The sequence below is a fragment of the Callospermophilus lateralis genome, chromosome 15 (assembly GCF_048772815.1).
Source record: "Callospermophilus lateralis isolate mCalLat2 chromosome 15, mCalLat2.hap1, whole genome shotgun sequence".
Classification (NCBI taxonomy): Eukaryota; Metazoa; Chordata; class Mammalia; order Rodentia; family Sciuridae; genus Callospermophilus; species Callospermophilus lateralis.
This window is the reverse complement of record NC_135319.1, coordinates 30,904,482-30,976,570: the sequence shown is the minus strand read 5'-3', so window position 1 is coordinate 30,976,570 and position 72,089 is coordinate 30,904,482.

Here is a 72,089-nt window from a genome sequence, read left to right as displayed (position 1 = left end):
ATGAGCTAAATAGACATTTATCATATACTACAAATATTTTTGTCACTGTTTTTTACACAGAATTTATTTTTATTTAATGCATAAAGTCTGATGTATCACATAGAAAATGAAATGACATAAACTAGTTTATTTACATCAGAATGTATACACATACATACCTTAAAAATACCTATAATAGGCTGGGGATATAGCTCAGTTGGTAGAGTGATTGCCTTGCATGCACAAAGCCCTCGGTTTGATCCCAGCACCACATAAAATAAAATAAAATAAAATTCCTATAGCTAAATTTTGTAAGTAGTGTAAAGAGGAGCATCTTGATTATAAACTTTTCTTCAATTTTAAAGTAAGAACAAATTATATTCATATTCAGAGGTAGAATTTTTTTGAATGAAAACAATCAACATCTTAAAGACGTTAGTTGTCCTATATAATTATAATAAATATCAAATCAGAATTTCTATTAATCAATTTTATGAATAAATTTATTTCGATTAAAAAAGTGTACATGTGAATTGAGATAAACATTTTCCAGTATGCCTATTCTATAATTTTTATAATAGTAAAAAATTTGAAAATTTTCTAATATTTTACACTAATAAAATAGACTTTTACTGCAAATAATAATATTAATAGTGGCAGTCATTATAACAAATAATGTTGAACTCAAAAAGAAAATATTACATGAAAAATAAGTTGCATAAAGCATAGATTTTATTAACCTTCTACAGTAGCCCTTTTATCTAAGGGTTTTGCTTCTGTGTGCTCTCATTTACACATGGTCAGTTGTGTTCTGGAAACAGTAAGTGGAAAACCCCCAGCGAGTGGGGCTGTCGCTCATTGGTAGGGCACTTGCCTAGCATGTGTGAGGCACTGGATTCAACACTCAGCACCACATAAAAATAAATAAATAAAGATATTTGTCCATTTACAACCAAAAATAAATAAATTAAAAATACTCCCAAAATAGTTCAAAACTTCTTAATTCTACAACATTCTGAGTAACATGATGAATGCTCACAGTAACCCACTCTGTCCAATTCAGCATATGAAATCCTTTTTCCAATGTATTTGACCTGCTTATAGTATCCTGCTCTCAGTCCATTAGTAGCCCTTTTGTTATCAGATAGATTGTTAGGTAGCACAGAGCTCTTGGTCATTTAACCTTTATGTAATAATAGCAGCAAAGCCCAAGAGTAGTATGTAAAGAAGGCACCAGAGCATAAAAATCAGAAAGATTGACTCCAGAGCTCTGAAATAGTACTTCAGGGCATGTGGGAAAAACAAAGTCTGCATAGGGTTTGGCATTATCCATACCTCCTGGGCGTCTTGGAAAGTGTATCCCCCCACAGATAAGAAGGGACAACTGTTCGTTATCAAACTTATTTGTATATGTTTAAGTGAACAAGTAATCTGATACACTGATATATATTTAAATTTTTTCATACATGTGGATATGTGAACATGTGTAATATATAATTTAATTTCATAATTTAAATATATAAAATTAACCAGTGTGTTTATACACTCATGAAATTCAGGGACATTCAGTTTGTTCCCAGATAACCATTAAATATTTAGAAAGATTACAGCCAGTTAGCAAGTGCCAGAAACTGAATAATTTAGCGAAGGGGAATGGAATATTTTGGAAATCCTCAAGACATCCTTCACTGCTGCTTGATTCATTTCTCATTTGGTTGTCTGTATACAATAAGTATATGTCCATGTGATTTAAAAATGTGAAAGAATGGACTTGTAAAAGCAACATAATGGAAACTATTCATCTTATAGGAGCAAAACAAAAATAAACAATGCATAATGTAAGAATACTTGTTTTAAAAGATATATTAATAAAAAAAATTGTAAACCCTTCTCAGGAGCTTGCAGAACTTTGTGCATAAATGGAAATGCAATTTTCTTGGGCAACGGGCTATAATATAGAAGTATTATTCTAGTTAAATCAGCCTACATCTATAAGCTCAGTAGAATCAGTATCTATATTTCTCTGGAAATTGTAAATATGAAAGAATAGCTAATAAAATTTTAAGAATTAATGAGTCCAAGCAATTCTATTTAGAAGAGATTGTATAACATATTGGTGAATGATAAAAGCAAAATCACAAAATCAAGTTAATAAAACATACTATTATAAAACAATGACCAAGTTTTGTGAATGTATGTACAGGTGGAATTATGTAAATATATATGAAGATGTCTCTGCCTTTTTTTTTAAAGAGAGAGAGAGATGATAGAGAATTTTTTTTAATATTTATTTTTTAGTTTTCGGCGGACACAACATCTTTCTTTGTATGTGGTACTGAGGATTGAACCTGGGCCGCATGCATGCCAGGTGAGCACGCTACCGCTTGAGCCACATCCCCAGCCCTCTCTGTCTTTTTAAATATTGTATGTAAACATGGATGAGAGGATTAATATTATATTAGAAAGAGTATTTAATTGCCACCAAGAAATTTGGGAAGAAAATCTGCTAAAGAATAAAAGTACACTATAAAAAAAGTAACATTTTATATAATTGGCTAATATAAATTCATTTTAAAGATATATTTTTGAAGAAAAATAATGATTACCAAAAGGTAGATATTCTTGATTAAAATCTGCAGTTAATTTTTATTAAATATTTTTAATTCCAAACCAAGAATTTCACTTGAAGACATGCCCAAAATAATAATAATCATTCAGAAAAGTGAACAATGGAATGCATTAAGTAAAAAGAATTTCAAAGTTGTAGAACAACAAGGCATGCATATATTTATATAAAGATGTGTATATATTTATATAAAGAAAATGTGCTGCAAAATGCACACTCTTAGAATACATTGCGAAAATTTATGACCTCTAGTATGGAATAAGAAAGATACTACCTTAATTTTCTTGATACCCATGTAGATTTTTCTTAAATTGTTTCCAATAATATATTCATATATTACATTTGTAAAACTTAACAGAAAACAAACATTTTGTGTTGTGAAAAAGGATATGTAACCTTGATATTAAGATTGTAGACTGGGAAACAGTAGCCTTTTTTCATTGATATTGTTCAACTCCAGGACTGTAAATGCCCTAAGCTTGCTGTTTGCTGATTCCAAATAAAAAACTTGAAAGACTTAAGAGAGAGGTTTTAGACATTTTATTGCTCAGGAGCTTCTTGGTGACAGCAGGCCAGGTACAGTGGAGGGTGGCACTGTGCCTCCAATCAGGGGGAATATAAAGAATAGATTGTGCATCTACTGTGCAGGCGGATTTCTTTGGATGCTTTATGAGCATATTCTTTTGCTTTACAACCAAGGTTGTTCTGTTTTGATTCTTACCTACAAATTGAAGATAAGGCAGTGACCAGCTTCTCCTCTCCATTTCTTTCTTCATCATGTTCTTTAGAGTCCTTCTTAGCTCACAGCAAGCTTTCCTAGGTACTGATTAGTGTTTACCCTGACAGATGCTAACAAATCAGAGCTGTAAAAATGTGTATTCCCCTCTGTAAGTTTCAATTAAGCTTTTGCATTTTGAATGGATGGACAAATTTATTCATTTTTTTCCTAATTGTTTTTCTATATAACCCAGAAAGCAAATTTAGATAAAAAATACACATTTGATGAAGCCCTAGTCAGTAATGGCTTCAATAAATGGTGTGAAGTTCTTAGGCAGTACTTTCCAGTTAGGGACAGACCAAGTAACTTGAATGCTGCCACAATCACTTCACTGTAGTCAATTTTTACAAGTATTTCTTATCTTCTATAATGTGCAGTACCACGTTCACCCATTTAATTCTATTTTTTATTTCTCTAATTTTGGAAATATGCTCTCTATTTCTAGCTACTCAAATGCTAATCAGCTGTAGGGACCCAGATCAAGTGTCACTTCCATGATTAGTTGATTCTCTGAGCCTCTGTAATTGCACTCTTTTTTGTACATTTTCATACTGTAGCTTTTACTACAGATAATAATGCATATTTTAGTTTCTATTGCTAGAATAGATCCCCTTTAGGGCAGAGGTTATGTCTTAATTAATGTTAATGTTAAATCTCTATCTGCACCTAGGTCTTTTACATAACAGAATTTGGATTGATCTGAATATAACTGTGAAATGTTCTTATTCTACTCTGAACCACAGCACTCATCTTAAAAGAAGGATATGAGAACAGGTAATGATTTTCTGAAATTTTTTTTATGTCACATTGACACAAGATGAGAGCTATGATTATCTTGTATGTAATATTCAAAGGGTATATTGAAATAATCTGAGTGTGTAAGATATCCAATGTGTTATAAAGTAATTAGTTGGGAATATTCTTTATAAAAAGATCACATAAAGTACCACCAATAGGGTTCTTCAACGAGCTACTGAACTACCAATTCCATTTTACTTAATCATTTGTGTATTATTTATCATCTTTTTTATTTTCTGACACTGATTTTTGCATTTACATAACTTTTAAAGTGTACTATAGAGAACAATTCCTACATTAGTGTCATTTCTTTTTCTTTCTTTCTTTCTCTTTTTTTTTTTTGAGAAAAATGAAGTTTTATTGCTTTGCCAGCAAAAGAGAAATACAGAAGATCCCTGTCCCAGAACCTAAAATTCTGCCCTTCAGCAGAAACAGGAGTTATTTAAAGAAGTGATTCAAAGGCTACATTCCACATGTTCTCTGTTAGAGTTGTAATTCATTTGTTAATTTGGGAGATAGTAGTTTCTGAGATCTTCTGGTATTATCCCCAAAGTCCAGATTACTTCCTTCCTATGGTGGGTGTGTACTCAGGGACAGATAAATCTGCATCAGGTGGGGAAGAGAAGTAACCCTATTTTCTCTGAGATTAGGGAGGAGGAGAGAATAAAGAAGAGCAGGGAGAGAGAAAGAGAAGCAAACATGTCCATTTTAAAAATCAGTTGCATGGCAGGGCAGCAAGGGCTACATGCAGAGAATAAAATACACCACTGTCACATGTCCCCACTGTCAAACTCTACACTCGATTTCCATGGAAAACTGCTTCCTGCTGAAAGGGGGCAAAGTTGGGGGAAGTAACACAAAGTCCTTATTCTCTGTCAGGTGGGCTATGGACAGTTAGGGGTATTCGGCATTAGAGAGGTTCAGAGGTTCACAGTGACAGATGGCAGGTGACTGGACAAGGCATACATAGGGCAGGGATCAAGCTAAGACAACAATAAACAACTCAGAAAAGCACTACTTTTTTTGTAAATAATTAGCACCAAAGCAATTATTATTTCAGCCAGTCTCTGAAAACCATAAAGCCGGTAATTCATAATAATATCATGAAAAACAAATCAAGTTTATCAATGTAGGAGGGTAGGAAGATTTGTAGGTTTATGATCTCAGGCTCAAATTAACTCAGGACAAACTTGCAACTCTAGAGTCCTTTGTGATCATTATTATTAGGCACTCCCATACAAGAACAATTCCTTTATAGCCTCCAGCTTTACTTAATTTCGGTAGGGCTCATGTAAGTGTACATCCTAAGTTACATTTAAAAAAAAAAATGTTCATGTGGGACGGTGCTTAGGCTATACTCTCCTGCCAGGTGTTTAAGACCAAGTTGATCAAAACTGACCTTTTTCCCTACCTACTCTTAAGGGTCAGCTGAGATTCCTCAGAGATCACTCTTGGGAACATGTGTGAAGCCCTTTAGCTCCTTCAGCTTTTCTCTACCTGTGGTGCCTCTGGCAGGATGGGTCAGAGTCTTGCTGACCATATGTGGTTTCTTTTGGAAGCATCAGACACATTTCCCTCTCGAATGACTCTCATTTTTGAGAAATGAGCGCTGGTTACCTTCCTGTTCTCTAAGGTCCTATCAATCTCCCTGTTCACAGATTGGGTGACTCACTGGAATTGCAGGGCCCAGAGAGGGAGCCCATAATTCTCTGGGTCCTGGTTGACCTTAGGAAGCAAGGGCCAAAATATTGACTGCTTTTTCCTTGGACCTTTTACTTCCTTGACTTTGGTCTTTGATTTTTTGGTTTTAAACATCCAGCAGACCAGTTTCACCAGTTTTAAAGTTAGAATAACAGGATATAACTTCAATATCTATAATTTTACAGTTACCCATTTTATTTAATTGGGGTCAGTATTAGAACTGTAAATCAGCAATATATCCTATCTGTCTTATAGTTGATGACTTATTATATAAAATTAAATCGGGGTGTTTTTGTTGTTGTTGTTGTTGTTTTTTAGAAGCGGTACCTCTGCAAAACACTACAAAGTTTACAAGGAAAATACAAAATGAGATTAACCGAAAAATATATGCAGTTGTATAATATCTAAGAAACAAGTAAAATATTTTTTCATATTAAGCCTTTACTTTATTATGTATTTTATCCCCTGTTTATTTTGAAATCACAGTAATCTTTACAACAATATTGGATCTTTGAACACAACTCTAAATAAGCTCAAGTCTAGCCTATTTTGGAGCCATTCTAATGTGGAATAAGGTGGGAGGCAGAGCTTTATCTCAGGGAAGGAAGGGCTCTTGACAATAACACAATACAACATTACATCTAAAACATAAATTAACAAAGGTTAAGAGAGCTTTTAACATTCTTTTTGTTGAAAAAGTGGCAAAATGATTTCATATTTTACAATGTCACCTTTAAACAGATCAGGCTCTCCTTACTACCTTTCAAAAATACATTTAAATTCCTATTCCACTGTGAAGAGTAACACAAAATTGTATATATAACTTATGGACAAAAGGTTACTTTATCCAGCTATAAAACATCAAATGACAAGAATAAATACCAACCAATTTTGTTATTTCTATACAAGTCTAAGATTATTGCTACAAATAATTTTAGTTTGAATAAAATTATTAAGGGAGAACACAAACTTGATACTGTATTCTCTCCTAAGCTTTACATTTAATTAAGTTTAAATTTTAAAATACAATTTAGAACCCATAGGGTATCATAACAATAATCACATGGGTTAGCAGTACTAGCAAAAATCAAAGAATAACCTTAAATCTCTTATTCCCTTAGGAAACAGTGTTAATGATCAGAAATGGACTTAATCAAAGCAAACAAATATAAGACAGGTCTTCAGTTGACAATATGGCCCTCCTATGTCAGATACCATGTATTAAAATAGAGTACTTATTGGTTATCTTGTTGGTAAACTTACATAAAATTTCATCTTAGAAACTTTTACATAACAATTAGACAAGACTTATAGACAGATACAGTTCTCTGATGCATACATATATCAAGTCACTTATTGTTATAACCTAAAATAAGTTGTTTATTTAACCAGTTTCAAAGTAATCATTTAAAAAACAGGTACAAACCCTAATTCTGTTATAACTTAGTTTCCCTAAGTAATAAAACGTAACAGATAAAAAGAAAATTATATTGATAGATAAGGGATTAATATTTCTGATTTGCTTTATATCAGTACATTAAATTTCAAATAACTTTGACTGCTGATTATAGTCAATTTAATCACAAGCACAATCTTTTTGAGATTTATGTTCCACAAATATTCTGTGATCACTTAGTCATTTACAACTTGCTTGCATCCTTATTTTTGTTCTATCTTTCATAATGGACTTTAACACAAGAATGTCACTTTATCAGACAAAATAGTTTCTCATCCAGAAACATTTCTTTTACCTTCTAATTTCTGCTTCCAATACCTATAACTTTCTTTTATCTTCTTTAGTTTTGGATGCTTTCGTAAATTCATATTCTGAAACAATGTTTTTAATTTAATTTATACAACAAATTTCATGTCAGGAGAGGGTAGGCAATCTGTGTCTTAATCTTTTTTCTTTCAGATTTCATTCAAGGGTTTGGAGTACAGGATATTTGGGTCTGACCTGTCTACATTATCATTATCACAATGCCATAGACTTTTAAGTGAGTTCCCCACTGACAATTGTGCCCAGAGTTCCCTTTTGGGCCTATTTCTTATACTAGGCATATTGATATGCAATGGAGAAGGCTCTTTTCATCCTTTTCTTTAGGCTTCTTTGAAGATTCTTTTGCAGAGGCTGCAAATTAATATTGCCTTCTTCCTATCTACCAGTACTATGAACTGATTATCCTAGAAGTTAAAAATATCTTCTTATGTCTACATTGGGAAGAATTTGACAAGATTCATGAAAAGCAAGGTTAAGTTAACTTAAAAGCTGGAACACTTGTGCCAGATTTCCCCATGGTTCCACGTCTTGTATATCAAGAATAGATATCTGAACATAAAGTGGGCTCTCATTATTGAGCTCTCTCTGGCAGTATGTCCTTCATAATAAAATTATTGCAAACTGTATTCCATATCTTGTATTAAACAATGTCCAAAGATTGTTTTTGCACTGAGATATATCTTGATATTATTTTCACTTTACATATTTATGGTTTATTTGTAGTGTCTTCAGAGATTAAATTTTATAATAATCTGAATAATGGTGGAAAGCTTATGAGGAAAGCATACACACACACATATACACATACTCTCATAAACCTTTCTAAAATGGGAATAACAGGTCAATTCATTTCTTGAAAAACTTGTGGAAGTTTTAACTGTCAGGCCATTAACTAGGTTTATAGCTATTATAAAGTGACCAACATTTTTCTTAATTCTTATTCTTGCCAGTTTGATCCCCTTGAGCTAATGATTAATGAATGCTCAAGGAAAACTGCATGACACTGAAAAGTTGCACTTCTGTTGGATCTTATATTCCTCTGTCCTTCACACGTATGATACGAATTTTCTTACAATGTTGTCTAAGCCATGAACAATATACTAAAGGAAAAATAAAAGCACTTTTATTGGTATTGAATAATGGTATTAAAAATATACCTTTGTAATTCATTACATGGCAAGCTTACTTTCCTTGATATTTGTAATTTTTATTTACTTTTCCTGCTGCTATTGTTCCTATAATTAATAATTTATTTCTATGCCTGTGAATTTTTGTGTTTCATGTGCCCACACTCACACATATGCACACACACCAAGAGATATATATTTCTCCCTTGATACATGGTAACACTTTCAATATTAAATTTTCCTGAATAGATTTAACTGACATAATTGTGTTAACCTTTAGAAACAACATGCCCTTATCAATTTGTAAATTTCATGAAGGCAGGTGATTTTTATGCAAGCTATAAATATTAGGACAGGGAGATATATACAACACAAAATGCTAAAGTTGATTGATGCTCTTGCTTTCACACACAGAAGGCAATAGGTTAAAAATTAGAGAGGAAGAGATGGCATTGAAAATACACCCTTGTAATCCATTACACGGTAAGCTTACTTTCCTTGATATTTATAATTTTTATTTACTTCTCCTGCTACTATTTTTTCCTATAATTAATAAAGACTTACAAGGCAGGGAAGTGTGGAAGCTAAAATGAATATTCTTACTTGTTCTCCAGAAATATGATAGTCATCTCATGAGCAAATTTATGTAATGAGTTAAGTACTTTACCAAATTCCTTAAAATTCTGTATTATATTTGAGCTAAATAAATTTGGAAAGGTGTAAAACACTTATTACTAAAGTAAGCCCACTTAGAAATTTAAAAACTCCTTCAAGTAATAACTGAAGTATTTTTCTAATTTATAAATGAGAACTAAGTACAAATTCTTTTTTATAGCAATATATATATATATATATATATATATATATATATATATATATATACCCCAACGTACACTCATATGTACATATATGTACGTATATGCATGTGTAACACAGGTTGAAGTTATGAATCCATTCTTTTTTAAAGATAATGTGAATGATTTACAGTTGAATGTCAAATTTACATGAAGATATTTAGATAGTTCTCTAGTTATTGAACGTTAGTTCCTTATCTATATTTCAGGACATTCTTCATAGAGAATTACTACATTTTCTTTTAATATATAATACTAAAATGAACTTCAGTTTGGTTTTCTTTATTATCATCATAGCAATTAGTCATGTTAGAGAGAATAATCTTTGTGTAAAATGAAGTATGGTATCCCCTTAGTTGTAGCTGCACCATTACCAAGGGTTCTTGAATTATCACTGGAATCCACTAACACAGTTTCTTCTCAAATCAAAGGACACTACTGAGTTCTGAGGAGGGTCTTACAATACACACAATCTGTTATTTTTCTGTGGCTGCTTTCCTGATTGGAAATTCCTTTCCTTATCATCATCCTGACTCTACTATTTAGAACCTAGTGATTACATTATTTTCTGAGAAATATTTCCATATTTCTTTCCAACCTTCAGCCTTTCATAAGAATTTATATATACCTGTCACTGCATGTATGTATTCATTTAAAAACCTTAAACAATTGTTTCCTTTTGTTATCTCCATTTTTTTAAGCACTTGACAGCAAAAACATCCCTTCACTCATCATTTGTGTCTTCTTCAGGTAGCACAGTTTCCGGCACAAATGTATTTATTGCTCAGTTACTTTATACATGTGTATGGATGAAAATGTCTCAGCCCTTTCTATTTTTCCATGCTTTAATAGCAAACCAATCTCATTTAGGATTTTCTTGTTCTTACTTTCATTTTATTAATAGCATTTATCCACTTTCATTGAATATAGAAATTAGTAGATGTTCAATACATTGACATGTCCAATAAATTATGGAAATTCATTAGGATAATAATGAATTTATAATAAAATAATAATTAAAAATTCATTATAATAATAAAACTGAGTGTACCATTATCTCTCAAGTTAATTATCTTTCTAATGGCAATTAAGTATGATTTTCTACTTTTAACATATTTTTGAACTCCAAATGGAAATTGAAATAGTTTAACAAAAGAACCTTATGTGAAAGGAAAAATATGACTACTGGGAGGTGGTCACATTGTGTTGCTGAGAACACTCTACTGGAATCACAAGAAATCTTTTTAATCCCAGGCAGCTATTTAACAGCACAGTGACCCTAAAGAAGTTAAGTAGCCTTTTTTATCTAAAGCAAGGAAATTGGATTCAATGTTCCCTAGTGAACTTTCAATCATTTAATTTACCATTTTTGAAAACCTTAAAGCTAAGTTCTGAGATATTTCTTTTCTTCAATTCTGCACTCTGTTCTTAGTTAAGCATGTTCAGTCCCATAACTTTAGATGTCATTGCTCCCAAAACAAATTTACACTTATACCTATTCTCAACTCTGCATTGGAGTCTTCTAGAGCAAATAACTAACTTGACATGTACAGCTTTATATTTCTTAAATATTTTACACTTAGCCTCACCAATACACATCTGGAGCTCCTCTCGTCAAATTGATTATCTCTAGCCTTCATCTCAATAATTTATGAATCATATAACCTATTTTTTTGTATAAAAGCTATTTCCTCTACCTCTTACATCCCATCTATCAGCAAACTTAATTAGTTTCATTTCAAAATATATTTCACATGTGTCCATTTCTGCCTATATCCTTGGTAACTATCTTGGTCCAGATCTCTACAATGTCTCATTTATAATATTTGACTTCAAAGGACCTCTTCTTCCACCTACCCTAGGCACTAAAGTAGCCTTCTAGATTTTCCTTGATCTCTACACTGACTTTCACATAATACAAATATATTGAACAACCCGAGTAACCATCCCATTCCTACCTCTACCTCGCCTTCTGCATTCTGTGACAGCTTACTATACTTCAGTCATTCTGGTGTCTTTTCTGTCCTTTGAACACACCAAAATCTTTCCTACTCCAAGTTGTTGGTAAACGATTGTTGGCTCTGTTGATTTTTAGTTAGCAGAGCATTTCTCATTACTTAGGTGTCAAGACAAACATTATCTCCTTTGAAATGTTTTCCTTCATCATCATCTCAAAAATACTCTGCTTCCTGACCTCCCTGAGCCCACCAGGTTACCATGTTATATCATTTTACTGGATTTCTTCTATTCCTTCCTCCAGATCCAGTCTACATTTTTGCCGCAGTCTGGCTGGGCACAAACCACAAGCCACTGAAGCAGGAACAAACTTTATTTTTGAACTGCAAGAAAACACTTTACACACGCTCCCGGGGGATTCTCCCAAACACCACTCGGCTTGTGCAGGAACCCCCAGCCGGAAATATCTCTCCTGGAAAAACCTCCTCCTGCACTTCCCCAACCAATGGGAACTCTTGGGGAATCCCCGGGAATCCCCAGGAGAACTCCAAAGTAGCAGGAGAACTCAAAAGTAGCCACCAAGGTGGATAGTAATGCCTCACCTGTCAACCAATACTGTTGGCAAAATGTGGCTCTCAGCACATTTTCTCCGTTACATTCTTCCTGGGAAGTCTCACGTAAACTTTGGGGATCTTGTGGGCTTCAGTCTGTGAGGAGTTCTGGCAGGTCAGAGTGAAAGATGAAAGCAAAGACAGGAAATGAATTAGTCTGCCTCCTTCCTTTGAAGGCTCTGTAGGCTGACTGCATCCTTTAAACAAGATCACTGGTCTTGAGTGCTGGGCAACTTTGCACAACTCTTCTCTTTATGCCTTTGATTAACAGCTCTGATTTTGTATTTATAGGCCACCTCACCATCTCCTGTGGTCCCACTAAGCTCACACATTTATAGATCATCCCTTCTTGTAAACAAAACAAGGAAACACACACATACAATTCTCTAATTGCACCTAAGTCTGCTTATCAAGTTTAAGCATATCCTCAGTTTACTAGTGAGACCTTGACTCATACAATTATTTTCTTGATTTCTATCATAGCATGAGGTAGCACACAATGATTTTTTTCATCCAATGTTTACAATTAAATGTGCCTCTGCTCACTAGAATATAAATTCTATGAGGCCACAAAACTTCCCTTTTGAGTTCCATTTCTGTTTTCATCAGTTTCTAGAATCATGTTTAGTACAAAGTAGGCACCAGATAAATATTTTTGAATAAATGACTGAGGAACTGAAATTAAATGAAATAATTATTATATTAATGCACAAGGAGTCTAAATGGAAGAATTGATATTAGTATTAAAATCATTATATCCAACAAGTTTTATCTTCTTTACATATTTTAGTGCAAAAGATAGTACAATGGCTACATTTATAAATGCACATAATTGAGGATAATTATTTACCATGGAAAAGAAACTCAGATGTTTAAATTTTGTGATGCCAAAGAGGCAACTGGTTTAAAAGAAATTAAATTTTAGCAGCAAATTTCAATTTTATGCAAATATTCAACATTGTATGAGTATGGAATTTAATTCTGTGTGGCTACTAGCCAAGTCCTCTGTTCTTTATCATACTTGCTGCAGTTAACATTCTAACACTCAGCCACTAACTCTAATTCAATTGACCCAGCTACTTATGGCAGAATAATCAAGCAAACTGTTGCTCACATACTACTAGAAATGACAGTTATTGCAAACAGTGAGACAAGAAATGACTAAAACATAGAGATGCGTTCAATGAGAAGACATACTGAGTCTTATTATTTTAAATCCTTTTTTTGTGTGTGCTTTAACCAGAGCAAAAGCTTTTTGCACAATGCTATGTTTTCCATATTCTGACTGACAACTTAATCTCTAGGGAGAGCTGAGCTCTTCAGTGGATCAAAGCTGTGCCTTTCTTACTCAATGGCTGCTGAACCCAAAACAGAAAAATGGCTGATGTCGGGGGTAGTCCAGGGTTTCAAGATATCTGTCAAAGTGAGCAACCTAGAGATAAAAGCATAGAGCTTTATTATGACACTATTGGAGTCAGTTTCTTATTGTTGGCCATTATGGACAAAAATTTTGATTGTAAAATAAGAAGATAAAATTCCCATATCTTTAATCTCAAATATTGAACTCCAACCAGTGTTCCTTCAATTCATTATAATCATCATTATCTATATTTAAACAAAAAACAATTAAATAGAGCTTTATGTTTTTGAATAATTAAAATAGTTAATATTTTGTTACTAGATGAAATATGGTAACTTAAATGAATATCTTTTGGTGTAGAGTCTTAACATTTTTTTATCAACAAAAATAGCCTATAAAATAGAGTGCAATATATATATATATATTTAATATAAAATATAATTTGGACTCATTTATATAAATAGAAGGTGATATAATTAAAATATATTAGATTTTTAGAGATTTTATTTTTGCACTAATTTTATGCATCTAATTTATCATGACATATTTTCATGTATTTTTAAGATATTTATACTAGGGAGATTTATAAAATGGTTTAACATATTTTAAAACTATGTAAAGATTGCAAAATTCATTCCAGTTTATCCTGGGACTATTTTGTATATTATTGGGCATGCGGTATTTGTAAAACTAAAATAAAATTTGCCTTTTTTCTTTTCTCTAGTTACTCTGTAATATGCATGAACTGAAAGAGGTGCAATACCTCTGCAATAATTTATTTTTTGAAAATACTTGTTGTATACCTCTAAATTACCTCCTAACAATATTAATTATATATTATGTTCTCTTTTTCTGAAGGATTTCTGACAATTTAAAGCAAAAGTATACTATAGCTTATATCTGAAGCGTCTTCCAAAGGCTTAAGTATTAAAGACTTGGTTATCACAGGCTATCGGGAATTGGTGGAACATTTAGCAGATGGGGCTAAATTGAAGAAAGCTGTCATTAGGGTATACCTTTGATAGGACTATTGGGACTACAGTCACTCTTATTTCTCTGTCTTTGCTTCCCAACTGCCATCAGGTGAACATTTTCTTTCTACCAAAGGCTCCCTGCCCTAATGTGCTGCCTTGCCACATACCCAAAGCAATGGAGCCAAGTAACCATTGACTGAAAATAGGAGCCAAAATAAATTTATCCTTCTTTGAGTTGATCTTCTCTGGTATCCTGGCACTGAGTCAGAAAGTTGACTAACACAGAAGGCAATCCCAGGATGCCACGTTCTCAGTGGTTATGTTAGTTTTTAATGATCTATTGGGAAAGTGAGGGATGCCACAGAAAGACGAAAAATAGTAGTTAATTATGCCTTGAATTGCTATCACTAAATAGAAACTATTTTGAAAACTTGTACTCCAATAAAATTGAAAATATCAAAGGCACTGAAAATTTTCTAGAGTCATATGATTTGCCCAAATTAAATCAGGATGATATACACAATTTAAACAGATGAATTTCAAGCAATGAAATAGAAGATGTCATCCAAAGCCTACCAACCAAGAAAAGCCCAGGACCGGATGGATACACAGCTGAGTTCCACAAAACTTTCAAAGAAAAATTAACAACAATACTCCTCAAATTATTTTGTGAAATAGAAAAAGAGGGAACACTTCCAAACTTATTCTATGAAGCCAGTGTCACCCTGATTCTGAAACCAGGTAAAGACACATCAAAGAAAGAAAACTTCAGACCAATATCTCTAATAAATATAAATGCAAAAATTTTCAATAAAACTCTGGCATATTGAATTAAAAAAAACACACATCAAAAAGATAGGGCACAATGATCAAGTGGGGTTCATCCCAGGGATGCAAACTTGGTTCAACATGGAAATTAATCAGTGTAAGTCATCACATCAATAGACTTAAAGATAAGAATCATATGATCATCTAAATAGAGCAGAAAAAGTTTCTGACAAAATTCAGCCCCACTTATGTTCAAAACACTAGAAAAACTAGGGACAACAGGAACATTCCTCAACATTATTAAAGCTATCTATGCTAATCCCCAGGCCAACACCATTCTAAATGGAGAAAAATTTAAAGCATTCCCTCTAAAAACTGGAACAAGACAGGGATGCCTTTTCTCAACACTTCTATTTAACATAGTTCTTTAAACACTGACCAGAGCAATTAGACAGACAAAAGAAATTAGAGGAATAGGAATAGGATGAGAAGAACTCAAATTAGCACTATTTGCTGATGATATGATTCCTTACCTAGAACACCCCCAAAAATTCCACCAGAAAACTTCTAGAACTAGTAAATTATTTCAGCAAAATAGCAGGATATAAAATAAACACCCTTAAATCAAAGGCATTTCTGTATATCAGTGACAAATCCTCTGAAATGGAAATGAAAACTACCCCATTTGCAATAGCCTGAAAAACAAAACAAAACAAAACAAAACTTGGGAATCAACTTAATGAAAGAGGTGAAAGACCTCTACAATGAAAACTACATAATTCTAAAGAAAGAAATTAAAGAAGACCTTAGATGATAAAAAGATCTACCTTGTTTTTGGATAGGCAGGATTAATATTGTCAAAATGACCATACTACCCAAAGCACTATACATATATAATGCAATTTCAATCAAAATCTCAATGACATTCCTCGCAGAAATAGAAAAGAAAGGCATTTAATTCATCTGGAAACATAAAAGACCCAAAATAGCCAAAGCAATTCTTAGCAAGAAGAGTAAAGTAGGTGGCATCAGTATGTCAGATCTTAAACTATACTACAGAGCAATAGTACCAAAAACAGCATGGTATGGGCACCAAAATAGACTTGTAGACCAATAGTACAGAATAGATGACACAGAGACATACCCACATAACTACAGTTATCTCATATTAGATAAAGGCACCAAAAATGTACATTGGAGAAATGATAGCCTCTTTCACAAATGGTGCTGGGAAAACTGGCAATCCGTATGCAACAAAATGAAATTAAATCCCTATCTCTCACCATGCACAAAACTCAACTCAAAGTGGATCAAAGACCTAGGAATTAAAATAGAGATGTTGCACATAATAGAAGAAAAAATTAGGCCAAATCTCCATCATGTCGGATTAGATCCCGACTTCCTTAATAAGACTCCTATAGTGCAAGAATTAAAATTAAGAATTAATAAATGGGATGGATTCAAACTAAAAAGCTTCTTACCAGCAAAAAAAACAATCAGTGAGTTGAATAGAGAGCCTACATTTTGTGAGCAAATCTTTACCACACACACACATCAGATAGAGCACTAATCTCTAGGATATATAAAGAACTCAAAAATCTTAATATCATAATACAAATAATCCAATCAATAAATGGACAAAAGGAACTTAACAGACACTTCTCAGAAGTTGATATACAATTGATCAATAAATATATGAAAAAATGTTCAACATCTCTAGCAATTAGAGAAATACAAATCAACACTAGTCTAAAATTTCATCTCACTTTAGTCAGAATGGCAGTTAGTAAAAATACAAAGAACAATAAGTATTGATGAGGATGTGGGGGGAAAAGTACACTCATGCACTGCTGGTGGAACTGCAAATTGATGCAGCCAATATGGAAAGCAGTATGAAGATTCCTTGGAAAACTGGAAATGAAACCACCATTTGACCCAGCTATTCCTTTCCTTGGTCCATACCCAAAGGACTTAAAAACAGTACACTACAGGGACACAGCCACGTCAATGTTAATAGTAGCACAATTCACAATAACTAAACTGTGGAATCGACTTAGATGATCTTCAGTTGATAAATGGATAATGAACATGTGGTATATATGTAAATGGAATAATATTCAGCATTAAAAGAGAATAAAATCATGGAATTCCCAGGTAAATGGATGGAGTTGGAGAATGTTAGTGAAGTTAGCCAATCCCAAAAAACCAAATGCCAAATGTCTTCTCTGATATAAAGATGCTGATTCATAGTGGGGTTGGCAGGAGGGAGCATGGGTGGGTTAGATGAACTCTAGGTAGAGCAAAGGGGAGGAAGAGGAAGGGAGGCAACATGGGGGTATGAAAGACTGTGGAATGAGTTAGGCATCATTACCCTAAGAACATGTATGAAGACAAAAATGGTGTGACTCTACTTTGTGTATAATCAGTGACTTGAAAATTTGTGCTCTATATGTGAAATATGAAATGAATTGCTTTATGCCATCATGTATAACAAATTAGAATAACAAAAAAATCCAAAAAATATAGCATATAAGTAAAGTTTAAGAGATATTTGAGATTGAGTATTATTAGTGACTTTGGAGCAAGCTTTGAAGGTCAAATAAAGGCGTGCTTTAAAAACCAGAGAAAGGTGGGAAAAAGTATATTTCAGGCAAAGGGGGATGTAATTTTCTGAGTGCCTAAAGTATGAAAGCCAAGATCATTTTTTTTTTAGAAATTTTGAAATTTACTGTCATTTCAGACCATGTAATTTGATGTTAAGAGTCACTGAAGTTGAGAAAGTATGGTAGGCTAAGCCTCAATTTTAGAATCTTCTATGACATGAAAATAAATGTGGCAATATTTATCCAGAAGTTTGTTATAAGGGATTAATAAAACTAGATATGTAGTCAGGAAGGTGAGATCAGATGTTGGGGATTCTGGAGATAGAGATGAGCTAAGGACAACAGCTCTTCTCAATTTCAGGAGGTTGAAATGTAGCAGTAGTTGAATTATAGATGAGAGAAGAGTAGTAAGGCAGAGAAATGACAGGTTTAGTAAGATGGAGAGTGTTCTATGCAGAGAGATAAGGTTGGAGGTCAATATTTAGTAGTGCTCAACATATAGGTTGCCGCAGTCTGGCTGGGCACAAATAACCGAGCCGCCACAAAGCCTTGTAGGTTCAAACAGCAACTCTTTATTCCCTAACTCTCCCTGGCACTGCACACACACTCCTCAGGAACACACTCCTTCCACCGGGCTCTGCACGCCCAAACTCCCAGAACCCCTGAGAGAACTGCCCGGGAACTCCAAAGTAGCAGGCGCCTGAGGCAGATTCCCGGAGCCGCCCTATTCCTGGAGCAGGGTCCAGATACAACTCAATCAATCCAGCATCACAGCAATTATATAGAGCTAAGCTCAAATCATCACCTTTCAACCATTCCCTCTGGCAATATGTCAGGCATGATTCTGACTCGGCTGTGGCTCTCAACAATAGGTGATGAAATGTCACGGGCAAAAATGATAGAAGGAGCAAAGAACAGAAAAGGGAGAAAGACCAGGAGTCAAACAATGGGAGAGGATCACATACACAGCAGAGGGAAAAAAAACCTTCATGAAAATACACTTAGAAAGTGTAAAGGTAAAATTTCTAAGCTGATTCTAAACCGCAAAGCCTGAGTTAAAGTGTAAAAGACCGGACATTGTAAAGTTTCTAAGCTACGAGGCTTGGGTTAAAAAGTAAAAGACCAAGTATTGTTAAGTTCCTCTGCTACCCCCAAAACCTGTAATCCCTGTAGCTGTTGGGACAATATCTGAACTGCCCAGTAAATATTCTCACTGACTCCTCTGGTTGTCTAATAACTTGGGATTCTGTGTAATATGTCACGTAGGCATTGCAGGACCTAAAACCAATCAGTTTGAATGTGTACTCCGCTTAGGGGTGACCAATCACCCCTGCCCAATCTGTTCCCACCAATGAATGTACTAATCATGTCTCAGAGTTTGTTGTTCAATTTTCCCGCGCCTCATGATGATTTGTTCTGATGTATGCAAAGCCCCCACCCCCTCCAAAAAGTGTACTGAAGCGCTGCCTGACCTCTGCTCTGGGCTCTGGGCTGCTCTATCTTCCTGAGTGAGTCTGGAGCCTCAGCGCGCTGAATCAATAAAACCCCTTCTGCCAATTGCATGAAGCCAGTCTCTTGTGGTCTCTCCCTCCGACGCTTCACGGGACCCTTACAAAAGGATGGTCAGGAAGCTAGTAGCTGAGGCAAGACAGGATAAGAGGTATGGTATAGTGCCTGTGAAAGAGGTTGTACTAGTTTTCTACGGAATTTTACTTAGTTTGTGAGTATATATATAAAAGGGCAGCCTTCCTTCTGAGCAGACAATGTCATGGTAAAAGCAGACACACTGAACAGTGGATTTAAATTTTAAGGAGAAACAAAGAGGAAGAACTGTGGAGAAAGAACTATCAAGCATGGAGATACAGCCTGCAAAATAAACTTTTGCTTTAACTTTAAACATCTATCCCCAAAGCCCAATTAGTACAGTATTAAGAATATTTACAATATTTAGAAAAATATTGTCTACTGTCCTCATTTTGGGATCTCTTACAGAACAGAGACAAGAGGGAAAGTTACACATAAAGGTCTCCTTAAAGGAATGTGTGATTCCTTGGACTTGGCCAGTGTTTGTAGTCAAAAATTCCTCTGTGAACAGAGCCACTAGAAGAGTGACCTAGTGACCTGTCAACTACACTTTTTCTCCACCTTTGTTGTCTCAATTTACAACTTTCTCTTTTAATCAAAAGCAAAGGTTTAAGGTAGTATTTTTTTTTAACTTAAAATTTTTTCAATGACTAAAATAGGTATGTGTTTTATATGAAAATAAGCGCACCCAATATGATTTTTCATTAGAATTAAATTGAAACCTAAAAACCTAAAGGGTATAGATAGCTTTAATGAGACTATATTTTATATCTATGTTTGAATATTTAATAAATATAGATAATAAGCATATATAAAATATGTAAAGATAGATGGAGAGACATTAGCAGTTCTTATTTTCAGTGCTACTGTGTATGTGTATTCAATGCAATTTTCAAAGCAACTTTTTAAAAAAAAATAGTTATTTTCCATGACCCACAATTAATGTAATCTTAAAAAAGCAACATTACAGTTTTGTGAGTAGAATTTTCAAATAGATTAAAATTCCAAAGAGAAATTTAAGACCATATTTCCATTTTTTTAACTTGACAACACTGATAGTGTTTGCATAAATATTGAAATTGCCACACTTACTTTTTGAAGGGTCCCTTAACAATTTTACTTTATTCACCTTGTATTCAAACATATTACTAATGAAACTAGCAGTAATATAACCTTCCCTATATAGGCTTGTATTCTTGAGTGCTAGCTGATGACACTGAGATGATAAATAGCACTAATAATTGATTAAAGTGACTTGTCTCCTCGCCCCAGTGCTCACTGAGACGTGACACTTGGCAATGTATTATTAAAGTTCCATTGTACCTGTGATGCACTGGGACAGAATGTCACTAGAGAGTCCTTCCCCGAGTGATGTATTTCTCCTTCATAGGTTTGGAAACGTCTAAGGATACACATTGAAAATCAGTCTATGTGCCTTTTTAAAGAATAAAATCCACTTTTAAGATCTTAATATTTCAAAGATTGCAATGTGTGTACTATGGCTGGATGCCCAGGCAATTCAAACTCATATATAATGCATTATGACTGCTTGTGTGTATATATAAAAGAGGGAGTCCTCTTCTAGAGTTAAAACAAAAACAAGAACAAAACAAACCCTATAGTCAAAGTCAGAGATCCTAAAGAATGATTTACAAAATGTAGTATGATGATGGACCTGGAGATATATGGAAAAAGTTTATATGAAGTTTTATCTTTTCCTTTTTCTTTTATTAAAAAGACCTCTGTAGAAGTATATTATTACCAAATAAATGAAAACAATAAGACATATGGTTGTGGGTACAAACCCACATATTTCAACACCCGATTATGCAGAGCATAGGAAAAGTGACTCCTCACTTTGTGTCATAGTCCTGAGAGCCAAAGATGAAGTTCATAGGGAGTAGTCACCTGCACATTATACTGATGGTTTTGGAACAATCTAGAGGACCCGTTGAAAGGCAAACTAAGTGATCATTTAAAAATCCATCCTTATCAGTTCCTTCAGTTTTTAGAAGATAAAGCTACTGATTCATTAAGGGAGTTTTTTTTTTTAAGTTAAATCTTAGTCATGGATGGCCACAAATGGGAGAGAAAATGTTTCCTTTACTCTAGTGTTAATGAGAGCTTTCCATAAAAAAAAAAACAATTTTATAAATTATCATTGCCTACAGAAGAGGACAGAGACATGATTGACAGAAATCTGAACCTCTGGTGTTGCTATAAGTAAGGTGTCCCACCATATGTGTCCTAGAATTTGGCAAATATGGTGATTGATGCCTGATTCTTGCTATTGCTTGGAGAAATGTGAAAGGTCAAGGATGGCTGGAGCAATCCACAAGGGCAGGAAAAGCAGAGGTCAACAGTGGGAGTTGCCTACATTTCCAGAGATTGGATGGGCAAACATGCACAAATTTTTTCTATGGGCCCCGTGGACATTATAATATCTTCTGAATTGATAGGTAGGGCACAGTTTTTCTGAGAGAGCATGCCCAAGCTCTTATGAATTTAAGTGATTAATCAAAATAAAGACAAAATCGATATTGTGTGATTCTTGAAAAGGCCGAAATTCAGGAGGTAGCATAAAATGCCAGTAGTCCAAGTGTGTCAGAGTTGTAGAACAAACACCTCTAGCAGGGCTATTTGTGAAGCTCCTGCCTACCAAAGCAGTGCATTTAATAGACAGGCTGCATTTATTTATCTGTCACAAGGAGGTCATACACAAGTATCCCAATAAACCAGCTTCAATCAAGAGAAAATTACCTTGAAATGTCTTCTCCTGATGGCCCGAAACTTGGAAAAGGCTAGAAATCACAGCCAGTGGGAGAAAGATATAGGATAGTAAATAACCGATACCAGCCCCTTCTTGACTAGTTTTTATATTTATGGGTAACATCTGAGCTGGGAGGAGAAGTGAGATTGAAAAGATTAGCTCGGCAGGGAAATTAAAATTAAAATATCATAGATTGGGTTGGACTTTTTTAATATCTGAAAATGAAATTCTTCCAGTACTTACCTATACATGATGAGAATATTAAGCATCTACTCAAAATATTTTCCAGTAGTAAGGATTAGAGATCCAAAAGAATGTGTCCAAAGGTGCTGATAAGAAAAATGCCTTCAGAAAATGAGCACGTGCTCTCCATAGAATTAAAAATCTTAGCAAGGAGACACACATGAAGAAACCCAATTTGCAGAGAGGTATCCTGAGGGATAGTCCCCATGTTCCTGAGGACCCTTGACCCTGTCAGAAAATATAAGAAGAATCAAGTGACATATGAGCTCACCAAGACTGGTAAAAACTTTAATAAGAACATGAGAGCAATAGGTCACTAATTAAAGTCAAAGTCTTTTGTTAAGACAGATATCTCTAAAGACTCCATACCAAAGCTTAGCTGACCTATCTACCTACAGTCAGAAAGAATGCCAACCCCAGAGATTTCATGTTCTACTCATCATGAAGATTTCTGTGCCAGGTATCCAGAGTCGCTACAGTCTACATCCCCAAGGCTTCAAAACAGAGCTCTCTGCTATTTTAAGGAATAAAAGATTGTACATCGAGCAGGTGTCCTCCAGTGGTTTTTCCTGCAGGTAAATGAAATGCAGGGCAAAAAAAAGAGAAAAGATTGAATGATGAGAAAGGTATAGATATTTTTACACTGTAACTCTAAGGGAAATAATGGAAATTGATGCAAAGTGGCTCAAGTAAAGTAATTTCATTTTTATTTCTCCTTTAGTTAGGATATTGGAATATGGCTGGGTAGGGGTGATGTGATTAGGTCCAAGTTCTCAGTTTCTTTGACATGAAGTTTCAATGTTATATACTAAGGCCAAATATTCTTGTGACTGAAGAAAGAGATTTATAAAATTCCTCCTTTTAGCTATACTCAGCAAAGTATTTCAGAAAAAGAAACACAGAAATGGCTGCCTCAAACACTCCTATCTAAAAGTATGCTGTATCTTTTTGCCATGTAAAGATATAGAAGTAGGGAATCAAAACGTTAATCATCTATCTAGAGTTATTTGTTATTTTTTCTATCATCATATATTTTAAAGTGAATTCAACATACACACAGATCACAAATTTTATTACATATTAATGCCTGCAAAGAAATTAATGTTGAGGTCTCTAAATCACATTTTAAAACATTTTTTTCTTTTCTGTTTTCATAATTTGCAAAGAAGAACTACACAGCCATTAAATACAACATTAAATACAGCTGGGGTTGTGGCTCAGTGGTAGAATGCTTGCCTATACATGCAGGGCACTGGGTTTGATCCTCAGCACCACATAAAAATAAAATAAAGGTATTGTGTCCAACTACAACTAAAACAAAATGTTAAAAAAATATTTCATTAAATGTAGAAAATATTCTTAAGTTATAAGCAAGTAGATGATAAGGAAAGCATGTTTTAGTTTTCCATTTAAACAATAGTACAATAGTTTAAACATAGTGATATTGAAAGAAGTTTATGATAATTATCCATATGCTTAACACTTAATTTTTTTGTACTTTTTTTTAGTTGTAATTGTACATAATACATTTTATTTATTTATTTATTTATCTATCTATTTATTTATTTATTTATGCTGCTGAGGATCAAACCCAGCACCTCTAACGTGCTAGGCAAGCACTCTACTGCTGAGCCACAACCCCAGCCAAAATTTTTTGTACTTTTAAAATTTATGTTTAGAACAAATAAAATTGTATGTAGTTATGATACACAAAACATATTCATTACTAACTTTCTGACATAGTTATTTTAAAATATTTATGTATATGTGTACATTTATTTGTTTATCCATTCATTAACCCTTTTTATTTCTTTTTAACATATTTCAAAGTAAATTTAAGTTACTTATTTTTTAGTTGAAGACCATGAATAATAGAGCTATAATTAAACAAATTGGGTTTGTTAATTCAATGCTGTGAGGGAAGGCTCACTTTGGTGCACAATAATGGAACTCAGAGGATGTTGTAAAAGACTTATGTGAAGACTTTGGGTTTATTTTAAGTGAGTTGGGATGGAGTTCAAGAAAATGGATCTCTAATTTGAGTTCAATGCTATGCAGAAGTGAGAAAATCTCCACATTTGAGACTATTAACAATTTTTGTGTAGAAGGCAGGAGAAAATGAAGCCAGAGCTGTAACTTGTATAGAACAATCCATCATATTAGCTGGGAGAGGAAAGTATTTCATATTTTTATGATTTAATAATGATGTAGATTTATCTGTGCTCAGATGAGATATTCAAGAGGTCTTATGTTAATAGTTATCACACTTCACCATGGTCATATGATCAGTTCCTTAACTGATATAGATATTCTGAGAGAATGTTTTTGCTCAGTAAGAATACAATATAGTTTAGTTGTGAATGCCAGGCCACCTCCTAACTACACTAAGGGTAATCTTTATTGTAATTACAATTTCAAGATCTCAGGGTATTATTTCTCTTTTTTGGTACATATGCTCTAAATATTCAAATATCCATATCTTTTAACCACAGGTCATTAGTTTCTTTCTTACTTTTCTTTGAAGGTAAATACACCTGTGTGCTCTCTTAGTAAGGCTTCTTTCTCTCAGAACAATATTTTTAAGATCTGTGCACAACATTGTATGTATTAGTTATTCTTTAGTTTTCCAAAAAATTATTGATTAAAATTCTTTCTTTTTCATTCTCTCTTTAACTTCAGTCCTAAAATTGCACCTGTAAATCAAGTAATAGAGACTTTGGCTTAATTATGGAACAAAGTCAATTTTCCAGCAAAAGACTGACATTCAAATGACTTAAAGCTGGTGTTCCAGATATCTCGGGCCAATTTCTAATTGTTGTCTTAATGAGGCAGTAATCAGACTATCAAAATGTGAACCTTCAACAAAGCCACTTAGATAGAGTAAAAGCAATTTGAAGCAGTTTCATTTTTTGCATCTGTAATGGGAATTCAGAATGAATAAAACTGTACAAGCAATTCAAATATATACAGATTTCTATAATTGGTTCAATATATCCACTGGCATGTAAAACACATCATTTCTACATAATGACTGCACCCCTTGCTTCCTCTGTATATATGCAAGTTAAATTGGATAGAAGTCATTGTTGAGAGGGTTTTCTAAGCAATACAAACAAATGCACAAACACAATGCAGTTATCTTGTCTTCTTGTGAACTTCCTTATTGAGCCACTGCTTTTTCTGCATACTGCTATGTACAGACAAGGCCTTATAGTACGTAATCTGCATTTGTAGTTAGTGAGAAATTTAACTGACATTTTTTTCTTTGATTTTTGAGAAATTGGTTTGCCGGCCTATTCTGTATGAATGTTGTTTTCTCTAATATTTTAAAATACTCACTTTAATCAAATACTATAAATTCTTTTAAAAATTATTTTACACAGAAGAACAACTCAAATATTTAAAAGTTGGCAAGGTTTATCTATAAAGTAACATCCATTTTAATCTGATATTTCTGTGGACATCTATATTATTTTCTCAAAATTTACAAATGGTTGAAATTGTAAGTGCAGGTTTATACAGAATTTATGGAGGAGAACTGGAGGCAGAGAGGTAATATGCCAATAAAAGAATCAAAATATAGGAATTCTAGATATTTTCCCTCTTTCATCTGGCTCTGATAAAATATGTGATTTTCTACAATTCAGAGGCACTTATAAACGCTTAGTAAGTAAAGTAATAACTGATCAGTAGACATTCCTCAGCTCTGCTTTAGTACCGCAGTTCTTCTCAGTCTTGTTCTTCTCAATGGAAGAGAATGAGAAACAGGAAATGGGGAAGGGAACCCAGATTTCAACATAAAGTCATTTTTGTAGCATGTGCACTCAAACCAAGGACAAATGGTGTTTGAATTCCAGATATTTTAGTAACTTGCTACCTAATATTTCATAAGTTTCTTAACTGCTTGTGAGTTATTTTCTTCATTTGTAAATCAAAGATGATTTAACATGTCTTATAAGTTCTTAGGAATATTTAAAGAAATATTTTCTATAAGGCATATAAAACTGTATTTAGACATAGCCAGTACTCTATGTGTGCTGCATATTTCAGTTGAACCTTGAGAACCATTCAAACCTGTTCACTTTGTAGGAATCCAAGGTCAGGCTTAACATTGAAACAGCATCAGCCCTTGGTTTCTTCCTCTAGAGAAAACAACATTCCTGGGTAACCCATTTTACTTTACAAAGTGGCCAGTGATGCTGTCTCCCTTGATTTCTTCTCACACAGAGATATTTGCTTAGACACTTTTAGTGTGTTCATCAGAAGTGGGAAGTTAAGAGTGTGTTACAGGCCGGGTGAAAATTTGAAAATGTAAGTAATTTCTTTGTCTCCTACTTTCATGGCAGAAATAAACAGCTAAGGCAAATTAAAGTTTAAGTTGCATTTCTGTAGAAATTTGGCTCATTCAATTTAGATTTTCTATTAATTGACATTAAAAATGTCAACCCTAACATATAGAAGCCTGAGAAATAGAGGTTATTTGTGACTAAAATTTTACCCATAGATAAGATAAAATGCAGATACAGACCGAAGATAGCACTTACAAATGATAGACTCATTAATTATCCTGAAGAAAGACTAATAATGACCACAGCATAATACTAAAACATATCCGTTGAAAAACAAAACAAAAATCAACTTAGAATTGATAAAAATATTTATGAAAATGTTTCTCTCATCACTTATTTTATTTGTGCTAAGAGCAAAGACCACATGTGATACATCAAACCTGTCACACCTATGCCACAATCCCAAACAAATCCCTCTGCCACCTTCCAAATGAAAAGGGAATAAAAGCAAAAGCCCACTGAAATCAAAATGCTTCTAGGTATAGTGGATGCCATGGTATACCACCCCAAAGTTCCATTAGGACCATGGTATGCATTCACCTGGGTTCTGTATATGAGGGCGACTGACAAGTATTCTTTCCACAGAGATTGCCTTCATTACAAAAGAGCTGTTTTGTCCAAGTTTATGCCATTTTTTAGTGGTAACTTGCAGCCAACATCTCAGAATACGCATATCTGTCTTCCTTCACATAATTTGCTTACACCCTGGACCATAATACTAGCATCCATGTTCCATCTGGAATCCACTAAGGTGTGTGCTACAACTGCTTTGGAAATCAGTTTTCTCCCTTGACCAATCCTACCTCTTTCATGGGTTTAAAATGGTTGTTCCTAAAAGCTAAGCCCAAGGAACTTTTGAATGTGCACCTCCATCTTGGGGTCTGTTTATAGGGAACTAACCTAAAAGACTAAATTACAAAGATTTGGAAATGAGGGACACTTAGCTTTTGCCTTCAAAGAACCCAGATTTTAACATTTGCTAATGTTTAGTTGCCATGTGCTCATTCACTAATCTTTCAATAACGAGTTGTTAAGGGTCTATTATGTGCCAGACATTCTCCTACTTGGGGACCTTTCCCACAACACCAGACTAGGTAACATTTAAATTCTAACAAAATTTTACTTAAATAAGTTATGCTATGTACTTACACAGATTTTGCCTACATGTATATCTATAAAGCACTAATTTAAAAAAAACTAAATATATAGAAGGAAACCCAATAGAGTAGAGGAAGGGGAACTGTGGGAAGAGAGAGGAAGAGAGGGAAAGATGAAATACAGGGGACTAAAGTGAGATTACAATCCATGCATTTATGATTACATCTAAATGGACCCCAGTATTATGTTTAATTATATTGCAACTTAAAAAAAAATCACTGAAGGAACTTTTGTAGAATTCAGAGGAAATTTTCAGAGTCTCTAAATATACTATGCACACTCTCTATATAATTGAATCTTGAGTGATGATGACCTTACATTTAGGAAATTTTAAGAACTGTCTTTAACCAGCAAGTCATATTTGGTTTGTTTAAGATGAACTAATTTTTCTTACAATTATATTTTTATCATGTTGGATTGAAGGCATTCCTACAAAGGAGTTAAGAATACTAAGCTTTATTCTTTCGTTTCCTCCTTCCTTAAGTGTAAGAAGTCAAAAATGAAGGAAATCTGTCTGGATCTTAGTTCACCAGTTGCACAGTGGGCAAAGATAATATGACTGACAACAAATAGAATTTATTTTTTGTTATGTATTGTCTTTTCTTTATAGTTTTATAATTTGCCCATATCCACATTATATATTTTAATAATTTATTTAATGATACACAAAAATAAAAGTTGTACACATAAATGTTATATTGTGATATGTTGATACATTTACATATAATGCAATGTTTAGGCCATGTTTCTACTCCCAGAAACATTTCTCATTTCTTTATGGTGAAAGCATTCGAAATCTTTTCTGCTAGTATTTGGAAATATACTGTACATAATTGTCATTTACAGTCACCCTATTGTGAAATAGCATACTGCAACTTCTCACTGTAATATAGCATGCATTGATCAATCTTTCCTCTTCTCTCCCTCCATGCTACTCTATCCAGCCTCTGGTAAACACCATTCTACTCTCAAGTTATATGAAATCAACATTCTTATGTTTCACAAATAAAAGAAATCCTGTTGTGTTTTTTTTTTTTTCTGGCTTGTTTACTTTAACCTCATGATCTCCAGTTCCATCCACAATGTTGCAAGTGACAAGATTTTATTACCTTTAATGGCTGAGTAATATTTCATTGTGTATATTAACTTTATCTGTTCATCAGTTGATGGGTTGTTTTCAATTCTCGCTGTTGTGAATAGTGCTTTAATGAACAAGGAAGAACAGAAGTCAGTCTTACAGACCAATCTCCCTTCTATATATACCCAGGAGTGGATTGCACTTTATTTTTTTAAGGAAAATCCATACTGTTTTCCATCATGCTTACACTAATATATATTCCCACTAATATTGTATATGGATTCCTTTTTACTTCACATCCCTCCAAACTTGTTATCTTTAGTCATTTTGATAATGATCATTCTTACTGGGGTGAAGTGATATCGCATTTATGGTTTTGATTTCAATTTCCCGGATGATTAGTGATGTTGAATATTTTTCATATACACATTGGTCATTTGTATGTCTTTTTTTTCCACCTTCAGAAATACCTATTTAGAACTTTTGCCAATTTTTTAAACCAGGTTATTTGTTGGTTGTTTCTTGGCTGCTATTGAGCTTTTAGAGTACCTCAACTGGTGTGGAAATTAACCCTTTGTCAGATGTGTAGTTAGCAAATGTTTTCTCCTATTCTGAAAATTATTTTTTTCACTTTGATGATTAGTTTCAATGACTGTTCAGAAACTTTTTGTTTTGATGTAATCCCATTTTTTTCTCTTTTTAAATTTTCTGTCATGTGTCTTTGGGCTCTTCTCTGAAAATTCATATCCATTCCAATGTTCTAAAGCATTTCCCCTGTGTTTTCTTCTAGTAGTTTTGTAGGTTCAGGTCTTATATTTAATTTTTTAATTCTTTTGAGTTAGTTTTGTAACTGGTCAGAGATGGGGGTCTAGTTTTCTTCTGCATATGAATACCCAATTTATTCAGTCACATTTACTGAAAAGGCAGTCCTTTCTTAGGTGTATGTTCTTAGCAAATTGTTGAAAATCAATTGTCTGTGGATATCCGGGTTTTCTTGGAGCCTCTCTCTTCCATTACATTGATCTATTGTCTGTTTTATGCCAACATCATGCTGTTTTGATTACTAAAGCTTTGTAGTATGTTTTGAATGCAGATAGTGTTAGGTCTCCTACTTTTTTCTTTTCAATCAAGACAGTTTTGGCTATACAGAACTTTTTGTGGTTCCATGCAAATTTTAGAAATTTTTTCCCTTGTTCTCTGAAGATGGTTATTGTTATTTTGACAGAAACTGCATTAAATCTTTAGATTGTTTGGGGCAATACGGACACTTTAAGAATATTGATTCCCCCAATTCATGAACACAGAATGGTTTTTCACTTTTTTTCTCCATCACTGTTTTTTCATTGTTAATATATTTTCACCTCTTTCATTACATCTTAGGTATTTTATCTTATCTTTTGTAGCTATTGCACATGGATTTCTTTCATGATATCTATTTTTGAGAAGTTGCTATTGGCATATAGCAACACTATTGAATCTTATATGTTGATTTTGCATCCTGCAACTTTGCTAAATATACGTATTAGTTATAATAGCCTTTTTGGTAGAATCCTTGGGGTTTTCTATATTTAAGATCATATCATCTGGAGACACAGTGACTGTGATTTAGTATTAGTAATATCTCTACATCAAAATACTATCAACATTTAAATTTTTAAAAACTACATTTTTTTTCTTTTTTTGTGGTCCTGAGAAGTGAACCCAGGGCCTTGTGCATGCAAGACAAGCACTCTTCCAACTGAGCTATGTCCCCAGCCTTAAAAACTACATTTTAAGTTGTGTTTTATATTTTGAGGTCTGATTGGTTAGACATTTATCTTTTGGCATATGTAAATGTGCTGGTGAAATTTCATATTTGAGATAAATTCACTACTATTCTCCATTCTCTCTACTTGAATCAACCAAAAAATCATATAATTTATTCAGAAATATTCTTCTCTTTCAAAAATAATTGAAAGACATATTTAATTCAGAATTTATTAGCCCTGCAGGTTTAGCTCAATTTTAAGTGAAATACCAAACTTTATAGTTAGATTTTTTAAATGTGAGGATTGAACCCAATGCCTCACACATTCTAGGTAAGTACTCTACCACTGAACTACAACCACGGACCTACATTTGTAATTTCATATTGTATAATGCAGTTATAAAAAAATACATATTCTGTAATTATAATTGTATAACTGGAGTCAAAATACTACAGTCATTACAGTGATCAATGCTCAGCCCCAAAATGCAAAATCCATACACAAAAATTGCCCTTAGAAAATACATTTTATTGATTAACTATTTGTACATTAATGTTTTGCATTAGAGTTTGTATTTCTTTTATTACTAAATGATTGTATCCTTATGCTCAATTTTGTATCCTCTATAATTCTATAATAATGTTCCTTATAGAAAAAAATGAAAACCAGTATAATATTTTAATATTTCACTAGATAGAATATATTTTTTGTCTTTCTTAAGGATAAATATATTTTTTCTGGGGTACTATAAAGATTATTTTGGAAAGAAGTGCACTTTCAGAAGCAAATAAATAAATATATATGAATGGAACAATTCAAATGGACAGCATTAATTCTGGAGGTTGAGAGAGGTTATCTGAAAATACAATTCTCTCACATAGTAGGCTCACAAAAAATTGAATAATAGATATCAAAATAATGCTGATGCTGATGACAATGCCAGAGAAAATTTTGTCATTATCTTTATATTGCTTAATATTGGTAGTAATGGGAGATAATTTCATCTGTTTGGATTTATTTTTAGTGTAGCATTGTATAATTTGAGATATATGAAATTACATGGACATTCTTTGAGTTTCAGAAAACATTTGCAAAATTTTTATATTTTCATTTTTTTCTGCAATATTCTTAAATAATAGTAGCATATTTTATATAACAATGACATAGTAATTACTATACACATATGTGCCTGAATTTGGCTGTTTTGAATAATATTTGAGTTAAATAGATATCAGAGAGCATAGTACACTTTGAAACAAGATGTTTTAGTGCTTTAAATAGTACAAAGAGGAGAGTGAATTAGTTTGCCACAAGACATGCTTTAGCACAGGAAACCAAATAAAAACAACAGTATGTCACATTTACACTTTGAAAAGACCATTTCTTGTCTCTGCATTTTATAATCTATGTACCAATTTGCAAATACTTTCTAGAAAGCTGTAGTAAACATTCAATGATGAACAATGTCACTTTATAAATATAAGTTAAGTAGATATACACTTAAATAATGTTTAATTAGAATTTATAGTTTAATTTAATTTGTAAAATACAAAACTTAATTCATTTATATAATTAAGTTTATTTAATGTAAGCCTTTAAATTTAGTAAGTGACATACCCCAATAAGTACCAATAATTAACTATTAGAAGGGACTTAACATTTTGTTTCCATATATACATTTTAATTTAATTTATATATATACATGTGTATACACACACACACACAGAGGCATATTTATCAATAGAATAATTGAAGTAAAAAAATAAGAGTAGATTAAATGCATTTTATGAGTTGGCATATCACTATTTTAAACCACAAGTCAGTTATCTATTTATAACATAAAATGTAACCTATCTTGATAAAAGAATGTTGTTGATTAGAATTTTAATGGTTTAGTGTTTTCTTTTATTAATTTGTAAAGTTATGAGTGCTTATAGTTGCCTATGTCCCTTAAAAATATTTATCATAGTTTCATATGGACCTTAATAATATTAGCATTTGCCCAAAATAAAAAAAATGATTTATCAATAGTAGAGTCACAAAATTATTATTATTTTAAATGTCTGTGTGTATAATTTAAGTGTGATGAAAAATCTTCAATGTGAAGACCATCGTTACAAATGTGTTTGCAGTATACACACACATCTATCCTAATTATTTCTTATTTGTTCCTGGGTCAACTTTTGAGATTTTTTTTGTCACTAATATTGTGTTGTATCTCTAAATCAATGTGGACTAAGGTGAACAAATTAAATTGGTATCTGCTTCCCATCCACCAAGATGTTTTTGGTGGAAAACTTTTTGGATTTTAAAAAATGATTTTAAATGACCTATAATTATTGATATAGGCTGTGAAATGATCAAATCAGGGGATTTTCTTCATCACCTCACATATTTATCATTCCAGTCATAAAAAAAATAATACCCTATCATTTGCAATAACATGGATGAATTTGGAGGATATTATATTAAGTGAAATGAGTTAAAGACATGAAGACTAATATGAAATATTCCACTCACATGTGGAATCTAACAAAGTTAACCTTATGCAAATAGAATCTAGAATAGTAACTAGCAGCAGTTGGGGCAGGAAGGTCGGGGGGAGGCTGGTGGATGGGTGAAATGTTGCAGTGGTACAGGAGGAGTGAGTTCTGGTGCTCTCCAGCCTGGTACGGTGGCTAGAGTTAAGAAGAATGGATTTCAAAATATCTAGAAAAGAAAAATTTTAATATTCTTACCATAAAGAAAATCTTTTAAAATTTTGTTTAAAAGCTAAAATCAAGACATATGGAGGTCCAAAACCCTGGTAGAAAATGTGGAATATCCACCTTTATGCATGAGTCTATTTTACAAACTCAAGATGATTGTTGAGAGGAATATATTATTTTTTTAAAATCACCAGAGGTATAGTGTCTTGTCTTTCTCTTTGGGGGAATGGTTTTCATACTTGTTACTTTTGTGGCCCTCACGTATTGGTGATATTCATCAGCTCTGTGACAGGAGGGCCCCGTTAGAATGAAAAGCATGCCCTCTGGGAGGCATACCACTTCCTAGCTATTAAACCAGTCACAAAAGCTGACAGAAGATGCCCAGCTGTTAGCCACAACAGTTTCTCCCTAGTTTGCCATTGATGGTAATGTGTTTTTCTTTGCTAAGCTGATGTGTCTTCCATCACATTTCAGAATTCTAAATGATACTGCTGGTGTAAGCTCACAAGGAAATAATTATGGCTGATTAACTGCAAGGAGTACTTGTTTCAAAGAAAACAATTTTCATAGACAAATGCTCCCATGGGCGTTTCTCTAAGTATGTGACATTTTATTTTGTGGCTTCCTGGGTGAAATAAAATTCACTACTCTCTGGTTAATGTAGTTAACATCCATATTACCACCTTGGTATGTTTATGAAGCATATAGATTCATGTAGGGAACAATTTCACTCAGTATTCTTGTAATAAAGGCTCTTGTAGCTCTCAGTTATGAAATACCAAACCACGTGTTATGCAATCAAATAATCACTAAGTGCCTAGCTCTTAATCCAGTAAAGTAAAACCCAAAAGTTTACAACTGATACCTCAATGACATTATGATGGTTTATATTTTTGACACGGCTATAATGATACATTATTGATTTCTTGAAACCTTTCTCATATTTATGTCACTGATATAGATGAGTGTCAGGTGGAGGGTGAGGCTCGGGCCTAGGAAGCAAGGTTTGGGGATTTAGCAGTTGAAAGAGGATGCGAGGTATCATTGAAATATCAATCATCCTTCATTTGGAGGCAGCAGTAGCCCCTAGCCAAACTCCCTGCCACTCCATGATTTATTTTCATAGGTCCTTTTTTTTTTTTTTTTTATGTCCAGGTTAAACAAAGAAGGCACACGGGCCAATGGTTTGCGTAAGTGGGCACAGCTCACAAGCAAATGTTTATGACCTTGAGTACACATGCTGACTCAGAGTGTTTCTGACCTTAACTTCACACTGAGAATGACATAGCTGATTCACAGCTTTGGTTCCATGCTGAAAACATAACATAGGAAGACTCCCTCTGGAAGCCTCAGTGAGGAAGCTTAACTAAACCATTCGGGGCCTGTCCCAAGAGTATTTTTCAAATGTATCTTCAGAGAATTGACAGGTACTCTCAAACAGTGTATCTTTAGTATAGTAGAAAGAAGACTAGTACTCATGAGCTGCCCAAGGAGGGATGTATTAAGACCTGTTTTCAGAGATTAATTTGGACTTGATAAAATGAAGAAAAAATGGATGACTTGCTGCTTACTTGAGACAAGGATGTCTAATTCTAGAAAGAAGTGGGGGGAAGGGCCTGAACATTTAAAAATTATGACAGCCCATTAAACTGCATGTGGAATCAGTATAAACCTGGTACCGTGCTAATGCAAACGTTGCCCACCTATAAACCTGATGTATCAATAAAATCCAAAAATTAGCTATTGAAAAGTATATCCAAAAACCAATATAAAGTTATGATAAAAATAAAATAAACATATAAATGAAATAATAAAATCAGAAAATGTTTGAACCTTTTGAATTTAAAGAGTATAGTTATCAATAACAAATAAAATAAAGATTTTCACATAGGAAAATAGACATTTAACTGAGTGATAATATATGTGTGGTTTGTGGGGGCGGGGGGTATGGGGTGTCTTAGTAAAGCTTACAGGAATAGCTAAATCATAGTCACTGTGGAAATACATAGCCCTAAAGGAATGTCTTTGAAAATACAAATATAAGGAAAAACTAAAAAGCAATCATTTAATGTTATATCTTAAACATCTAGAAAAATAAAAGCAAATTAACACATCAAATAAGAAAATAATAAAAATGAGATGAAACTAAAAATAGACATTCAATAGGTAAAACCAAAAAATCCCTAAATTAACAATTTTGCAAAATTAATAATACTGATAATTGATTAATCAGTAAAAAAGAAGAAACTTAAAATTAATATTACCAATACAAATATCACTACAGAGTCTATAAAAAATAAAATTATGAAAAATAAATTTGAACATACAAATATAATGGTAAATATAAGAGCAAGCTATAAAAATTTACCAAAATTGATAGGCAATCTAAATAGTACATAATTTATTAAAGAAAATTTAATTTGTTACTGAAAATCTTCCCCCTCCCCCAAATACTCAAGTTCATGTTATTTCACTGATAAAATCTACAAAATATGTAAGCAATATACTATATAAAACCAGCATTAAAAGAAAAAGACAATGAACTCCATGCAATGAAATTTCCTCTTAGAACTGCCTTCATACTGTCCCAGAGATTTTGATATGTTGTATCAGTATTCTCATTTACCTCTAAAAAAATTTTAATGTCCTCCTTGATATCTTTTGTAACCCATCAATCATTCAATAGCTTATTATTTAGTAGCTTTTATTTTTTACTTTTTATTTTATCATTAATTTCTAATTTCATCCCACTGTGGTCTGAGAGAATGCAGGTAGTATCTCTGCTTTTTTGTATTTACTAAGATTTGCTTTGTGGAATAACATATGGTCTATTTTAGAGAAGGATCCATGAGCTGCTAAAAAGGAACTGTAGTTATTCATTGATGGATAATATGCTCAATATATGGCAGTTAAGTCTAAGTTATTGACTAAGTTATTGAGTTCTTTAGTTTCTTGACCTAACATTACATTTCAAAGACCTAGAAAGAGAAGAATAAATCGATCCCAAAAGCAGTAGAAGACAGAAATAATTAAAATTAGAGCTGAAATTAATTAAATTGAAACAAAAGAAACAATTGAAAAAATTGACAAAACTAAAAGTTGGTTCTTTGAAAAAATAAATAAAATTGATAAAACATTAATCGTGCTAATGAAAAGAAGGGGAGAGAAAACTCAAATTACTAACATCTGTGATAAAAAAAGGAAATATCATGATGGACACTACAGAAATATAGAAGATAATCAGAAATTATTTTAAAACTTTGTACTCCTATAAAATAGAAAATATCAAAGGCATTGACAAATTTCTAGAGGCATATGGAATGCACAAACTAAATCAGGATGGTATACACAATTTAAACAGATCAATTTCAAGCAAGAAAATAGAGGAAGCCATCAGAAGCCTACTGGATGGATACAGAACTGAGTTCTACAAGACTTTTAAAGAAGAACTAACACAAATACTTCTCAAACTATTTCATACAATAGAAAAAGAGGGAACACTTGCAAATACATTCTAGGAGGCCAATATCATCCTGATTCCAAAACCAGACAAGGACACATGAAAGAAAGAAAACCTCAGACCAATATCTCTAGTGAACATAGATGCAAACATTCTCAATAAAATTCTGGAAAATTGAATACAAAACATATCAAAAAGATAGTGAGTGCATCATGAACAAGTAGGGTTCATCCTAGGAATGCTAGGTTGGTTCAACATATAAAAATGAATAAATGTAATTCATCACTCTGTAGACTCAAAGATAAAAATCATATGAGCATCTCAACAGATGCTGAGAAAACATTAAATAATAAAATAAAATACAGCATCCCTTCGTATTCAAAATGCTAGAAAAACTACGGATAACAGGAACATACTCAACATTGTAAAGGCTATCTATGCTAAGCCCCAGGCCAATATCATTCTAAAAGGAGACAAATTGAATGCATTCCCTCTAAAATCTGGAAAAATACAAGAATGCCCAGTGTTATCATTTCTATTTAACACAGTTCTTGAAACTCTAGCTAGAACAATCAGACAGATGAAAGACATTAAAGGGATACAGATAGAAAAAGAAGAATTCAAATTATCACTATTTGCAGATGGTGTGATTATATACCTAGAAGACCCAAACATTCCACCAGAAATTTCCTAGAACTAATAAATGAATTCAGAAAAGTAGCTGTATATAAAATCAACACCCATAAATCAAAGGTATCTCTGTACATCAGTGACAAATCCACTAAAAGAGAAACTAGGAAAACCATCTCATTTACAATAGCCTCAAAAATAAAATAAAATAAAATACTTGGGAATAAACTTAACAAAAGACGTGAAAGATCTCTACAATGAAAACTAAAGCACACTAAAGAAAGAAATTAAAGAAGACCTTAGAAGATGGAAAGATCTACCTTATTTTTGAATAGGCAGAATTAATATTGTCCAAATGACCATAGTACCAAAATCGCTATACAGATTCAATGCAATTCCAATCAATACAATACCTTATAGAAATAGAAAAAGCAATCATGAAATTCATCTGGAAAAGTAAGAGACCCAGAATAGCCAAAGCAATCCTTATCAAAGGATTGTGAAGCTGGTGGCATTACTATTCCAAACATTAAATTATACTACAGAGCAACAGTAGTAAAAATAGCATGGTATTGATACCAAAAGAGACTTGTAGATCAATGGTTCAGAATAGAGGACACAGAGTCTAATCCACATAACTACAGTTATCTTATATTAGACAAAGGCACCAAAAATGTACATTGGAAAAAAGTTAGCCACTTCAACAATGGTGCTAGAAAAACTGGAAATCCACATGTAACAAAATGAAATTAAACCTCTATCTCTCATCATACACAAAACTCAACTCAAAGTGGATCAAAGACCTAGGAATTAAATCAGAGACCTTGTGCCTAATGAAAGAAAAAGTAGGCCCAAATCTCCATCATGTCAGATGAGGCCCCAACTTTTTTGATAAGACTCCTATAGCACAAGAATTAAAATCAATAAATGGTATGGTTTTAAACTAAAAAGCTTCTTATCAGCAAAAGAAAGAATCAGTGAGGTGAATAGAGAGCCTACAGAATGGGAGCAAATCTTTACCACAAGCAAATCATATATAGCACTAATCTTTAGCATACATAAAGCACTCAAAAACCTTAACACCAAATAAACAAACAACAACAACAAAAACAATTAATCAATAAATGGACCAAGGTAACTGAACAGACAATTCTCAGAAGTGGATATACAATTAATCAACAAACATGAAAAAAATGTTCAATATCTTTAGCAAATAGAGAAATGCAAATCAAAACTACTCTAAGATTTCATCTCATTCCAGTCAGAATGGCAGCTATCAAGAATACAAACAACAATAAGTGTTGGCAAGGATGTGGGGGAAAGGCACACTCATACATTGTTGGTGGGACTGAAAATTGGTGAAGCCAATCTGGAAAGCAGTATGGAGATTCCTTGGAAAACTGGGAATGGACCACCATTCAACCCAGCTATCTCACTCCTCAGTTTATACCCAAAGGACTTAGAACAGCATACTAAAGGGGCACAGCCATACCAATGTTTATAGCAGCACAATTCACAATAGGTAAATTATGGAACCAACCTAGATACCCTTCAGTAGATGAATGGATAGGGAAACTTTGGTATATATACACAATAGAACATTACTCAGCATTAAAAGAGAATAAAATCATGGCATTTGCAGGTGAATGGATGAAACTGGAGAACATAAGAATAAGTGAAGCAAGCCAATCCCCCAAAACCAAAGGCTGAATGTTTTCTTTTTCTTTTTCTTTTTTTTTAAAGATAGACTTTAGAGAGAGAGGAAATTTTTTAATATTTATTTTTTAGTTCTTGGCAGACACAACATCTTTATTTAATTTTTTTATGTGGTGCTGAGGATCTAACCCAGCACCCTGCACATGCCAGGAGAGCATGCTACTGCTTGAGCCACATGCCCAGTGATGTGGGATGTGGATGTTTTCTTTGATATGAGGATGATGACTCATAATGGTGATGGGGGTGGGGGAGCAAGGGAGAAATAGAGAAACTTTAGATAGGACAAAGGGGAGAAAAGGGGAAGGAGGAGAAAGGAGGCGACAAATGGGTAGGAATGATGGTAGTATGAGTTAGACATCATTACCCTAAGTACATGCATAAGACATAAATGGTGTGAAAATACTTTGTGTACAATCAGTGACTTGAAAAATTGTGCTCTATATGTGTAATCTGAAATGAATTGCATTGTGCCATCATGTATAACAAATTAGAATAAATAAGTAATTTAATAAACAAAAAGAAAACCAAGAAAGGGCCAGATTAAAGAAAAAGACAAAAAGCTCAATTGACAATATCAATTGATATTGTCAATTGAGTTTTGATAGCAGTTGTTTCCTTATCCATTCATCTACTGAAAGGAAATATGATATCATATAAAAGATATTCACAAAAAGGAAAAAATCACAATATTTTTTCCCAATTACTGATAGGAAAATCCTTAAAAATATATAAGAAAATTGACTATAAAGACTTAATCTTTTTAGTGCATGATATGTTACATTCCAATTATAATTATATATTTTTTTGTATCGATTGAAAATCTTTTTCTTAAAAGAAAATAAAAACATATATACATGTTATCAAAATTTATCATAAAGTTATAAAAATGAAGGCAATTTGGTATTGATGCAACAAAAGATGAGGTCAATAAAACATTATAGTCAATTCTGAAACACATATGTTTAATCATCTCACTTATAAGAGAGGTGACATTGCCTGTCATGGGATGTGAAAACGGTGAGAGTTGCAATACATGATGTTCACTCATTTAGATTTAGTTAATATAGATGGAAGATATGAATTGAAATAAATGACTTCTGACAACTACCTCACACCATGGAACAATAATCATTACCGACATTATAGACTTCAGTGTGATAATTAAAGAGAAATTCTAAAAGTCAACCAAAAATCTTCAAGAATTGAGGTAGGGAAAACTACTTTGGAGATAGAAAATTCAACCCACAGAAGTTTAAAATTTTTTAAACATATTTTTAGCATATACATATATTAAATTAATTTTCTTAAAAAGGATTTCTTGTCATGAATATGAAGACTGAGTAAAAAGACAAATCATTGCATAGAAGGTATTGCAAATACATGTATCAGCTAATGTGTTAGATAGGCATTATATTTTTTATAACAGTGAAAAATTAAAAAACAACCTAATTAAAAAAATAGTGGGGCATCTGCATAGGCACTTCATTATATGTTATATCCTAATGAGAAAAAAAAACATGTAATTCTCAAAGTCACTAAGTACCTATCAAAATTTGAACAACAGCAACAAAAAGATTGATGGTATCAAGTATTGGTGAAAATTGTGGAGCCTTTGAAACAATCATATAGTACAGATATGAATTTATGTATTTAGACAAGTTGTTCAGCATGGTCTCAGCGTATCTGAATGGTATGATCGAGGAATTCCACTGCCAGGTGTATCCCCAACAAACATGCATATACCTGTTTAGGAGAAGTTATGCACACAAAGGCTCACACCAGCCCAACGTATGATAGTATAAGCATACATTCATAGATACAACACTGAGAATAAGCAAAAGTGTGTGAAGTATATAAGAAAAATACACACACACACACTTCAAATATAGGCAAATTTAATTTCAGCTTGGGAATGAAGTTTGTTCTGTTGATTAATTTGGACACCCTTGACTCTTAATACTTAATCTGAGGCTTCTTCCCAGTCAATTAAAACGGTTGACTGCTTGGGCAATCTTTGCTCTGGAGTAACTGTTGGGCTGATTGAGTTTTTCTTAGAGAAGCCCTACAGTTTGAAACCATTTTCTTTTCAAGGTGTCAAGCCCTGCATTGTATTCTCAAGGCTTTTTGACTTACTTGTCCTCATTCTTAACGTCTTGTGCATAGGTGCTTCCCAGATCCCCCAAATCTCTTATACTTCTGTGAATTGTTCTCTGCCTTCTGAGGGACTACACTAGCTGAACAGGTTTGACAATAGCGATCTTTCTGTGCTTTAATACCAATAATGTAAAAGGGATATTAAAATTTCATCTAGTTCATGAAACAGTCCACAAGCTTAAAAATCATTCATAAAAAAAAATCACCATGGGATGGGGGTGAGGCTTAGTGGCAGAGTGCTTGCATAGCACTCACAAGGTCACAAGGTCCTGGGTTCTATTCCCAGAACTAACCAAAACAACCATATATATATATATATATATATATATATATATATATATATATATATATATATATAATGTTCCATAAAAATTGTATCATTTCCTTGTTTAAACTTAATTTTCCTGTGTACATCTACAAAATAGTTTTAAGAGGCCACTTATAAAAATTGTCTTCACTGTTCTAGTCATGAAATAAGTCAAAGAAAATTTATATTCATGGTACATTGATATGATTGCAGAAGCATATAAATTTAGTTGGCCTTGACCTAATGAGACCAAAATGTATAATTGTCATGGAACATTTCCAGTGATTTAGCCTGATTATTGGTCATCATTTGAACATCATTGAAATACCCATATGGGTTGTGGTAGCTTGCCTTCTATTCTTTGATATTACAAAACCTGATAAAAATCAGGCAATATCATCAAATTGAAAAGGCAACTTATCTTTCTATTGCCATCATTAGGGGGTTGATTTTTCTATCAGTGTATTTATGTATCAGGGAAAAGCTACATAAAATACTCTTCATGTGATAGATTGTAGGAAGGGACAGAAAAGATTGTGTTTATTTTTGGGACTCTTTAATTTTAAAAAGCTTCATTACATTAGACTACTGATTTGTTATATCCTTACTTTCAGCAATAAAATATTTATATCAATTTACATTATTTTATTAACTTCTAAATTTAAATGTAACAAATGCATGTAGTAGGACATTTACAATATATAACAAATCATGTAGAGAAATTAAATTCATCCATTACTACTGAAGAAAAAAAACAAGCATTATTATTATTTTATTGTACTGTCATTTTTTCTCAGTTTTATGTTATTTTTTTATTATATGCATGCTTTGAGCAGGAAAATAGTGTGACCTGATTAATGTATTTATATTAGGTAATCGAAAAGGAAACAATAAAAAAAGTGAACAACTGAATAGGAAACTGTTGCTATAGATAGAGCAGGCCAGACCCAGGTGTCAAGAGGATGATATAAGTGTTTCTTTTACATCAATTGTAAGGATACACATGACAGCTGTGTTTATGGATTATATTAGACAACTTCTACATGTGACTTAAGATATTCACCACTCCTACCTCCTCTAGCCACCACTGTTCCTCCTATCACCACTACTGCTATAACCAACTGTTAAGTGTCATTAGGATGGAGATTATTCATCTCTGGTCTTCCACCTGGATTTTTCTTATCAATGTTGAAGTGTGAAATATTTTAGGGTGCCTTTTAATTCCTATGCATAAACAATGTGAACTTGAAAGGTTATTAATGCCCTGTGGGTAATATGGGCTGATGAATAACTACTTCTCACTTTCTTTTTTTTATTATTATTGGTTGTTCAAAACATTACAAAGCTCTTGACATATCATATTTCACACATTAGATTCAAGTGGGTTATGAACTCCCATTTTTACCCCGTATACAGATTGCAGTATCACATCGGTTACACATCCATGTTTTTACATATTGCCATACTAGTGACTGTTGTATTCTGCTACCTTTCCTATCCTTTAATATCCCCCCTCTCCTCCCCTCCCCTCCCATCTTCTCTCTCTACCCCATCTACTGTAATTCATTTCTCTCCCTTGTTTTGTTTTGTTTTGTTTTCCCTTTCCCCTCACATCCTCTTATATGTAATTTTGTATAATATAATTACATTATATGTAAATTTGAGGGTCTCCTTTCATTTCCATGCAATTTCCCTTCTCTCTCCCTTTCCCTTCCACCTCTCATCCCTGATTAATGTTAATCTTTTTTTCATGCTCTTCCTCTCTGCTCTGTTCTTAGTTGCTCTCCTTATATCAAAGAAGACATTTGGCATTTGTTTTTTAGGGATTGGCCAGCTTCACTTAGCATAATCTGCTCTAATGCCATCCATTTCCCTGCAAATGCCATGATTTTGTCATTTTTTAGTGCTGAGTAATATTCCATTGTGTATAAATGCCACAATTTTTTAATGCATTCACCTATTGAAGGGCATCTAGGTTGGTTCAACAGTCTAGCTATTGTGAATGGTGCTGCTATGAACATCGATGTAGCAGTATCCCTATAGTATGCTCTTTTAAGGTCTTCAGGGAATAGTCCAAGAAGGGCAATAGCTGGGTCAAATGGTGGTTCCATTCCCAGCTTTCCAAGAAATCTCCATACTGCTTTCCAAATTGGTCGCACCAATTTGCAGTCCCACCAGCAATGTACAAGTGTACCCTTTTCCCCACATCCTCGCCAGCACTTGTTGTTGTTTGACTTCCTAATGACTGCCAATCTTACTGGAGTGAGATGGTATCTTAGGGTGGTTTTGATTTGCATTTCTCTGACTACTAGAGATGGTGAGCATTTTTTCATGTACTTGTTGATTGATTGTATGTCCTCCTCTGAGAAGTGTCTGTTCAGGTCCTTGGCCCATTTGCTGATTGAGTTATTTGTTTTCTTATTGTTTAATTTTTTGAGTTCTTTGTATACTCTGGATATTAGGGCTCTATCTGAAGTGTGAGGAGTAAGATTTGTTCCCAGGATGTAGGCTCCCAATTTACCTCTCTTATTGTTTCTCTTGCTGAGAAAAAACTTTAGTTTGAGTAGGTCCCATTTGTTGATTCTTGTTTTTAACTCTTTTGCTATGGGTGTCCTATTAAGGAATTTGGAGCAGGACCCCACATATGTAGATCGGAGCCAACTTTTTCTTTTATCAGACGCAGAGTCTCTGATTTGATATCAAGCTCCTTGATCCATTTTGAGTTAACTTTTGTGCATGGTGAGAGAAAGGGATTCAGTTTCATTTTGTTGCATATGGATTTCCAGTTTTCCCAGCACCATTTGTTGAAGATGCTATCCTTCCTCCATTGCATGCTTTTAGCCCCTTTATAAAATATAAGATAGTTGTATTTTGTGGATTGGTCTCTGTGTCCTCTATTCTGTACCATTGGTCCACCCGCCTGTTTTGGTACCAGTACCATGCTGTTTTGTTAGTGTTGCTCTGTAATACAGTTTGAAATCTGGTATCACTATACCTCCTGATTCACACTTCCTGCTTAGAATTGCTTTTGCTATTCTGGGTCTTTTATTTTTCCATATGAATTTCATGATTGCTTTCTCTATTTCTACAAGAAATGCTGTTGGGATTTTGATTGGCATTGCATTGAACCTATAGAGAACTTTGGGTAATATCGCCATTTTGATGTTAGTTTTGCCTATCCATGAACAGGGTATATTTTTCCATCTTCTAAGATCTTCTTCTATTTCAATTTAGGTTTCTGTAGTTTTCATTGTATAAGTCTTTCACCTCTTTTGTTAGGTTAATTCCCAAGTATTTTATTTTATTTTTTTTGAGGATATTGTGAATGGGGTGGTTTTCCTCATTTCCATTTCAGAAGATTTGTCGCTGATATACAGGAATGCCTTTGATTTATGCATGTTGATTTTATATCTTGCCACTTTGCTGAATTCATTTATTAGCTCTAGTAGTTTCTTTATAGACCCTTTTGGGTCTTCTAGGTATAAAATCATATCATCCGCAAATAGTGATAATTTAAGTTCTTCTTTTCCTATCTTAATGCACTTAATTTCTTTTGTCTGTCTAATTGCTCTGGCTAGTATTTCAAGAACTATATTGAATAAAAGTGGTGAGAGAGGGTATCCCTGTCTTGTTCCAGATTTTAGAGGGAATGCCTTCAGTTTTTCTCCATTTAGAATGATGCTAGCCTGAGGCTTAGCATAGATAGCTTTTACAATGTTGAGGTAAGTTCCTGTTATCCCTAGTTTTACTAGTGTTTTGAACATAAAGGGATGCTGTACTTTGTCGAAAGCTTTTTCTGTGTCGGCATTTGGTCGTTCTAACTCATCATTCACCTGCGCAGTGATGCGGTACACAGGGGTGATGCACTCTATTCGCCTCCATCTTCCCCTCCCTCTCACTTTCTTTCACTAGGTGAACTTGCCTGTGATACAGTCATAAAACTTTTTTGAGAACTCAGGCTAAGTTTATTGACAATAGGCACTTATAATAATAATTTAGAGCTTGATTACTCACTAGTTTGAAAACGATAAGAAGCTCCTTTTTGTTAGTGAGTACATTAGTGAAGACCCTTGGCGTGCAGTGATGCTGTAATTACTAATTCCTCCATTTATGTATAATTTTGATGAGGTTTTCATGGAAAGTGAATCATGAGATATGCAGTAACTGTTGACACTTGAATGACACAAAGTAATGCTAAATATAAGATCTTTGGAATGAATTGTCCTTCAAAAATGCATTGAAGTTCTAAGGAAATAAAAGGAAAATGATGAGAAATATCAGCTCACTAATAACATGTAGTTAAAAATGTCTGATAACTTTTGCAATATATTTTAAGAGGAATGATATGCCTTGTAGATGCAGGAACTACTATGCTGATGATCAAGTTCAGTATCTATTTCCCAAAGTGGAAGAACTGCAAAAGAAGAAAAATGTACAAATGTTGCATATCTTCTATGAGAGGGTCCTGATAAGGGAAAGAAATGGGAACTTGAAAAGCATTTTGTAGACACATCTAAAAATATGAAACTCTCATATTCTGTTCAACCCTTTAGAAGCAGATGCAGCCCTAGTTTCATAGCTAAAGAAGAACAGTTTCTTCTTGCCTAGAGATTGTGTCATGACTGCACCTGAGACAGATACCACACAAGAAGATGTTATTTTTCTTAAGTTCTAACCCCCATAACTAACTCCTCATTGTTTTTATATCACATAAGGAGATTCAAACATTATACCAGTCTGAGAAGGGGATTATATCCTCTGATCTAGGGAGAAATCAGAGAGCAAAACATGTGAAAGGCTGGTTAATACGCAGGAGCAGGAATGCATATGCATGTGAATGTAACTTGAGGATGTGAGACTGAGAGAAGAAGATATGAACTCCAAAGCTGAATAAGGAAAACTGTATTTGTGGGGAGACATGAAACCATAATTGGGCTTTCAGTATTACTTCAAAGTTACCTGGAACCTGATCTTGTAATATTTTGAGATAGGTTTATGAATGTTGGACATACAATGCCTGCAGTATATGAGGTGAAGATGCTAGACCTGTCCTCTTGTAGTATTGAGAAGAGTATCAGCAAGCTCAGGAAGGTAAAAACTTTGAATGGCTTAGATAAGACCTACTAATCAGACATGGGTGATAAGGAATGAACTGGTGAAGGAGCTGCAATATCTTTCAAAGCTTGCTGACAGCTGTTCATTGAAGGCAAGAATTGATATGCCTACTATCAACAATATTTAGAATGAGAGAGAACATGCACCAAAGTCTAGTTATTTTTTTTTAAAGTGAAGAAGCTATCATTAATATAAGGGACTGTAACCCTAATACATTGACACACAATATTAGAAAATACCAATTAAACCTCATAGTTCCTAGGATAGTCAACTAAGTTTTGATTGACTTTAATAGCTAAAAATTTAAAAGGTGATTTTTACGTTGGAAAACCCATAGATGCTCATTTCATTTCTTTCTTAAGTGCACAGTTAGAGTAGATAGCTTGCAGAGGATGCCAAAGAAACTCAAGGCAAACCCCTGAAATGCCCTCCCAGACACCTATTGTGCATAATTTGGAGACAAGGTGATAAAGAATATTTGTCAAAGTCTACATATTGTCATACATTTGAAATAAACTTACCTGGTGATTATTTCTCAATTTCTGTTTCAGAGGAAAGAAAACTTAGACGGTGATATTGCTTTATATTTGTTCCTAAGTATGGAATTGTTGTGGGAAAGACCAAGTGGAAGCTCTGGAATTATTTCTGATAATAGTCTGGATTGTATAGCAGATGATGGGATATAAACTCCTTGATGTTTTTAGAATCCTATTAGTTTGGAGATAATTTATCTTTCTTAAGAACAATTTATTGTACTATATACTTCCTAATTTAAAATAATTGGTTTCTGGAAAGTATCTTTGGAATCTTCAGCACAGGCATGATACATGGGGAATGCCCTTTTTTTGGTCAACTTACAAATTGCTGTTGCACGTGTGTTATAGAATTATAGCGAACATGGCAGATAAAGTCTCTAGTGAATGCTTCTTGTCAACTTTGATCACATCTCCAAGAATATGTAGTAGTACTAGAGGTATATGTCGGAAAAACGAATGCTAATAGACATCAGTAGTTTTTCAAGGACTCTGGGTAACTTCTCAGCAGTGCAACTGAAATTCTGGCCTTTCCTCTGGGGCATCCTTGTTCCATATTAGATGAGGAGAAATGAAAGACTTTGCCCAGTGTACATTGCATGGGTAAGGATGAAATGTCATCGTCACTAGTCCTGTTGTGGGGCATATAACTCAGAAAATACACCAAGTCCCAGTTTTGTCCAAATTAGACAGTGTTTATTTAGCTGGCCATCCTCCCCACAGGACCCATAACTGTCTCTGCAAGTAAAAGCTTGGAGACTGAGCATTTTAGGATATTTAAAGGCAAAAACCACATCTGGGTTGACACAAATGATGATACATGAAAATAAATTATCTGACAGTCTACACATGTAGTAAATTAAAATAATTTAATATAATAATTAAAATAAAAATATTAACAATATAATAATGGAGAAAGTGATAAAATTATCAAAATATATACAATGTGATATATTGTAAGGATATATTTTGGCTTCATGTTTATCTAATTTTATAATATTAAAACTAGATTTTATAAAATAGAGTAATGTACTACTTAAATGTAAGCAAAATACTTGATTGATGAATAAAACATACTATAAATATCTTTAAAATGCCAAATACAGTTAGAAGTAATCAAAGAATAATTGAAGTAAATTAAAAAACTCAGAGAAAACAAATTCATTTTATCATATACTAACACACATCCAATTACTTATATAAAAGTTTTGATCAACAATTACAACTTAATGTCATAAATTATATTGCCAGCACTTTGCTTGTAAAAATCAATGTAATTTTATTTTGCTCAAATTGCCCAATTAAAACAAGAAAATTGAATTAAGCATAAATATCCCTTTTGTGTAGTTTAAGTCTAAAACTTAGGTAATGATGAAAATCAGAAAAACCATGAATAATTTTATCCTGAGAGTATTTTACCACGAAACATTACTGAGGCACAAACTAGTAAAATTCTATTAATTTGTCTTTATATTAAGTTGAAGTATAAAGTATAAAGGCTTGAATCTGGATTGTCCCCAAAGGCTCACGCATGGAGCACTTGGAATCCAATGCAGTAATGTCCAGATGAGGGGCTTCGGGGAAGTGACAGGCTCAGGATGGCTCTGACTTCAACAGGTTAACGCACTGATAGCCTGATGCACTAGTGGGAGGCAGTAGAGACTGGAAAGTGGAACCTGGGTACCAAGAGTGGGTCCTTGGGAGCACACCCTTCAGGACTACGTCATTAGGGACTACGTCATGTCCTGGGCTCCTTCCTTTCTCTCTCTGTCTTCTCTCTCTCCCTCTGCTTTCTGGATATCATGAGCTGAGCAGCTTTCCCCCACCACGTGCCTCTGCCATGCTGTTCCGCTTCATCTCAGTCCCAAAGCAATTAAGCCATCTGACCATGGGATTAAACCTCTGAAACCCGAGCCAAAAACAATCATGAGTTGCTATGTCAGTTATTTGGGTCATAGCAACAAAAAACTGACAAACACAAATGGGTACAATGCAATACTCTGATACATACATGCACAGTGTTCTGTTTAAATCAGTGAAACACAGCTATCCCCTCATATATAAATTTCATGGTGAAAACTTTCAAAGTATTCTTCCTCTCCTTCCCCTGTAGAGAGAGTATCTCTAGCCTCTGGTAACCACCTCTCTATTCTCAAGTTCTCTGAGATCAACTTTTTTATATTCTGCTTTTAAATGAGACTGGATAGTGCTTCTTTTTCAGCATCTGTCTTTATTTACATTTATTTGATCTCTAGTTCAATCTATGTTGTTAAACATGACAAAAATCCAATCATTTTCATGGCTGAATAGTATTCCATGCATATATATACCACATTTTCTTTATGTATTCATCTGTTGATACGTCGTTTCAAATTCATGGCTGCTGTAAATTGTGTTGCAATGAATATGGGAGTGCAGATGTCTCTTTGACAGACCTATTTTGTTTCCATTCTATAAACACAGAGGAATGAGATTGCTGAATCATATGGTCATCCTACTTTGATTTTTAAATGAATTTCCACACTGATTTCCATAGTGACTGTACTAATTCTCACCAGTAGTGTATTAGGGTTCTCACCAATAGTGTATTAGGGTTCCCTTTCCTCCACAACCTTGCTAGTACTTGTTATCTTTTATTCATTTTCATAATAACCACTCTTACTAAAGTGAAGTAATACAAAAATGTGGTTTTGATTTACATTTCACTAATGATTAGTGATTTTGAGCATTTTTTTCTTATGATTTTTGGCTATCTGTATGTCTTCTTTAGAGAAATATCTATTTAGGTAAATTTTTAACCAGGGTTTCTGGTGTTTGATTTTGAGGTTTTGGAGTTCCTTATATGTTCTGGATATTAGCCAATTATCATTTGTGCAGCAGCACATTAAAAAGATTATTTAAAAGATCAAGTGTGGTTGAGATTGATCTCAGGGATGTAAGGATGGTTTAACACATGCAAATCACTTAAGTGAGACAGCACATCAACAAAATAAAGGACAAAATAGGCATTTGATAAATGCAACACTGCTTCATAAAATTTCTAAACAAGTTAATTATACAATTAATTTCCCTTAATATAATAAAATAAATATATAACAAGCCAACAGCTTGCATTATTCTTAATGAGAAAGTTTAAAACTTTCTCTCTAAGATTTGGAAAAAGACAAAGATGCCTCTTCTCACCACTTTTATTTGACATGGTACTGGAAGTCCTATGTGCAATCCAGGAAGAGAAAGAAATAACCTCCAAATTGGAAGAGAGGCCATTAAATTGTCACCTTTTACAGATGATATGATCTTGTATAGAAAACCTGAAAGACCTCACCAAAAACTAGTAAACTACCAAATGAATTCAGTAAAGTTGGAAAATACAAAACCATAAAACATAAACTAGTAGCATGTATGATAATAGCATATTATCTGAAATAATAATCATGAAAGCAATTTTATTCCAAAGCTACAATAAATAAACAAACAAAAGACCTGATGTTAAATTTAACTAATGGCATGAAAGATTTCTATAACAAAAATTATGCAACATTGATGAAAAATATTGAAGATGACACACACATGCACATACACAGAAGAAAGGAAAGGTATTTCACTTTCATCAATTGAGAAATCAAAATTGTTAAAATGTCCACATACACAGAGACATCTCTAGATTCTGTGCAATTCCTATCAAAATACTAATAACATAATAGAACTAGAAAAAAATCTAAAAAATTTATGGAACCCCAGGAAACCTCAAATAATCAAAGGTCTCTTGAACAACAGAATGAAGAAGAAGGTATTATCCCACTTGATTCAAGATACACAAGAAAGTTAAAGTTATTTTTAATCTTCGAGGTGCTCAAGAAATCTGGCTGTCTAAAAATACACGGTTTATTTATTTGCCGTCTAAATTATGACACTGACAGAAAAATCAGGACATATTAGCTTAACATTAAAATTTCAAAAAGATCTCTCTTTTGTTCCCCACCATCAAACCAAACTTCCTGGATAATATTTGTACAGAATTTCGTGCTTTGTGATATGGCTTTACCTAATTATCACAATTGATAGGCACAATAAAATAGTAATATTAATGCAGGACAGATGCAGATATCTCTCTGGTACAAATGAGGGAGTAGCTGCTCACAGTTTGTGTTGTCCTGTATCATAAGGCAGATAAATTATGATGCTACAATTTAATTCACAGTCTTCTGACTTCTGATTGCTCACATTCCTTCATTCTGTAAAACATGCCAAATACAGGTATTTAAAATGTGAGTAAAGTCAATAACTGAGAAGATTCATGATGGCCTGTAATCCATTATGAAATATGCACATCTTCTAGTAACACTTGCCCCAGCAATTTGAATAAGAGGATGGCTATATACAAGTAAACCGGATATAACCAGTTTCTAATGCAAGTCTATCTCACCCAGATAAAAATTCATGTCTCCATTGCAAAAGGCTCTCTTCAGTTTTCTTGGTTCATAACTGTCTTCCATTCCTTCTTGGGATATTTTGTCCTTGTTGATTATGAGTCCTAAAAGGACTCATACTTCTAATGCTGCTATCCATCACAAGATCCTTTCCTATTGATGTTATTTCTGCTATTTGGAAAGATAAAAGATGGAAATTCTCTATCAGACTAATACAGTCATGTTCAACAATGCAACTGGTAATAGTTCTCTCTGCCTAGTAGCAGATAGAGGTGTGGCCACAAGATTTACCCCAATAAGCCAATGCATAAAAGCAGGAACCTTTTTAAGAGGTAACACTAAACCCATGAATCTAGTATTTTAGAGGTCTTCTTTGGAGGTTCTATTTTATATGACAGTTTTGTGTGCCTGTAGAAAGTCAGAGTTTGGAGGAAGTCTGTGTTTTACAAGGCTGGAAATAACTGGGTTCACTGTATGAATTAGTGTTTATGCCATTTGTTACACAGAGTGTATTTTTTCAACTGTAATGTTGACACTTGGAAGATCTCCATCAAATATGCTTATAGCTTTTCCAAAAAATGTTTGTTTTGACTCTTATCCAATAGTTATTTGTATCTTTCTTTCTCCCCCCCCCCCCGAGATTATTCTTACTTGGGGACGAATCTAAGTTCCTTTTGCTTTCTTTAAGTTAATTTAACTTTAACGTGGCGTAACTTCTAGAAATCTGAATTTTAATGATTCTAGGGCTTTATTTCTTCTTGAAGTGGTTTATTTTTTTACAAAAGTGCTTTCCCCTTAAAAAACACTCTGATAACTAATCCATTACCTGTCAGTATCAAGAGTAGTTTCCCTGGGTAAATAGGAGGATTAGGAAATTTTTCTGAATTTTTATTCTAAATGCTGTTACAAGAATATAAATTAATTGTGTAATCAAAACACATGCTATTTAACCTTAGATCAAAAAGGAATAATAAAACAAAACTTTAACTTGTTTCTCTGGTTTGTTTTGGACTTAGGCATGCTCTGTCCGTTACAACAAATCCTTTCTAGAGGACTACCCAGGTGACCTTTATGACTGGCAGAGAGTGAACCTTGATCTTTCCCAATTCTGACCCCAATAAAGTGGGACTGTGAATATAGGAGGAAAGAAAAAGGTAATATTTTTTTCTTCCCAATGATAGAAACTTGGACCAGCATGTCATTTAGTGTTTCTCTTGAATCATAAAACCTTTGTCTCTGTCTGTGCCAACTGTAATGGATTTCCCTCTATTGTCATTGTTAAAGACATCATTTTTTTTCTCTTCCTCTCCTTCTAAGGTCATTTTGAGACAACTCATTGAAGCTTTCGCAAACCATTCTGAGTGTTTGATATCTGAAACATACAATTAGTGGTATTTGTTCACATTTTCTACATCAATATTTTGCACTATGTGCTTTATGCTTTGGCTTCAGCAGATGAAACACTGAGTGTGCCTTTTTATTTTTTATTTTTTATTTTTTTTTGGTACCAGGGACTGAACCTAGAGGTACTTATCCACTGAGCCACATCCCCAGACCTTTTTAAAATTTTACTTAGAGACAGGTTCTCACCTGAGTTGTTCAGTGCCCCACTGTGTTGCTGAGAATGAACTGGGTGGGTCTTTTAAAAATGAAGGAGAGCTGCTCATCAAATATACCTCTCGCATTTAGTACATGGAAATTTGCATTTTAAACAAACTCCAGGTAACCCTAGTATACATAAAGCTTAAAAAGTTCTTTAGAAAAACACAGAATGTAAATGGAAAGAAAATGTGTTTAATAGTCTCATAATATGTGCATAAGGAATCATAGCATTAAGCATATTGAATCTTTTTTTCCCTCTGTTCAATTCTATAATGCATTCCAAAAGGAAATCCTTGGGCATTTGAAATGAACCCAAGTCCAATTCATTTCCACTTTGCTGCTCAGATTTATGAATATCTTCTCTTAAGGTTATTTCAGCAAATTAAATATAATAATAACTGAAAAGTACTTTTGAGATTTTAATTATATCCCATGTGTATCAGGCATCTTTGCAAAAAAAAAAAAAGAAAAGAAAAAAACATGAACATGAATGATTTTTTTAGAAAGTAGTTGACTCTGAATGGATTTATTGTTGACAAAATTAACTGCCAACTGACTCTATTTTTCTGACAGTCAGTAATTAAAAGTTAAAGTGTTATCTTTTTTTGTAAATATAAAATAACTTTGGAAGTTTCACTAATTAAATTTCTCCTTAAACTTGTCAAGAATATTAAAGACACAGGTCAAATGTATGGTAGCTATAATTACCTTGCCTGCATTTGCCATTTTTAGTCAGACAGAGTTTTTTTCTCTGCATTTTCAAGCAGACTGTAATTATTCTTGTCAATTTTAGATGCATTAGTTTCTGGGAAACACCACAATTTGTTCCTAGACCATGTTGTGTTTTCAATTCTAATTCAAGATCCCGAAATGGGCTGTTCTTTGTCGCAATCCAAACAGATGTCTCCAAAGTTTTCTCCTCTTGATCTCTATTCTAATCCTATTTTTTGAGATATTATGACGGAACAAACTAAGTTTTTGTAAGTTCAAGACTATTCATTATCATTATGTAAGAAGCCAATTGAATGTCAAATGGGCCTGATTATACACAAGTTAACATTTTGGGTCAATAGCTAAGTAGCTTTATAGTACAATGTAAAAGCTATTATTTGGGTATGGATACCTAGAGAAATACTAATTAATAATTTCCCAGCCTTCATAACTTTTTTATTTTTTCTAATTAGTTATACATGACAATAGAATGCATTTTGATACATCATACATAAATGAAGTATAACTTCTTCTTTTGGTTGTATATGCTGGAGAATTTTACTGGTCATGTAACCATATATGCACATATGGTAATACTGTCCACTTCTTTCCACTCTCCTTCCCACCCCCAGACCCTCTTCCCTTCCTTCACTCCTCTCTGTCTAATCCAAAGTACCTCTATTCTTCACTAGCCCCATGTCCCTTATTGTGAATTAGCATCCGCTTATCAGAGAAAACATTTGCTCTTTGGTTCTTTGGGACTGGCTTATTTCGCTTACAATGATATTCTCCAGCTCCATTCATTTAATTAATATTCCATTTTGTGTGTGAGTGTGCACATATATGTATGCCACATTTTCTTTATCCATTTATTCATTGAAGGACACTTAATTTTGTTCCATAGTTTAGTACTTATGAATTGAGCTGCTATAAATATTGATGTGGCTGCATCACTATAGGATGTTGATTTTAAGTCTTTTGGGTATAAAGTGAGGAGTGGGATAACTGAATCAAATGGAGGCTCCATTCCAAATTTTCTGAGGAATATTCATACTGCTTTCCATAGTGGTTACACCAATTTGCAGTCCCACCAGCAATGTATGAGTGTACCTTTTCCTCCACATCCTCACCAAGATGTATTGTTGCTTGTATTCTTGATAATTCCACTCTGACTGGAGTGAGATGGAATCTCAGTGAAGTTTTGATTTGCATTTCTCTAATTGCTAGAGATGTTGAAATTTTTTTCATATATTTGTGGTTTGATTGTATATCTTCTTCTGTGAAATGTCTGTTTAGTTTCTTAGCCTATTTATTGATTAGGTTATTCAGGTTTCTTTCTTCTTTCTTTACTTTTTTATTTGGTGTTAAGTTTTTTGAGGGCTGGGGATGTGGCTCAAGTGGTAGCGTGCTTGCCTGGCATGCATGCGGCCCGGGTTCGATCCTCAGCACCACATACAAACAAAGATGTTGTGTCCGCCGATAACTAAAAAATAAAATATTAAAATTCTCTCTCTCTCTCTCTCTCTCTCTCTCTCTCTCTCTCTCTCTCTCTCTCTCTCCCTCTCTCACTCTCTCTTTAATAAAAAAAGTTTTCTGAGTTCATTATGTATTCTGGAGATTAATGCTGTATCTGAGGAGTGTGTAGTAAACATTTTCTCTCATTCTGTGGGCTCTTGCTTCATGTTATTGATGAGAAGAAGCTTTCTAATTTAATTGTATTGCTTTCATTGATTCTTGATTTTACTTCTAGCACTGTAGGAGGAGTCTTGTTAAGGAATTCATTTCCTAAGCTGACATAGTGGAGATTTTGGCCCATGATTTCTTCTATTAGGTTCAGGGTCTCTGTTCTAGTGCCTATGTCCTTGATCCACTTTGACTTGATTTTTGTGCAGTGTGAGAGACAAGGTTTTGCTTTCATTTTGCTACCTATGAAATTTCAGCTTTCCCACCACCATTTGTTGAAGAGGCTATCTTTTCTCCAGTGTTTGTTTTGGCATCTTTGTCTAGTCTGAGATAACTGTATTAATGTGAGTTTGTCTCCATGTCTTCTATTCTGTACCATTGGTCTGCAAGTCTCTTTTAGTGGCAATACCATTCATTTTTTGTTATTGTGGCTCTGTCATACAGTTTAAGGTCTGGTATTGTCATGCCTGCTGCTCTACTTTTCTTGCTAAGGATTGCTTTAGGTATTCTGGACCTCTTATTTTTCCAAATGAATTTCTTTTTTTTTCTGAGCACTTTTTTAAATTTATTTTTTTATTTTTTTATTATTTTAATTGGTTTTATTTTTTAAATACATGACAGAGGAATGCATCACAATTCTTATTAAACATATAGAACAATTTTTGATACCTCTGTTTGTATATAGAGTATATTCACACCAATTCATGTCTTCATACATGTTCTTTAGATAATGATATCTGTCACATTCCACCATCCTTGCTAATCCCCTCCTTTTCCCTCCCACCCTTCTTTTCTATCTAGAATTCATCTATTCCTCCCATGCTCCCCATCCCTATCCCACTATGAGTCAGCCTTCTTATATCAGAGAAAACATTTGGCATTTGTTTTTTGGGGGATTGGCTAACTTCACTTAGCATTATCTTCTCCAACGCCATCCATTTACCTGCAAATGCCATGATTTTATTCCCTTTTATTGCTGAATAAAATTTTATTGTGTATATATACCACATATTTTTATCCATTCATCCACTGAAGGACATTTAGGTTGGCTCCACAATTTAGCTACTGTGAATTATATTGTTATAAACATTGATGTGGCTGTGTCTCTGTAGTATGCTCTTTTTAAGTCCTTTGGGTATAGTCCGAGGAGAGGGATAGCTGGGACAAATGGTGGTTTCAATCCCAGATTTCCAAGGAATCTCCATATTGCTTTCCATATTGGCTGACAAATTTGCAGTCCCACCAGCAGTGTGTGAGTGTGGCTTTTCCCCCGCATCCTCGCCAACATTTATTGTTGTTTGTCTTCATAATAGCTACCATCTGACTGGAATGAGATAGTATCTTAGAGTAATTTTTATTTACATTTCTCTGATTGCTAGAGATGATGAGCATTTTTTCTTATATTTGTTGATGGATTGAATATCCTCTTCTGAGAAGTGTCTGTTCATGTCCTTGATTCATTTATTGATTGGGTTATTTGTTTTTTTGGTGCTTAGCTTTTTGAGTTCTTTATATACCCTAGAGATTAGTGCTCTATCTGATGTATGAGGGGTAAAAATTTGCTCCCAGGATGTAGGCTCTCTATTCACCTCACAGATTGTTTCTTTTGCTGAAAAGAAACTTTTTAGTTTGAGACCATCCCATTTATTGATTCTTGGTTTTAATTCTTATGCTATAGGAGTCTTATTAAGGAAGTTGGGGCCTAATCTGACATGATGAAGATTAGGGCCTACTTTTTCTTCTATTAAATGCAGAGTCTCTGATTTAATTCCTCGGTCCTTGAAAGCATTTGACAAAATATAGCACCCCTTCGTGTTCAAAACACTATAAAAACTAGGGATAATGGGAGCATATCTCAACATTTTAAAAAGGCTATCTACGCTAAGCTCCAGGCCAAGTGGAGAAAAATTGATGGCATTCCTTCTAAAAACTGAAACAAGCAGGGATTACCACTTCTATTTAACATCATCCTTGAAACACTGGCCAGAGCAATTAGACAGATGAAAGAAATTAAAGGGATATGTATAGGAAAAGAAGGACGTAAATTAGCACTATTTGTTGACAATATGACTCTATACGTAGAAGATCCAAAAAGCTCCAGCAGAAAACTTCTAGAACTAGTAAATGAATACAGCAAAGCAGCAGGTTATAAAATCAAAACCCATAACTCAAAGGCATTTCTATGTATCAGTGATAAGTCTTCTGAGACAGTAATGAGGAAAACTACCCCATTTACAATAGCCTCAAAAAAAAAAATACTTGGGAATCAACTTAATGAAAGAGGTGAAAGGTCTACACAATGAAAACTACAGAACCCTAAACAAAGAAATGAAAGAAGACCTTAGAAGATGGAAATACCTACCTCGTTCTTGGATAGGCAGAATTAATATCAAAATGACCATACTTCAAAAAGCACTATACAGATTTAATGCAATTCTTATCAAAATCCCAATGGCATTTCTCATAGAAATAGAAAAAGCAATCACGGAATTTATCTAAAAAAATAAGAGACCCAGAATATCTAAAACAATCCTTAGCAGGAAGAGTGAAGCAGGTGGCATCACTATACCAGACCTTAAACAATACTATAGAGCAATAGTAACAAAAATAGCATGGTATTGGCACCAAAACAGATCAATGGTACAGAACAGGGGACACAGAGACTAACCCATGAAGTTATAATTATCTTATATTAGACAAAGGCACGAAAACCATGCGTTGAAGAAAAGATAACCTCTTCAACAAATGGTGCTGGCAAAACTGGAAATCCATGTGCAACAAAATGAAATTAAACACCTATTTCTCACCATGCACAAAACTCAACTCCAAATAAATTTACTGATTTTTTTTTATTTCTATGATGAATGTCCTTGGGATTTTAATAGGTATTGCATTTAATCTGTATAACACTTTTGGTAGTGTGGTCTTTTTGACAATTTTAATTCTGCCTATCCAAGAGCATGGGAGACCTTTCCATTTTTCTAAGGACTTCCTCAATTACTTTCTCTAGTATTCTGTAGTTTTAGTTGTGGAGGTCTTTGGCCTCTTTTTTTAGATTGATTCCATGTATTTTATTTTATTTTTTGAGGCTATTATGAATGGGTAGTTTTTCTAATTTCTCTTTCATTAGATTCATCACTGAAGTGTAGTAATGCATTTGATTTGGAAATGTTAATTTTATATCCTGTTACTTTGCTAAATTTATTCATTAGTTCTAGAAGTTTTCTTATTGAATTTTTTTTGGATTTCTAAATATAATATCACGTTGGCAAATAGTGATAATTTGAGTTCTTTTTTTCCTGTTCATATCCCTATTACTTCTCTCTAATTGCTCTGGGTAGAGTTACAAGGGTGATATTGAATAAAAGTTGTGAAAGAGGGCATCCCTGTCTTGTTCCAGTTTTTTGGAGAAATGCTTTACATTTTTCTTCATTTAGAATGTTGTTGGCTTTGGTCTTAACATAGATAACTTTAACTATGTTGAAGTATGTTCCTACTATCCCTAGGTTTTCTAGTATTTTGAACATGATGAAGTGCTATATTTGTCAAAAGCTTTTTCTGCATTTATTGAGATGATCACATGATTCTTGTCTTCAAGTCTATTGATGTGATGAATTATAATCTAATATATACCCTATCAAAAATACCATATAATCTAATATATACCTAATCTCAAATATACCATATGTTTATTGAGTTCCCTATGTTGAACCAATCTTGCATCCTGAGATGAACCCTACTTGATCATGGTGCACTTTCTTTTTAATGTGTTTTTGTTGTATGCAATTTGCCAGAAATTTATTGAAAATTTTTGTATTTATGTTCATCAAGGATATGGGTCTGAAATTTTCTTTCTTTGATGTATCTTTTTCTGGTTTTGGTATCAGGATGATACTAGCCTCATAGAATGACTCTATGTTCCCTCATATAAGGGATCTCTCCTTTTCTATTTCATGGAATAATTTGAGAAATATTGGTGTTGATATTTCTTGGAAGGTCTTGTAGAAATCTGCTGAGAATTCATCTGGTCCTAGGCTTTTCTTAGTTGAGAGAATTTTGATGCTATCTTCTATTTCATTGTTTGAAATTGGTTTGTTTACATCATGTAAGTCTTCCTATCCAGTATGATAGGTTATATTTCTCTAGAAATTTCTCAATGTCTTCAAGGATTTTATTTTCTTGGAGTATAAATTTTCAAAATAGTTTCTGATTATCTTCTGTATTTTAGTAGTATCTGTCATGATATTTCCTTTTTCATCACAAATTTAGTAAATTGTACTTTCTTTCTCTTTGTTAGCATAGCTAAGGGTTTACCAATTTTATTTGTTTTTTCAAAGAACCAACTTTTTGTATTGTCAATTTTTTGAATTGTTTCTTTTGCTTCAACTTCATTGATTTCAGCTCTCAATTTAATTATTTTCTGTTTCCCACTGCTTTTGATGTTGATTTGTTCTTTTTATACAGCTTTGAGATGTAATGTTAGGTCATTAATTTGTTGACTTTTTATTCTTTTAATGAATAAGCTCAATGCAATGAACTTTCCTCTTAGCAATGCTTTCATAGTGTCCCAGAGATTTTGCTATGTTTTATTGCTATTCTCATTTACCTCTAAGCATTTTTTTAAAAAATTTTATCTCTGATTTCTTCTGCTAACCATTTGTCATTCAATAGCACATTAGTTAGTTTCCAGGTGTTAATGTATGTTCTATTTTTTATTTTATTGTTGATTTTTAATTTCATTCCATTATGATCTAATACAATGCAGGGAATTAACTCTATTTTTTTTTGTATTTGCTAAGAGTTGCTTTGTGGCACAAGATATTATCTATTTTAGAGAAGGATCCATGTGCTGCTGAAAAGAAAGTGTATTTGCTCATTAATGGATGAAATATTCTACATGTGTCTGTTAAATCTAAATTTTTGATTTTATTATTTACTTGTATAGTTTCTTTGTTTAGTTTTGTTTGAAGGATGTATTCAGTAGTGAGGTTTGTGTTCAAGTCTTCCAGTATTATTGTTTTGTATTCTATTTGATTCTTGAAGTTGAGAAGGGTTCATTGGATGTACATAGATACTCTATTGTTTAAGGCATAAATGTTTCCAATTGTTGTGTCTTGTTGATGTATAATTTCCTTAATCAGTATGAAATTTTCTTCTCTGTCCCTTCTGACTAACTTTGGGTTGAGGTCCATTTTATCTGAGATGAGGATAGAAACCCACGCTTGTTGACATAATACATGTGAGTGATTTTTTTTTTCTTATTTTTACCTTCAACCTGTTGAAGTCTTTGCCTATGAGATGAGTCACTTGGAGTCAGCATATTGTTTGGTCTTTATTTTTATCCAATCTGCCAGTCTATGTCTTTTGACTGATGATTTTAGACCATTAACTTTTAAAACTATTGTTGAGATTTGGTTAGTATTTCTGGTCATTTTGGTTTGTTTCTGGTTTTTAATTTGAATTAGTTTCTCCTTTGATTGAATATTCCTTAAGTTTATTCCTCTCTTCTGCTTGTCCCCCCACTTTTTTCTTTTTTTCTTTTTTTGCATTTTATCTTCATGGAATAATTTGTTGAGAATATTCTGTAGTTCAGTCTACCTAGTTTTGAATTCTTTTAACTTTTGTTTATCATGGAAGGTTTTTATTTAATCTTCAGATCTGAAGCTTAATTTTGCTGGATAAAAAATTTTTGGTTCGCATCCATTTTCTTTCAGAGCTTGATATATATTTTTGCAGGACCTCCTAGCTTTGAAGGACTGGGTTGAGAAATCATCTGAATTCTGAATTGGTTTCCTCCATATGTAATCTAATATTTTACTCTTCCAGCCTTTAAAATTCTATCCTTATAATGTATACTGGTAGTTTCATTATGTCTTGGTGTGGGTCTGCTGTAATTTTGTACATTTGGGGTCCTGTAAGCTTCTTGTATTTTCTTTTTCGTTTTATTCTTTAGGTTTGAGAAACTTTTGATATTATTTCATTGAAAAGATTGTGCATTTCCTTGATTGTATCTCCATTCCTTCATCTATCTTGATAAATCTTTAATTTGGTCTTTTCATGTTATCCCCTATCTCTTGGAAGTTCTGTTCATGGTTTCTTAATATTTTCTCTGCATGATCAGCTTTATTTTCAAGATTATATATTTTGACTTCATTGCCTGAGTTTCTGTCTTCCATGTGTTGTTGTCTGTTTGTGATGTTTTTCATTGCATTTTTAATTTGGTTATTGATTCCCTCATTTTGAGGATTTCTGCTTGATTTCTTTTCTGAATCTCTCTCTTTATGAAAGTTATCTTTTACCTTTTGAATTTTATCTCTTATTTTACTCATTACATTATCATTTATTTAATTAATCAGTTTAACTATGCTAAACTTCTTCTCTGACATTTCTTCCACTGTGGTGTCGTTGGATTCTATTGATGGTACATTTTTGATTTGTTTGGGGAGATTTGTTTTCTTGTTTGTTTAAGCAGTTTGTGTCTACCCATCTAGCAGGGTAGACCTGAGGCAGTACAGATTTTACCCTGTAAATTTATATGGTCCCTGAAGGTTTCCAGTATATTGCCTTTGAGGAGGAAACAAATAATAACAGCAACAATGGAAACCATATTCAGTCTTAAACCAAATTGTCCCTACAATAATGTCATCAATTTTGTCACAACAAATAGAAATTATGTGTTCAGTTATTGCCTATAATGAAACCATTATGTTTGCAAAAGAGTTTGCAATTTCAGGTTGTTCACAAAGAGAGAATAGAAGTAGTGTGACATGTGATGTTTATGAGGAAGTAGGAGAGTAGAAGTTAAAAAAAATATAGGAAGAGTGAAAAAGTTTCGTTGTTAGAAAAGAGAGAAAGAGAATCAAGGTAAACAGATAAGTGAAAGATAATAATACATATTCATATATATAATAAATTAAAATTTAAATCAATTTAAAAATGGATAGAAAAATGTATAAATAAGAATGCAAAACAAACTTGAAATATACTATTCTGACATCCCAGTCACCAATAAACTTATGCATTAAAAAAAAACAAAAAAAAAAACTTGGTTTCAAAATGTCATAAATGTGAGAGAAAAAAGAAATAGAAAACACGAGAAGAAAAGAAAAAAAAAGGTCTCAATGAAAAATTGGATAATTGTTTCCATTGAAGTTCAAAAGTTTCTCAGCTTCCCTTCTTAGCAGTTAGATGGGATTGTCTGGAGTTTGATGTTTATTCCTGGAGACAGAACTTCTAGAAGGCGGGTGTAGACGTGGGTATGCTCCAATCTCTTTGTTAAATGACAATTGGTCTGAAGATTTAGGTCAATGGACCTTCAGGGACCAGAAATTCTCAGTCAATGGTGGGAAATTGCAACCCAGAAATTTCCTTTGGATTCTACTCCTGTGTTGTTAAGAGCCTGTTCTTAGCCCACTACATTGCCTTTGAACTTATGATTCCTGGTCTCTTATTTAGTCTCTAAACTCAATCTCTCCCACTCCTGCCCTTTTAAATTCCTGGTCAGGCACTTCTCTCTCAGCCAGTCTTGAGGGCTGGGTGCAGGGACCTGCTAGCCAGTTTTGAAGCACATGCTAGACTGGGCAGATCTGGTGGCTATTCAGAGTGTAAGACAATTTGGGGACTGGCCACATGGAGGACTCTTTTGCACCAATTGGATCAGGGCCAGGTGTTATGACCACAAGTCTTCGAGCTATTGGTTGGGTGAGGGGCCAGTTCGGATTTGGAAGATTGGGGACTAGGGAGCTGGAGGACCATCTTGAGTACCAGACTGATGCAGGACCTTGTGAAACTTGCAGTCTGGTGGATGCTAGACTGGAGAGGGAATCAGGGACCAACCTGGTGCCAGGATCAGTGAGTGTCAGGCTGAATGGGACCCCAGGAACCAAGTGGGTGATGGACTAATTGGGAGAGCGGAGAGCAAAATGCCCTCACACTTCCTTCCAACCTCTGACTCTGACCCACTGTTACCAGTCCTCATAAAACTCAGGGTTCATGGAGCTGGAGAGAATCTGACTCTTTCATAAGCCTCTCTAACCTGTGTACCCCCAGGTGAAATGTTCACAGTTTCTAACTTTTCACAGATTTGCTAGGCTCAGACAGGCCCACTGAAACCCAGCTGCAAAGTCATGGATATGGGTTTCCAGTTACCCTAGGCTCTGCCATGCTGCAGTCCCAAGATGGCTCCTGGATCACAGACAATTGATAAATTCTGGTGGAGAGTTGCTTTTTATTTTTTGGTTTGTTTTTTTATTAATTTATTTATTTTTTTAAAATCCTAGTAATGAGTCAAACAGTCTCTGGTTCAGAATGCCCCTCCAGATTCAGGAATTTTCACTCTAAACCTCAGGGAGACATGGTATTCCCACTGTTTGAGTTCTGGGTAGCTGAACTAATAGAAATTCTGCCTCATACTAATCCACCATCTTTGAGGCCTCCAGCCTTTATAATTTAAAGTGGCCTGGATATAGACATGTTGATAATCATGAATGTGCATTTGAAAACTTATTTGTATTAGTTAGTCAATTGAACAAAATAAAAGTGAATGAAGTAAAGGTATTTCTTACAATTTTCTATTTTAGTTCAATATTTTTTTTTAAACTGGGAATTAAACCCAGGGGCACTTAATGACTAAGCCACATCCCTGGCCTTTTGTATACTTAGAGACAAGGTTTCACTAAGTTGCTTAGGGATGTGCTAAATTGCTGAGGCTGGCTTTGCACTTGGGATCCTCCTGACTCAGCCTTAAAAAATCCACTATGACTACAGTCATGTGCCACTGTTCCTAACTTAGCCCAATATTTATGTCTGTGATTCCATACATTTTTTTAAAATTTGTTTTCATATATATATAATTATTTATTTATTTCTAAACCTAAATAAAGGGATTATGAGGTCTTTTGTCCTAATGTTTACATGGAAACCAAAACAATAACATTTATTTTTTAAGGAATAAATTATATGTAATAACAACAAATGGCAAAGAACCTAAGTTCTATATTTACATATCTCAATTCAGTTAATTCTGGTCTTCTCCATTGCTAACCTTTCTTGGTAAGACAGGAAGGTGAAGAAATAGTGAATGGACCCCTCTACAGAGATCATTTGTACTCTTTGTGTTTTCAGTGTTACTGGAAATATAAAGCAATCTATTGTGAAGATAAATCCCTAAGATTAATTCTTTTTCTAAAGTATGTCTCATTCATAATAGTGCGTAACAAGAACATTAAATTGATGAGGTGGGACTCCAACTTGCAATTCTCTGCCTCAGGCTCCTGGGTAAGTCACATGTTAAGAAGACCAACCTGGGTGCTGTGATACATGCCTGTGGTTCTAGCAACTTGGGAGGCTGAAAAAGAAGAATTGAGAGCTCCAGGCCAATGTGGGTAACATAGTGAAATCCTTTGAAAATATCTCCTCAAACATCTGTCATTTCTCTGTAGGAAAAATATTCAAAATATTTTCTTTCAGCACTTTGAAATCTACAGTACATAATTATCTGCAGGCATCTTACTATGCAACAGCACAACAGAATTTCTTACTTACGTGATTACACATTCATTGTGCATTATATATGTATGCACATATGTATGTGTGTATATATCACTTTCCTTCTTCATTTTAAAAAGAACTTAAGAAAATCTTAGGCACACACATACACACACACATACACACCCAACAAAGAAGAAAGGGACAAAGAAGAACAGGAATATAAGATGTACAGTGATAAAACAGAAAAATCAAAAGAAAGTTGTATGGAATTTATTATATCGTTATGTCAGAGAGTCATGTAAATTATTAATGGTACTTACCCTTGAATCCTATATTTCTCTGCAAGAAAATTGGAAAAGATCAGTAATTATAGAATCCATGCTGTCTATAAAAATAATTGATCAAAAGAAGCAAAATTATTTCTCTTATTAATATCTGAAATATTCTTCTCCCTTATATTCTATGGGATGTTATATAAATGGCGTAAGTCAGAACTAAAGAGCTATTTGCCACAACAACCTTCAATATTATCTGTCCCCTTGTTAATATAGCAAACCTGGTTGGTTTAGAGCCAAACCAACACATTAGCTAAACAGAATATTCTGAGCACATCCTTACCATATCCTTGTGAAAGGCAAGGCTAGATTTCAAACTACCCACTGAGAAAGACGGGGTGGATCCCATTTCAGATAATCCTTTTGCAATTATGTGTTTCCTGACATGATTTTGATAGGCAGTAATTGGACGTTCCAGTTCATATCAAATACTAGGTATTATTATATATTCCAGTTTACCAATTAAGAATAGCACCGTTTTTTAACAATTTATTAAACTAGAGAGTTGTCTTGACATTTTCTTACGAAAAATGAAGAAATTTTCCACAATATACATCTTAAAAAGGTATTAAAAAGTGAAAGGAATTTGAACCAGAGGCAGTGATGCCTAAATATAATTACAAAAGCCAGTTATCTATCAACACATACGTTAAGCATAATGTAAGTATGACTAAAATAGAGGATTAAATTATTGAACCAAATGAACAATAAGTTATACATTAATTACTTATTTTGTTCCTCACACACATAAAATTTTAACAGACTGGAAACAAAGAGTGTCAAAGCGCAGGTCTCAATTATAGTACAGGACTATGCAGAAGAGAAGACATTTCTAAGGAAGAAAAACAAGCCCTAAGAAGCATTCTTTTCAGTGGTAGGTATTATGATTCAGTACTTTTGAAAACCATTGCATGTACACAGGTCAAGATTGAAAATATCTCAAAGATCTGAAATAATAAAATAGGTTAGTTTATGGACAGCAAAATAATTGTTTTCCTATTATTTGAGCATAGTTCTTACTTCAATTTAACAATTAGCCCTCAATATTTGCTCTTAAAACATATACTTTCTGTGTTGAATACAATACTTGAAGATGTTGGAACACAGGTGTTGCTCGTTGGGAATCTATTTTGATATCTGGTTGATATTTTGACAATAGACTGCTAAATCATAATATATGATTGATAGAATTGATTGGCAATATAGAGCTCTGCTTACAAGATACTGCTTATAATTTTTCCATTGGACAGGACTGCAACTCAACTGGACTAAATGATATTGCATTCATCCTTTGGCTATGTCTTAATAATGCAAGGTAAGGGAGACCTGGGAACTGGAAGCCACAACCTGCATGCTCAGGGTATAAACAAAGAAGTATCTTGATAGATGCAAATATACTTAGGTCATGTCTTCATAATAGTAGATAAAGTACATGAGATAAATTTGACTTTATACATGAGAATTATCAGAGGCTTTTCTTATTTTCAGCAAATGTATTTTTTATAAGAATGCCTTCAATTATTATTGATTCCAATTTTCCTTTCTTCCTTCCATCTTTCCTTCCATCCTTTCTTGCTTCTTTCCTTCTGCTCTTTTTTTTTCTTTTTCTAAAGTAGACAGCTTCTAATATAGCCTCCCATGTTTTCTATCTCCTGGTATCCATGGCTTTATTTAATCCACTGCCATTGGCTGTGACTTGCTTCCAAAGAAGAAATACAAATGGCAAAAAAAAAAAAAAATGTGAAAAAATGTTCAACATTCCTATCAATCAGAGAAATGCAAGCCAAAACAACACTGAGATTTTATCTCACTCCAGTTAGAAGAACAATCATGAAGAATACAAATAACCATATTGTTGGTGAAGATGTGGAAGGAAAGGTACATTCATGCATTACTTGTGGGGTTGAAAATTAGTACATGCACTTTGGAAAGCAGTATGGAGATTCTGCAAAAGATGGGGAATTGAACCACTATATGGTCCAGCTATCCCAATCCTTAGTATTTATGCAGAAGAACTAATGAGCAAACTATAGTGATACAAGCATACCAATGTTTATAGCAATACAATTCAGAATGGAATGAAATTATGTCATTGGGTGGTGAATGGATGAATCTGGATAACATCATGCTAAGTGAAATAAGCCAGACTCAGAAATTCAAAAATTTAACACGTTTTCTCATATGTCAAAGTTAGAGAGAAATATGGAATAAAACAAACAAGGGTATCTCTCAAAAATACAAGTGAGAACAGGGGAGTAGAGGAATTGCATCAAAGGGGAGAGGGATGTTAAAGGGAAGAAACTGTGAAGTGAAATTGACCAAATTATGCTATATGTAACCATAATACACCAATTTTTAAAAATACAAGGAAGACACTCCATTTTTATGTGTAACCATAATGCACCAATTAAAAAAAAAAAAACACACAAAGAAGACCAATAGAGTAGGGAAAGAGAATCAAGAGGAGGGAGAAAGTAAGGTAAAGGGAAAACACTGGGGATTGAAATGGTATAAATTATATCATATATATATATATTTGAATATGTCAAAATGAACCCACTATTATGTATGTTTATAACATACTAGTAAAAATGTGAAAATAAAGAGCAGAGCATAGTAAAGGTGATGGAATCTCACTTCTCTAAATAAGTCACATGTGACTATAACTCCTTCCTGGTAGCAGAATCAGTCTTTTCCATCTGAAGAGGCAAGTCTCCCTGTTGATGATGCCCATCTTCCAGGGGCTAAGGATAATCTCCTGCCAATAGCCAGCTAGGAACAGAGGCCTTCAGACAACAGTCTTAAAATAAGTAAATTCTGCTAATAACCATATTTTCTTGGAAGCATATATTTCCATAGCTTAGTCTTCAGATGCAGTCTTAATTGGTATGGTGATTGCAGCACTGTGAGAGACATTGAGTGACATAACTCAGATAAACTTCCTAAGCCATGGAAAATGACAGCTATTAAGTGTATATGTGAGTTTGTTAGGGTCGCTAAGTCTGTGGAAATTTATTGAGCAGCATTAAAAACCTAATAAAAGATCAAAAACGTTTTCTGTAAAATTTCATGTTTCAGTAATGATACAATTAACAATTAGTGTGTTACTGGCATGTTTCTCTTTTATGTTCAGATAAAAGAAAAGGAAAAATCATGTTTAAAAAAATTAAACAGATAATTTGAATCGATATGTAGTCATAATATGCTTCATAGACGTGCACTTGGTTTTTGATCTACTAGATTATAAACTCTATCTATTCTGTCTACTGATTTATCCCTGACACAAGGCCAAGTACCTTACATCAGGCTTCAGTAGTTGCTAGTTGTAGATAGCTACTGAAAAAAAAATAAAATAGAATATTAAAATGATTTGCCATTATTTAGCCAAGCCTTCAGCTAGTCTTTGAAAATCTTTTGCTGAAATTTGACATATGCACAGGCAATATACAAGTAATTAATGTGTGGTTCAGAAGATTTATACAAAGTGAACGTACTATATAACAAGCAACCTGATTAAAGAAATAGAACATCATTAAAAATCCATAATATTCCCCCTCCAAAAAATAAAAAAGTAGCAATTATCTCCACTTTACATACTATGAAAATATTTTTCTGATTTTGAACTTTATATAGAAAGAATTTTACAGCAAGAATTTTTTTTTTTTTTTTTTTTTGGTGGTCCTAGGGATCAAACCCATGACCTCGTGCTTGCAAGGCAAGCACTCTATCAACTGAACTAAATCCCAAGCCCCAACAAGGATTCTTTTGAGAATGAAATTTTTTCTTTGATTAATATTATGTGAGTGATATTATAAATTGTTATGCTTTGAAACAATTTTTTTCTCATTTCGGAATAGTTTTAATTTTATGACTACAATAATACATTAATCCTTCTACTGATAATGGGCCTTTGGATTATTTCCAGCTCTTTGAGCAATTATTATTGTTCTTATCTTATGATAAACATATGTGTTTATGTTGGCTAGATATGCAGAAATGGACTGCAAGTTCATGAGTTAAGTGAATATTCAGCTATAAGAGATAGTGTCAAACAACATTGCAAAAGTGTTTGTATAGTAAAAGTAGTACTACATATGTAGCACAAGTCACAGTTTTTCTTCATCTTTACCTATTCTTGGTATTGTGTGATATTTCAATTTAAATCTTTCTGATGAGTGTATATTATTAATACCTTGAGGTTTCATTCAGCAGTTTTTTTTATAAAGACAAATAAATTTGATCACTTATGATTATGCAACTATCAGATATTCTCTTGTTTATAACTTATTCATTTGTCAGAGAGATATTTTGTCCTGATCTCATCTTATTTTAGTGTCTGAGTCTCCTATCCCTTAATAGTATTTTGTTTTGTTTTGTTATAAACAATATCTTATAGTCAAATTTAATAGGTTTTGATTAACAAAGCCTTAAGTTTACAGTTTAATTTGGGCAAAATTGACATTTCCAAAATACAGAGTCTTCCAATATAAATGTCATCTTACATTATTTTTCAAATACTTTTTCAACCCATGTTATTTTGTATTTATTGTACAGGTCACACATATTTTTATTTTATGATAATGCCCTGTAATGGCAATTTTAAACCTAGCCAAAGGAAATCAGCAACTAGAAGAGAAATAGAATTTCATTCCTTTAGTTTCCATTTCTGTTCTGGATTGCTGATTTCCTTTGGCTTGAGAGTAAACAGACAAGTTATACACACATGCACACATGGGAATATACACTGACTCAATAATTACAGCATGAAACTGTCAATTAGAGATTTGATGCTTCTCTGATACACAGTAGTCTGGAGGCAGACAGTCTATGTTTGGTATGTGTGTCTCAGGGTTTCACCAGGGACCTAGCTCCTCCTTTATCTTTCAGCTCTGGCACCCTTGAGGGTACTTTGCAGCCAACCGATTCACCTCTAGCTCTGCTTTTGCTTTTAAAGCACTTTACTTGAAAGCATATCCCACAGTCTCCGACTACAGCAGTATTTACTGGTTGTAATTCCATTGTAGAACTGTGAATGAGAGGTTAGAAAATGCAACTTTGAAAGAAGAAAAGTAAAATTCATAACTGTTACTTGTAGCTAGTCAACCCATTGTCTCTGCTGTGCCATTACCTAGCATTTCTTCTTCTTGAAACCTTCAGGAAGATGAGCTGCCCAGATTCCACTTTATGGAGAGACTTGATGCCCATCTGTTGAGCTCTTCCAAGGTGTGTCTAGCCTTTTAGCCAAATCATCTAAGGTCACACCTCTTCCTGGGTAGGGCATACCCTATGTCTTATAGATGTACAACCCCTTTATTTTAAAATCATATATGTACCATGAAGATACATGAAGTGTAATACAAATGCCATAGTATGTAGTATGCACATTATACATTGTTATGTGAAAAATGAGTTTCAACCTTTCACCTCAGAACTGGCATGATAAGGTTAAAAATTAGATCTCTGAATTTTGGTCCCTCTTTTATAATACTAAGGGATATTTGGATCAGAGAGCTTATCCTGCCTTGTCCAAGCAAATATTTCAATTGGATTTGAATGACATATCAATGGAAAATAAAAAGGTAAAGTTCTTTCCATAATACATTTTAAAGCCTATCAACTGCCATTGAAAGGTCAAAGTGGCTCCATGACAGAAAGTGAATTGTAGTGGGAAAAAAATGGAAGATATGAATGAGCCCAACAGCATGAATTTGAACCTCAATACCACTGTTTCCTTTAAAAAATATTTTAGGGATGCCTAACAAAATTAAAATATGTCAATCAAGAGCATAAATTCCCAATTCCAAAATTCACCTCAGGTGTTGCTCCCTACCAATCTTGCTATCACTTTCCCAGAAAGTCACCCTGTCACAGGCTCTTTGTGCTAATATCCCCTTCCTTTCTTTCTCTGTTCTCAGCTGTCAGATCTGCACTGTAGAGTATGTGCTTGTCCAAAATCCTCCCCTCCGTCCCTGCTGTGTCCCTTTTGCCATTTCTCCCTGTAAAGCCCTTGCATAAAGAATTCTGTCTTGGCCTAAACTTCTTGAAAAACCTGAGCCAATGCAACGAGTCAGTGCATTTTTCTTAATATTTATTTTTTTAATTTATAATGCATATATTTAAATATAAAATTATTTAAATTATTCATTTACATTTTTGAATATTTACTTATGAATATTTTTCAAATTTCATTAATGAAGTCTGTTTCTTTTTTAATATAAAAATAGGCACTATAAAAATAACAGAATGATTACATATGCTAATAGGACAAATGCACCCATGCTGGTAATAGTAGAAGAAAAGAGAGTAGTTATTTTTTCTGTTACATTAAATAGTGACTTGGTAACACAAAATTGTTGAAAATTCCCAAACAA